The sequence below is a fragment of the Anser cygnoides genome, chromosome 5 (genome assembly GCF_040182565.1).
Source record: "Anser cygnoides isolate HZ-2024a breed goose chromosome 5, Taihu_goose_T2T_genome, whole genome shotgun sequence".
NCBI classification, from domain to species: Eukaryota; Metazoa; Chordata; class Aves; order Anseriformes; family Anatidae; genus Anser; species Anser cygnoides.
Window position 1 is genome coordinate 62,356,847 of NC_089877.1, and position 71,672 is coordinate 62,428,518.

At 48.1% G+C, this 71,672-nt stretch overlaps 1 protein-coding gene across 1 annotated transcript; it reads right to left on the minus strand.

Moving 5' to 3' along the window:
• Positions 1-16,352: 16,352 nt before the first annotated feature.
• TMEM260 (transmembrane protein 260) lies at positions 16,353-50,725 on the minus strand. Its single transcript, XM_066998321.1, has 18 exons — positions 50,600-50,725; positions 50,156-50,261; positions 46,816-47,061; positions 42,461-42,492; positions 41,556-41,707; positions 29,688-29,865; positions 27,668-27,781; positions 25,135-25,314; positions 23,176-23,216; positions 22,731-22,814; positions 22,226-22,343; positions 21,683-21,855; positions 20,524-20,695; positions 20,212-20,360; positions 19,089-19,265; positions 18,472-18,525; positions 17,980-18,070; positions 16,353-16,916 (listed from the first exon to the last, which is right to left on the minus strand). The coding sequence occupies exons 1-18, from the start codon at positions 50,723-50,725 to the stop codon at positions 16,644-16,646; spliced, it is 2,466 nt and encodes an 821-aa protein (XP_066854422.1). The 3' UTR covers positions 16,353-16,643.
• Between the last annotated feature and the right edge of the window lie 20,947 nt (positions 50,726-71,672).

Sequence of the window (71,672 nt, forward strand, 5' to 3'; positions counted from 1 at the left end):
GTGAGGTCTGGCTGCATTCGCCACCACCAACATATGGAAGGTCGGTCCTACGGACACACAGAGCTCCAGGGTGCAAAGGGTCCCCACGCAGAGTGGGGCTGATGCCAGGTGCAAAGCGGGCTGCCTGACCCCACCATGGCTTGCTGTCAATGCAGCCCTGGGCTGAGCTGTAGGCTGGGAGTGTGGAGCATCACTTCTGTTTCTAAGAGCATGCTTATTTGTTAATAAGCAGGAGGAAAAATACCTTTCTACGGGTTCTTGTATAGGGTTTCACCATTTCAGTGATGCATTTGACTTCGAGTTTTCATAGCACAAAGACAGCAGCATCATTGCAAAGGTCTGTTCCACCTTGTTCAAGTTCCTCGGTGTGCTGCAACTGCATCTACCTGAGCATCTGCTGGTTTTACAGGTACGTTGAGATCTGCTCAAACCAAATCCATGTGTACAGAGGAGTTCTCGAGTCCTCATCTTCAACAAGTCTATCAACAACCAAGCAGAATCTGGAAACTGAACGCCTGCAGCTCACTGACTGGTCCAAAAGGTCCACTCAGGTATGAGTAGTATGATGCCTGCGTCGAAGTGCCCAGCATTGATAGATCCATTATTTCTTCTACCGGTGGCTGTGTGTGAAACACACTGATGTTTAGAGACATCTAAAGAACAGGGAACCCAGTTAAGAAAGAAATCCTTCAGGCACAGGGTGTCTGCATATAGCACACTAGCATATAAGGCTCTGTGAAAACCCAGCTTCTTTAGGAAGCAAAAGATCTGCAGGACTCCCACATGTGAGTGGCTTAGGAGGAGCTGAGAAGCTCAAAGGCACAAGAAAAAGGAGAGAACATCTTCCTGTGAGCCTGCAGCAGAAAATAAGCATCAAGTGGGAACCAATCCTTTGGGCTATTAAACACAGACTCCAGTTTGCAGCCACGTTGTGTGCTCCCTTAGTCAAACCAAGTGCCACTTTGTCTTAAAGGAAGTAGAATAGGCAGCTACTGGAACATTCACTTCAAGTACAAAATATAAAATGAAAAAAAAAAAGGTCTTTTGCAACATCTGCAATGTTACATTAGGGATCACTGTTCAAGGAAGGGGATTCAAAGGAATGGTTACTAGAATTGCTTGCAGAAAGGCTGAAAGACAGTGTAAATTGCTGTGATGATCAAAACACGGCAGCATCTCCAGGACTTTCTGGGAAGCACCTCCAGCACCAAAAAGGAAACTAAGACATCCTAAAACCCATCTGAGGACAAGAGCCCCCTTTAATCACCAAGCCCTTCCCGTCACTTTCCCCGGCAACCAAGGCGTACAATCCCATTTCACAGGCTGTACGAGCATCAACTTCAAATGAACTGGAGCATTTGCCCCAAGGCCATTCCCAAATCTCAGTTGTCTGAGAGTCTCAAACTCTCTTCTGATATCCAGCCTGAATATATTCCTCATCAGCTCACGTCTCTCTGTATTTGCAGCAGCGCAGTCTATCAAAGCTAACCAGTCTCGCCCCTCTCACAGCCAGCGTATGCACAGCCAGCAGCCACGTCCCCTTCAGCCCACATCATGCCAGGTTAAATCCTGCTGGCTGTGACCATCTCCACTCTTCATTCCTGCCTCAAGTTCAAAGCCGTCCCCTGCTCCTGGCGTCCCCAGTCTCAAACCCAGCAAGAGCACCAAAGAAACTCATGCAAAGATCCATGTCAAAAAGCAGAGATGCAAAAAGGAGATTGTGTCTTTTTAATGCAGAGATGATGGGGGGCAGAGAGATGCTCATGAACCCTCTGGCTCCCGGTGGTTATACCAGTCAAATACAGCCTCAAAGATGTTCATCGTTTGCAGAATATTTCTGCTTCACACAGCGCAGGTGATTTCAGGAAAATCTCTTAAGCTGGGCCAGGTGATTGCTGCTGTCATTGCAAGTGTTTTAGAAATGACTTTCAAAAGCAGTCTGGGTCTGGGTTGCTTGCAGGGCACGCATTTTTTTTTGTTTGGTACCAAGTCCCAAAGGGAAACTCACCCAGGGGGAGGGAGCTGGTCCTCCAGGCTTCACCTCTGGGACAATTGACTCAGGAGAACAACAGGGCCCCTAGAAATGCAGGGCTTCAAACTAAGAAGGTGACCAAGCATCACTGAATTCCTTTCTAGCCATTGTCTTTAGTTCACTGCTGCTTGAAGTACCTTGTGGAAGGATTTCAAACCCATTTCTGCATTCCTGTCAATTTGATCACACTCACTGCAATCAGTATTTATTCTAATTTGAACGAGTATTCTTATGAACGTTGGTAAGGAAAGATCACATCTGCAGGTCATCGTCTTGCTCACAGAAAAATAAGTTTAAAAAACTCACCATCAGCATCAAGTGGATTGCTTGGAAAATCATTTTTGTTCAAAAATGTAATCATCTATATTGGATGCAACATTTATTTGTTAAAAAGAAAATAAAAATGGAGTTTGGAAGCTCTCATATCTATAAAAAGACTACTTTTCCTGGCATTTATAAATATTAATACGGAATGCTAGTGAAGAACAATACATAACAATAATGAGAATCACCAAATCCCATCATTTTTGACATCGTCATATCAACAGCTTAAGGATTAGCAGGTGAACTTTAAACATATTGCTTCCAAATAATAATAATAACAGTAATGATAATAACATCAGAATGAAAAAAAAAAAAAAACCACCTTCACTGCATTATATATTCTTGATGGCTTTCTTCTTCTAATAGCGTTTACAGGATCATTGCTTTCAACATTTGGATGACATGCTTAAAAAAATCAACCTGAAGAAGGGGGAAGGTCTTCTTATCTCTTTCCATTCTTGCAAAGCTTTGCTTAGCCTCGTCTTTGTTTCCCACTAACCCCTGACATTGACAGAGTCAAAGGCCTATCAACTAATACCCTAATTTCAGCAGGATTTTATATATACATATATCTGTGCGTGTCTGCAAACGCTATGTGTGCGTGCGTACGTATATGCATAAACCGAAACAGTGCTTTAAAAGATAAAGTTGCACCAGGTGTCAGTTTTCACACCTCTTACTAAATACGTATGGTAAAAAACGATGCCACAATTTCATTGAAAATCCAAGCTATTGAGATCTAATCGCTGCTTAAGCTGTGGCTTTATTCAAATCTGGATCACCAATAGGGCTTGGGATGTAAATGAAGTGCAAAGAGAAATAAAGCAAAGGAAAAAAAAAAATCTATGATAGCCCTTTCCTTCAGCCATTTGATTCCCAAGTCCTTATCAGTCAATTAATGCATACTAAAACTTTAGAGGCAGCCTCAGTTTAACAGACCTAATAGCTACAGCAAGTCCCAAGCATTAGCCAAACAAAACACACTTTCAGCAGCCTTAATATGAGACTGAAAAAAGGTCAAAATAGACAGGCTTTACAGAATAAATCCTGACGATCCATTCTAATTTCCACTCAAGGATCTTTTAAGCAGTTCTTGGATGCTCTTTATGGTACTTTGATCCAAGCATAGTTTCATTAAAACTTTGTGGCTTGGTATTTTTAAACCTGATAGCTTCACTAAACTAGTTCTCAAAATGTTAGCTAAGCCGCTATGCATAAAACTACTTTACTGTCATGGTGTCTTCTAATATCACCTAAGTACAGGCTGTTGCAATTTTGAAAATGAACCTTTTCTACATTCACTAGATCTCAGCTTGGGAATTTTTGCTTTCACACTTGAAGGCTGTCTCACGGCATAAAGGGAAGGTGCTGTCTTACCCCCTTCCTCTCCCCCTCCTTGAAACCTAAAACTAAAATTAGCTGCTGTACCTTATTTGTTCTGGAAGCAAGTTACACAGTACTTTTATCCACAGTGGTTTCCAATTGCAGGATTAACACTGGATGCTAAAAAAAATAAAAAACTAGAAAAATAACAAAACATTAAATGGTGGTTTAAAATCCAGTTTAATGACTGCAGGATAAATTCCCTAAAAAATCAGGAAAACAAATGTAACTTCCCACCTTCATAACATGGCATGTTAATAAATCTGATTTAACTGCTGTGGATAAAAAAAAAACCTCTGCGCCTCCAGAGAATGTCCTTTGCTCCCCTGAAAATGAGGATGGCTGAAAGGTTAGGCGACAATTTTCTTCCTTTCGCCTGGCGTTCACAAAAGCCTTGATTTCTTGAGAAGCTTTTGTGGTGAGTTTGCACTACATTAAGTAGTTGAGAGAATTACAAAAAGATGGCTTCAGAAGAGACTGGGCTGAATTTTCAAGAGAAAATATAAACAAAGGATCATTTTTAAAAATAATAATAAAACCAGTAAAACCACCCTGTCCAGCCCTGCTCTGGCCTGAGCCATGAATGAGTCCAGCTCCTGCTGATTGACGTTGGGGAAAAAACAAAAACAAACAAAAACAAACAAAAACAAACAAAAAAAAACAAAAAAAACACAGCAAAACTTGGAAGGTTCCCCTGAAAAACTACCTGGGGCTCTCAGGTGGGAGATTGCTTCCACACATGGTGGCCGTTTAAAGCCAAGCTGGACATTTAAGGCCAGCACAGGAGCTCATCTGTGTAACTACAGATGGATGTGGAGCTTCAGTTATCTGCGTAGTCACTCCATCCTGCACAGGTGCCAAACATCCTCATGGCCAAACGGGTGCCCCATCCAACGGGGATCCCATCCAGGATCCAAGTCCAACCACACCTCTGCACCAAAGGAGGCCAAAGTGAGCATGAAACCCTTTGGCATCCAAAAAGTCATAAGAAATGCATGGTTTGGGAAAAAACCTGTCCCACCGACTACTTCCTTGCTTTTGAATATCTTATGGGAAAGGCCACCAAACCTTCCTTCTATAATTCCCTCAAGATGCTTGCTCAAAAAAACTGCGATTTACCAATCTGGCCATGAGCCACATCCCGGTGGGCTGGGATGAGGCTGTCCCACTCCTGCCGGCACCCGTCCCCATCACCTGGCAGAAGCGCTCCCTTATTCGCACTGCTTCACGCACCTCCGACAGGCCGGCAGAAAATCCTGTCAACCGAACGGCTGACAAAAGCGTCCTGATGTCAGGTATAAAGAACACCACCTACAGCTTAATGTCTGAAAAAAAAAAAAAAAAAAACCAAAAAAAATCCAACTCTGAGTTCGGGCAAACAATGAACGTTTTTGTCTTCTTAATGCCCAGTATGCAATCGAGTGGAAATGCTACTTCCATCCTTAATCTACAAATGAAATTAAAGTTGTTGAAAGACACATGATAAACCGGGATCCTTTGTTTCTTACAGAAGAAGGGGAAAAAATTGAAACCACTAAATATTTTAGCAGATTTACTAAATTTCCAATTAAATCTGGAATTATGGCAGAGCCTGTATCTCCCTCTCACTCCGCCACACGCATTTTCTATTTGAATAAAGTAGGTTAGATGCGGCGCTCCCTCCACCCGCCCGCCCGAGCAGGAATATTAATGAAGCAGATCCGTTGCCGGCACGCTGGGGATGCTCGGGCATCCCTGGGCCCGAGCGGGTGGGAAGGGGCTGGTTTATAGGGGAACAGCCCCGGCTATCCGGAGGGAGCGGGATATGCTAGGCAAGAGCACCCTCTGCCCGCTGGCAGGAGGGTCTGGCTCTATTCGCATGCCCCCATCGCTCCCCCTCCTTCCCTTCGCCGAGGAAAGGTCACGGGAAGCAGCTTACACAAGCCAGATGAGGTGGAGACCAAATCAGGACCAAGATTATACGGCAGGGACTTAAAAGCAGGGGCAGAACGGCAAGCAGCGCTGGTGCACGCTTCCCGCCTGCTTACAGCCCTCCCTCTCATCCCACAGAGTCACGCCAAATTCGGGATAACTGGCAGTCCCTCGCTCCAAGGTTTCCAGCACATGTGGCCAAGTTGGCCCCGGCTTGGCCAAAAAGGTTTGGGAGACCCGGATGGCTCTTCCAACCTGCTCCGGACCCATTTGAAACCAAAGGGAAAGGGGACACGGTGGCTGGCCCCCATGGCAGACAAGGCCTCCCTGTCCCCTCAGGTGGCCAGGGGAAGGTGGGGATTCATCCCCTGCCACAGGACAAATGGCAAGGGACACGTGGATGCCGGGGGAACCACTGAGCCCACAGCCAAGACAGCCCATCCTGCACGTTGTCCCTCCTCCAGCACCCACCATCTTCAGAATCGAGGTGAGGGAAGGAGCACGGAGCGGCCTGCCCCAGCCAGGCCCCTCAGCCCCCAGCAGGCAGTGCTCTAAGCACACCCCAGCCAGGCTTTTGTGTTTAAGCCCATCGCTGAACCATTTAGGTTGGCAAAGACCCCTAAGACCATCAAGTCCAACCATCAACCATCCCCTCTATGCTTTGGCCCTGTGTCCCCTCTGACACCCTTGGGGTGAACTCAGAGACTCTCAGAAATCACCCTCACCTCATCGCGGATGGTGATTATACTTTCCTCACATGTTAGCCGAGACATTTCCTCTTGAGGTCTCAGTGGCACTGAGACGTGGGCAGCCCCACACGTGGCAGAAGCGGCTTCTTGGGGCCACCACGCCTAAACAGCAGAGAGGGGGAGGCTTTTTGTGCCTCACCTAGCTGCTAAGCCCACGCCAAGGTACTACGAGGTTTGTCATGGCACACTGCAGTTGAGAATAAGGCCAAAGAAATCGGTAATTGTGCTTATTTTCTTTGCTTATAGGCAGCCTGATTGGTCCACTGCAACTTACTCCTGCTGCCTCTGTTTGTATCTTTTCTTCTAGGCAGCTGCCAGCTGATGCTGCACGTTGGTTTTGAGTGGAAAATACTAGCAGGCCTGAGCTCTAAAATGCTGTTTCACTCACGTTTCAATATTTAGCTATACAGATGCTGGAGAAGGCCTGCTATTTCACAACCTTGGACGCCAAGGGAGCTAACAGCATTATTTGCTAGTGGTCACAAAATGCAAATCGCAGCTGCAGAAGGGTTGGCCACCTCGTGTGGGATTTCCTACGCTGTAGATGCCCCTCTCCATCACTCCCAGCATGGTGCCCGTGGTCCTGGAGAAGCCCATAAGGCAAATAAACTCCTTTTCTTAATCTTCTTACATTTTTTGTATTTCTCCGCTCTATTAATAAAGGACTGGGAAATACATCTGTCTGCCCCAGCAAGGACCTCAAATCATGTTTGAAGTGGTGGGTAAAAGTACGAGGCATTGTTGAATAGCCACTAGCTGAATCAAAAGTAATCCTAAGGCACCAAAACCACTGCTGTATTCAGGTAGATTTCAGGACATTTCAGCCACAAGAAATGAAGCTGAAATGTCCAAAAAAGAGCAATCCAACAGTTAATTGTTATGAATGCGTATTTTTAGAATTAAGGTCTGATTTTTTTTTTAATTTTTTTTTTTATCTTTATTCTTATGAAAACATATGACTTCTCATTTTGGAAAAGGACAAACATTTTTAAAACAGACCTAGAAAGATGAAGCCTGTGTAACCAAAAGGCTGAAACAATCCTCCAAAGGATGCAAACCGTTCCACTGCTGGCTGAATGGAGCATCACAAGGAAACGTTTCAAGAGCAGAAAAGATGACCAAGTCTAAGTGACCTCAGCTTCCTTCCAAACCCAGCAATTTCCAGAATTCCCCATGGGAATCCCTCTTTGTCATTGCCATGTGAGTGACAGCAGTGCCCACTGCCATCGCCCTGGCCTGGATGCCTGGAGGGAGATGAACACCCCAGGTACTGGGACATTCACCTGGGTTATGGGTGGTGGAAGAAGAGCTGCAGAGAGGGAAGATCCCCCGTGGAGGATGCAGACAGGCTAAGGGTTTTTCTTCCATCAGAAAAGGGAAAAGAGACACCTGCCTGCCAGCTTACAGGGAAGCTTGCATGCTGCAAATTCCCAGTATATCAGTTAAAACTCCACCAAAGGAAAGAGCAAGAGTAGTTTTGCCTCCACCTCGGACCCTGCCCCTCCAATTCTGGGGGTCCCATGTCAGTCACACCAGAACAGCAGCCCCCACTGCTTCCCTGCTTGCCTCCCCTCTGCCTCGTCAGAGCTGTGGCTTTCCAATTCTCACCACTCTCAAGCTCAGCAGAAGGTGTGGGAGGCATTTGTGGGCTGGGGGCAACCTTGCCAACCCAAAGGTTGTTGCATGGTGGCTTGGGGTTGCAAGAGTTCTGCAAGCTTGCTCCTTGCAGACATCTCCAAGTAGATCTCGGAGCTCAGCAGCCCAGGCTGGACAACTCAGGGATCGCCCCCGTTCCTAAAAACTGAGGCAGTGGAGAGCCAGGACAACTTGCTCCTGCAGGTCTTGTAGGCACTACCACGGGTTATTTGATTAAACAGCAGCACTGAGTTTGCAAAGCTGTCAATCCCATACCTTTCATCAGTACTTAATTCACTAAAAAAAAAAAAAAAAAAAAAAGCCACACCAACCCTTAAAAGCTTTGGAGCTGCATTTCTCATGGCTGCGATAATACTTACAATATGGACTCTAGCTGCTTTTTATGTAACTGCTGCTCTTAATCAGCTCGGTTTTAGCAGCTCTAACCTGCTCTTCCTTGATTTATTTTATTTTATTTCTAAAACAAACATAGATTTACAATCTCTCTGATTTCCCAGCTTTTATGCCACTCCACCGAGGCGCTTTAAACATCTCATTTATCTCCCATACATTGGGAAATTACAACCCCCTCCTCTTCAAAACAAACAAGCAAGCAAAAAAACCTCCAGCTAAAATCTACACAGTTGGAAAGTGTTGATTTAAACAATAACCCTGAAAGAAGATAGGGAGAGACTAGAACATGAAAACAGACTTTTTTTTTTTTTTTTCCCCTTGCACAGATTGAGCTGTGAGGTTGTTTGCATCAAATGTTGACTTGTTCCAAGGCAGCATCTATTTATATAGTGTGGAACTGGTAGGAAACAGCGTGAAATGATAATTTCCAGTCGTTGGAGAAAGACTGCACCATTACATTTGTTTTAGCACCCGTTTTCTTCTCTGTCCTGCCCACATCCATATCTGTACTTATATGAAGGGGGCTGGAAATTGTGGTGGTAATTTAAAGTATTGGGCTGTCCAAACGAGGTTTGGATGGGAAGTATGTGCTAACGTTTTTTCTGATCTGTATCATTTATGAAAAAAATCCTTCCCTAATTAGACAGATGATTTAAGCTGTATTTGCTACTGATTGATGTGTTTGCTGAATACAAAGGGCTGTACTTAAGGAGAACAACTGCAAATCTTGCTCTAGTGAAAGCAATGCTGTGCACCAACTTCCTAGTCCGTTATGCTAATTGCAAAATTCACTGAATACAAATAGTGGATTTTTAAATTTTTCTTGTTTTAGACTGCTTTTATGTCTTTTTCGCATTTCTCTCCTGCCTAACGTAATCATAGATTCTTTAGTCTATATTATGTGAAACTAATGGGAAGCTTTCTCTTCCCAATTAACATTTGGCAATATATAAACAATCAACTCGCATATCTCAATGAATAAAAGGGATAACCTTCCCCTTCTTAGCTTTATATTAATTTTTTTTCATTCTGTAATGACCTTTTATGCACCCATGAAAATTACTGCCTGCAGAACACTGCACTGCACGATGCATCGCCTCCCTATTAGTAGTCAAAGCTTGAATTTTTAATTCAAGATAACCTCCAAACACTGAAACAGTTCACAGTACTTCAACCAGCAAACCCAGCAATTTATCACTTTCCCCTCGAAAACAGAATGCGGGCAAAACACGAAAAGTCTCCTATGTATTGATGGGGCATGGGGGGGATGGTTGTAAATCTAAACCCTCCATTCCAGAGCACATCCCCAGATGTAAATAAGCACACAAGCATGTTGCTACATATTTTTACCGAAGCAATTACAAACAGCCTTATCAGCGGCGGGTGAATTCGGCACCGGGCGCATTTCTTATCCGTTGTGCCCTCTGCTGGATACGGCACACAAGGCAAGCAATATTATTTCCAATTAATTTTTGGCATCATCACTTGGCATCTGCTTTAGGAATGCAAAGCGTGAAATTTGTAGTAGCAGGTTTAATATTTGATCCAGCCAAAAATATTTTTGCTACAAGGACTTACCTTTGGTGGTGTTTTCCTCCCCGCCCCCTCCCCTCCGCGCTCTTTCCTTGCCGCCGAGCCTTGTTTACGGTCCAAACTCGAAAATCTGCCACCAAACGCCATACGTGGCAGGAATAATTTCATGCTGTGCAAAATTTGTTTCATTTCACATCCTGTAAGAATAATTACTTAGCATAATGCCACTTAAGCTGCATTTCTAGCTGCAAACATTAAGGAAATGGTAAAAAGCTAGATCCCGGTTGGGAGAAAAAAAGGGTATTTAGGGGTCACTGGGGTTCCTTAAAACTAGACACTTTTAATGCCAGGGACAACAAGAAAAATTAGAATGATATAAATGCTGTTGCTGAATTTAAAAACACAGTAAGATCTAATATTTTCAATTATATTCCAGGTCACCTATACAACTGGGCACCTCAATAGGACACTACCTTCAGAAATACAGGACAAAATGCCTGGCCACATTGCCCATGTTTCTTGTATTTCCTGCATTTTCTGTAATTAAGTTTATTTGCGGGCTACAGTTGTCCAAATGGTCCTAAATTAAGCAAGTGAAGAAGCTGGACCTTTCTCACGTCATGTTATCCACTCTGATTTTTACATGATACAAAACAGGACTAGGTAGGTTTGGAGAAGAGTTGATGTGACGGATAAGTGGGTACATTGAACAAATTCAGCATAAGTTGTGAGAAGAATACCTTAGTACTTCAAGGCAGATACATGGTGCCAAAGGCAACTCTGATCTCCCACCTGGGCTCCCCAAAAGAGGATTCTTGTAGTCAGAATTACTCATGGTTCCCTCTTACCTGTAAAAACAGACTTTTTTTTTTTTTTTTCCTAGCAAAACCAATCTGCAACACTCACTCAAATCCAAGAATAGCATGGCCTAGTTGAATTAACTCAATTAATTTTAAGGACCAAAATTAAGATTTTTTTTTTCTTTAAAAGCAAAAACAAACAACAAAAAAGTTCTTTTTTTTTTCAATTCCAAACCACAGCTTGAAATCAATCTCTTAATTTTTCTTTCCCTAATGTTGGCAAGAGACAATCTCATATGGAGAACCTCTCTTGAGAAGTACGTCATCCCCTCATTTTTTAGCTAGCAATTACAACACTCGTGTGCACCAAGTACCCAGGCTGCCCTTCATCTTCCTTGAGGCCCTTGTGTCTCTTCCTCACCCACCAGCAAAATCCACTTGTGCCATAGTTTGAACAACATGGATTTACATACACAAATTCACCGACAACCAGTAAGTTTGCATCAAGTTGATTCATCCCAAGGGAAGACAAATTCTCAGATTCATTAGGAACAGGATGAGAAGGCTCACTGGATGGAGTGCACTACCTCCAACCAGCCTGCTGCCAGCACAAATTCCCCCAACTCCACTCATCTGAAGCAAGTTATTCCAATTTATCCTCATTCCTTGTTTTCACTCCGTTTCAAACAGGCCATTATTGAAATGTCAGGTCTGAATATAACAGGAGTGCCAAGAGGCAGCAAGGGAGAAACAATAAACTTTAGGAAAGAAATGGAAAAAATTTGGGCACACAAGTCCTTCCTCTGCTCTGAAACAGGCAGCAGATACTCCCTGAGGAGGTTCAGCAGTTCTTCAGATGTGCTTTTTACACTCTACACTATTTAAAAGGCTTTGCTGCTAAATCAAAGGCCAAGACAAAGAAGAGAAATAAACTAAAGGCCGCAAAACCATTCCAAAAGAGGTCGTGCTCCTCTTCCCCTTCTATGCATTTTTTCCACAAAATTCATAAAGTTGCTGCTGTACCTGACCTGCAGCAATGTGTTGAAGTGCTCTTGGAGAAGGGACAACATGTGGAGGACATGGTGTCACCAGAGCTCTCCGTCTTCCCCGCACGGCCTGTGGTGGCCATGAACATGGCTGCTCCATGTGGCAACCTGGCAGGGGCAACGCCACGAGCGCTCGCTCCAGCTTTGCCGGGCAGATCCAAACCAAACAGCCTTTCCCAGGGTGCTGACAATGACATCTTCATTTGGTGCCATGAGCGGAGCAGGAGCTTTAGCCGCTGTTTGCTCACGTAGCGCTGTGCCAGCTCTCGGCCCTGCAGGCCCCTGGGGTGGGATGAGGCTGGGCTGCACTGGGGGCTTCGCCAGGGTGCAGGCATCGGCACCCCCTGGAGATGCCACCTGTAATATTGGTGCCTTGTTTCACGTGTCCCCCCAGTGTGGAGGCTGGGGAACACAGCAACATGGATTTGTGCTCTAAAACCCCGGCCTGATATCCTCCAGGCTGAGGCGGTCACAACACTGAGGTGTCACTGTCAATGGATAAAATGCGTTCATGACCTCGCCAGTTTTACTCTTTAATTTAAATGTGCAATGGAGGAGATGGGGAGAAAGGGCAACATGTTTAAATTAACACATCATTTACCAAAATCAACATTAAAAAAACATGTTATCATACAAGAACCCGCAAGTGCCTCCATGCTGAAGTATTTCCTGGCTATGAATCATTTCTCACCAAACCCAGGCATGAATCAAGGGCAGCCAGCATTGGCCCTGGGCATATAGTAACCCTAACAGCGCTCTGCTTGACACCTGAGTGATTGCAAGACATCACGAATGCCTGTGCCACCTTACAGATCATCTCCAGACTGCTTTTGGGAAGCCTGGACCGCAAGTAGGTTTTGGTAATGCATGCATACACACGTAGGACAGACAGATTTCAGCCACATTTCAGGACAGATCGCCCTGTTCAGCATCTGGTTCCTCAACTCCCTTTTAAACAGCGAATGTAAGTTACCAACATCTTGACGAAGGCCAAGCCCAACAATTTAGCAGTTGCCTCTCTTTATTTCTTTTTAAAGACCGCGCTGAATCCCGATGGGATTTGGGGGTTTTGTTTTAATGGCAAGGCAAGAATTCGCTGATCCTCCCCGTGGCGAAGTTACTTTCAAGTCAGGGAAAGTTCTTGGCCCACGATGAAAAGTCTTTGCCAATTAGCGCTCAACAACCTCAATTCATTCCTCCTGGTTCAAGATGAGTAGGAACCTAATAAGGCTGCGATAAAAGGGCAAAAGGCACCGAGTACCCAAAGGGGATTAATGGGCTCTTCCATTTATTTGTCTTCCCAACAGCTGAACTGTTACAAGTATTGACGGTCTTCAAACGGCCCTGCGCCCAACGCGGCCAATGGCCACCTCCAGCCCCCCAGCCCCACGGGGCGAGGGCTTCCCCCTGGGCGATGCCAAAACCAACAAAGCCCCGGGGATCAGGTAATGAAACTTCAGCTTTTCCCCCTTTGAGATTTATTTACTGGCAGCTGACAAGGGGCAAATTCAGCTCGGATTGTGTAGTCAAGGCCCTGTCAAGCCTTCAGAGGCACCCTTATGTCGAATCACCTTCCTGACTGGCATGTCGCTGAAAAGCCCTCGGCGCTGGTCCTTAACAGCTCCCGACAGCACAAAGGACACTCCAGACAGATGCCTACATGGCATCCTGCAGCATTTTAAAAGAGAATTAGTGGTTTTAATTATGGTCGTCGTATGAAAGGAAACCATGCAAGCTCCGCAGGAGACCTTTGATCAAACCCTTTTGCTAGCACAATGCCGCGGAACTGTGACTATTCCTAGCAAGGGGCCTTTTCTCGCTGAATGACTCACCAGTGATCTTTGAATGCAGACAAGTTCCTCGCCCTCCCTCTTCATTAGCGAGCATTTCTATACAGGCCCTATATAGTGCGCGGAGTCTAGGAGCTATACAATGGGGGGGAAAAAAGAATCCCTACAGATTCTGGCCTCTACTTAGGAAGTGCTGAAGGACTCTGAGTGACTTTATTCATTAAAACAGGTTGCTATTAATTAACTGTCATAATAAAATAAAGAACTATTATTTGCATTTCTTAGTGCACTCCCTTTAGTAATATGTATAAAAGATGCTTGTAACAAAAATGAATTTATAAGGGAGGAAAAAACCTCTGAAGTCTCCCTCCTCCCCCCCCTTTATTTTTTTTTTTTTAAGGTCTAGGCAGCAGGAGTCTGACTAATTATTAGGACCAGTTCTGCGAGAGAACAAATAGAGGTAAAACACAAATATGAAAGTAATTAGGAAAATGCAAAATCCTGTTTACTTGGCAACCAATTCATGCAACTGAGACTAACGAAGAGCAAATCAGCTTTGCTTGTTTGATAAACTTAGGGGTGCCACCTAAGAGGAGCTGATAAAAATTAAACTTCTGCCAGCATCCCTCAGCACTGCCTTGTAGTGAATAGGCTTAAAAACATGCATGCAATTGGTTCATCTAAAAGCACAGGCAAATCTAACCTGAACAGATTCAGAGGAGGGATTTTCTAACTTCTGTCTCTGTTAAACATTTTCACCTTTGCAATCGACCATCGGTGATACCTCTGAGCCGAACATCCAGCACAGACACACGTGCTGCACGTGCACACAACTCATACAGACACAGTGCTTGCGAATGGCACAGTTGCAAGCATTTCTGGTCTCGTTCCCTAAAAAACTATCCCATTCCTACTGCTCTTCATACCTGGGAAGGCGTTTGCCGGTGGGAAAGTTCTGCTTGCAGTTTGCGTCGCTGCTTATTACAATGTGCCGTGATACGTTACTTGAAGCAGACTGCAGGCTTAGATACCTTTGTAGAGCCCCTCTTTTCTCCCAAGCAGATAGTGGAATCCACAAAAGCTTCCAATTATTTCAAGACTATGCAGCTGAGGAGGGGCATCTAATCAAGATAAAGAAAACCCTTGGCTCAATATATTTGCTTGAAAGGATTTTCAATAATGCAGGTAACAAAAGCATTCAAAAATTGGATTCCTAATGCTTTTCTGCTAGACTGAAGGGCTGATTTTGAGAAGTGAGAAGAAAGACAGCCCTGAGAAAGCTGCATGGAGGAATGTATGATATTCTCTCCCTCTGTACAAACACTTCTGCAAGAATTGACAAAAAGGAAGAGATTTAAGTGAGGCACGGTCGACCTGAAATGTAGTCAATTGCAACACAAAGAGTTAAAATGACAGCCCTGCACCTCTCTTCTTCACTCTCCCCTCTGCTTTGTGGCTTTGCAACCCAAAAGCCAGAGTTTTTTGTTTTTTTTTATTGCTCATTTCTAATCCACTGTTTGGTCAGGAATTGTTTATAGGAGAACAGGGGAGAATTGCTATGGAAATCATACTGTGAAAATAAATCAGAATGAAAGGGAGAAAAATGAAGAAAAATACAAGAATCCTAGACAGCGGCTTGTTTTTTATACATACAGCACTCAATGAAAAGTGCTCAAGTTTTCCCACAATGAGGTAGAGGGCCAACAAAAAAAGTCATCTACTCTTAAAGGGATCTATTAGGATTAGCGACCACATGAGCCTAAATCTGCACCTACACGCACGCACAGCAGAGAGCACAAACACAGCGCTCAAAGTACAGACTGAGTCCTGCAACAGAGCATCCCCACGCAGCACCTCTCGCTCCCATGCACATCCCGCTTACTCCTCCACTCAATAACGTGATCCTTATGGAAGTCCTTCATTCTCCGAAAAGTTTCCTAACCCAAATGCAGTCCTGGACTGGCAGTAATTTCCCTCCCATAACACCACTGCGCTGAGATTTCAGAGAATGGCAGAGCAAAGTATGAAAATTTTGACAAACATGCATTTCCACCAGAGCTCGGTGTCTTTTTTAAGCCTTTCAAAAACTCATCTCCATTTTGAAAGACAAGCTATTTTATGTCATTTTTTGGAAAATATGTAGCTGAGCTCTTGGTACCTGAGTTATTTGGCCTTCTAGGTATATTAAAAAGTAGGAGAAATGTCAACACCGAGGTGTCTCTACCCTAGACTGATGGAGCACAAGAGATGCTACGCTGCTGCCTACAGAGTCACAGTGGCCTGCAAAGAAAAACACAGATCGCCTGCTATGGGAAAACCCATGCAATGAAGTCTATCACAGCATAAAACCCCAGTGTAATGAAAATAACCCTCCCTGCAAAGCCAGGCAGGAAGAGCTGGATTTGTTTCACCCACCATCCCATGCCAGCCTCTGCATGTGCCCCCAGTGGGTCACGTCTGCAGCACCCCATGGTAGAGGCACAGCCAGGGCAGGGAACATATCTGAAACAGCACGTGGTCACACCCCCACAGAGGCCACACACTTGTCCTGATGGAAACCTACCTAACTGCACTGCCCCGTGACCATACAAATGCACAGACACAGCACAGCCTACAGAAAAATGTCTGTACAAGCCTCTTTGCTCAACGACCGAAGAAACATTTAAAACCTAAAAACACTTTCTGCATCTATAAAGGATGCCGTATTCATAAACAAAATTAAAAGCTCTCCATAGTACTAGAGATTCATGGGTTTCCTTTAGAAGGAAACTCTCCTTTGAAAGCCAGCATTTTATTTAGTGATGAGCTTTCTTCCCCATAGAAAACAATACAAACTGTTCATTTGGCAACGGCCATCAAAGAACAAATAACAGTACGTTCCTGCGGTGACAAGCCTGCTTGATGTCCTCTTTACTACTCTTTCTGCTGCCTTTTATAAACATTCTCACGTTGTTGATGCCCAACTCAAATGTTAGCTCCTAACTTCAAAAATCTCAGCACTTCAGAAGGCATGGGGGGGACAGGCGCTATCCAGCTCGCCGCTTCAGATTGGCTTTCATTTTCCTCAGCCCCTGCAGCTCCTTCTTCAGGTGTTTCACAGCCTGCAGGATATCCTCCCGCTGGGGATCGTCTTCTGCTTTCTCAGTGTACAGGAGGAAATGTTTAACAGTTTCAGAGAGCAGCACCTCGGGATCCACATCCACCTGATGGAGACGCAACATCCTCTCGCAGGCTATCGCATAGTTTTTGTGCCAGTTCACCGGATGATTTGGATGAGAGTTGACAATTTCTTTGTATGACTGTTACAGGGAGAAAAAAAAAGACAAATTAATCAAACAAAAGGGACCAACAGCTTTTAACAGTGCTTCAAAACTGTCCATAAAGGAACAGATGCTATTTAAATGTCTACGCCCAGAGTCAGAGGATTTCTGAAGCCTCACTCTGTGTTTGCTGTGTGATGTGTGACAGAATGAATCCAAAATCCAACTGGGAGCTGAATCAGTTCCTTTTGTGGAGCAGCTGTATGTTTAGAAACATTACAGACGATCGAAAGAACCCCCGGGCACATCATGCCCTTCCCCAAGAGAAGGGTTACACTGGGCTGGGGAAAAAGATTTCACTGCTGCATCTGGAAAAACATTTACTCAATATTTCAAGAAGTAAGGACAACTCCAACAGGACTTGAGCAGTCTGTTGAGTGGGGATATTCATAAGCTCAACATCAGGCACACGGCTGACAACACTGCAGAACAGAACAGCAAAAATCACAACATAATAGGCAAATATTTAAAGGAAACTATTTGTAGGCTGTTTGCTGGGGTATAAAACACTCCTCCTCTCTGCTGACACACACTGATCGCTTTGTGCATCTGCTGGCATCTCTGGCAGTACAATATTTATAGAGATACCTCCACCAGCTTACGTATGTCATTCTTTGCTGTGAAATGCAGCAGAATTAATTTGCAGTGAGAAGACTGTCGGATTTTACACTTGCTGGCTCAGATGCATGACTGTGTAATGACAGAGAGGACAAGTGCAAAGAGGGGACTTCAGGACAGGCAATCTCTTGGCATGGGTTTGGAGCCCAGCACAGACAACATAATTATAGCAAAAGGAGGGTGTCGACTGGTTAGCTTTTGGCATCTTCCCTGACCGAGAGGGCAAGCAGGAACGGATAATATCCCTGAACAAATCTCTTTGAATCTGCCACGCTCCTGGTTTGGATGGATGAGAGAGAATGCAGATTACAAGACAACCCACCTATATAGATACACTGTGATATTTCAACATAGTCAAGAAATTAAAAACAATAAAAAAGGATGAAGACTGCAGGGAGCATTCGTAGTCAAATACATGACTTACAGTGTATGCCAACGTGTAAAGCTGTGATTTCATTTCTGCAGTCACACTGGCAGTTTCTGCAAGGTCAAATATAAAGAAAGCTGTTTTCATCCTAGGAGAACAAGAAAAACATCCATTATACTAGCTGCTTAACATAACCAGCTCACATCTCATGATTACACACATCTTCAATGTGCCCATAAAGCTCTTTAATTGTACGGGACAGCACACAAGCTTTTTTCAAATCAGTGACACCAATACAATTTCTTTCCACGGCGTGTCCGAACTACCTCTGTTCCTTCAAGATACTTTGAGCAGAGCCTTCAGGTGAACAAAATCATTACTTGCCAGAGGCAATACACCCTTCATCTCATTTGGCCCATCTTCCTGAAGCTTGGCTCGTTTAGATCCAATAAGGCCATGCATCATCAAGCTGCCCACTTTGGTGTGTGTTTCCACGCCAAGGAGCTGGCATTGCCCACCAGCTGTTGGAGGGGAGCAAAGGAGCATCACCTGGCTTGCCACATCTCCTCGTTGGCGACAGCTTCCCAGGAAGAGGGCTTGAAACTAAATGGGAATTAAAATAAAATCCAGCCATCAGATCCATGTCAGTGTTTTGCCAGTCACACAATCGTCCCTTCTAACGCAAGCAGCTACAGACCTCCCAGGCAGAAGAAAACCTCTCATGAAGCCTATGGCTCTGTGACAGCAGGGAACTGAGCTGATCCTCAGTCATTCATAAAACTTTATTCCCCTCTCTGCACAGGGGGAGTCTCTGGTGCGTACATTGGTTGTTTCACAGCATCCCAGCTAGGCACAAAGCGAGAGATGGTTTCTAGCATCCACCACAGCTCAGCCTGTGACATTTAAAGCTTTAGGTGTCCCACATCCTCAATGTTTTTTGGCTCCCAATTAAGTATTAAACAAGAACTGGATCTGAAAACTGTCTAGAAACGTCCTCTCTATTTTAACTTTAGCAAAAATACCACAAGCAGATCTATTTTATGTTTCAAAACTCAAAACATTACGATTATGCTTCATGTTTAGTTTCTCTAACACTGCAGTGGATGCGGTTACACTGCTGGCAGAAGAATAACGAGCAGGAGGGTACAGGGTCCTCTGCCTCTTACCTCCCATAGTCTTCAGTCCAGTTATAGAGATTCCTTGTGAGACGAATCCACTCTCCTGGGTCAAAGACAGCATCAGAAGGAACCAACTTTTCACAAGTACCCCACGGCCAAAGAGAGTAACTCCTTCTCCAGGTTGAGTCCCCTTCATGAAGACCTATGCACACAAACACCTCCTTACTGCCAAAAAAAAAAAAAAAAAAAACCAAACAAGAGAGGAATTGTGAAGCCATGCCACAGACCTTGGGCAGCCCTGCATGCTCAAGCAAGCCACCCACCCCACATCGGTGCAACAGGCAGAACTTAAGCCACACATTTTCTGTGGCACAGACACCCACCCAAACCATCTCACGTCGGAAGGTGCACGTCCCCAGGGCAGGCTGCAAAACAGTTCCTGCGCTGCAAATGAGGACCCATCTGGTATTGGACATCTGTGCAGCCAGCACAGGAGATACCACGAGGGGAGATGTCCTCTCTGCCGGACCTCACACACGTGCCAGAAGCAGGAGGAGAAGCCCATTTCTTCCTGATGGCACTTGCCTGTGCTCTTCTGCCTACCCACACTCACAAGGCTCAACCCAGCTAGTCTAAATGCAGATGCTACTCTTATTCATGTGAGTATCTAATCCTTTCTCCACTCTTACTAAGCTATTTTTATACGATGATTATTCGTGGAATACATTCATTCTATGCTAATCACTTGGCCACAACGCTCACCAAGGAGAAGCTGCAGTCATTTGCTCTCCAACTATCGTCATTTTGAGTACACGGGAACGTTCCTTTTTTGCAATGAATTGTTAGTGAAATCAAAACAAAAATTGTAAATATTCTCTGCCAATCACCTTATTTTTCCTTCCTTTCCATCCAAACCTACCTCAATACAACAAGAATATTTTATCTTACTCAACAAGATATAATATTGTTCAACAATACTGAACGTTTTATCTGGATGGAGTTACTTCTGCAGGGATATTTGCTTTAATTGTAAAAATAATCTCACCACCAGGGAGGAAGTCAGCAGAGAAAATTGGTCTTTAGGATGCAGTACCAGGCTGTTCCATAAACAATTTCAAGAAAAAAAGGTTGAAGATTTTAGGAAAGCTGTTACATACAAAGAAATGCTTACTGTTTATTTACTTTGAGGAAACGATGGAGATTAAAAGTTCGTGTCCCATCGGGTAACACTCCTTCCACAGGATTCCACCGGTTCCCAGGAAAAGAGACACCGGGTAAATGCTTTGCCAGCTTGGGTAAATACCATTCATAAGTCATCATCTATCACCAAAAACATTACCACAATTAGAACAAGAAGCAATTTTCATCCATTTTACACCCAGCAGCTGTAGAAATGGTTTCTGCATGAGCAATGACTCCATTTACACAGCAAGGGTCGCCTCCCATTTCAGCAACGGCTTTCAATATTGGTTTCTGAACGTACCTCCTGGTCCACTAAGGTGACATCTGGCCTCACTCCTTCGCAGTAATGAAGGTACCGAAGGGCGTTCCCGGGTAAATCTCCTCTGAGCAAGACCACTGCACCCATCGGCACAGAGAACAGCAGGTTTCTCGCAAACTTGTCAACAATATAATTGGTGCTCTGATCACAGGTGCTTAAGAGAACAGATGAGAAAGAGCATCTTACAACTAGGCATCTGCATGGCTTTGCCCATCTTCAGAACAATTTTATGCAATAGGCATCCACAGGTGAAGCCCTTCATGTGGTCAGATCCTGCTGAAAATCATCACTTCCATTTACAGAAAAAAAAAAAGATATAAAAATGAAGCATTTAAGACTACAGTGCCTCAGACACCATCACCATAGGCATGCCTTGACATTTTTGACAAAATACACACTCACTGTATGCATTCACCTTCATTTTGACTTTTTCTTGGGCTAAACCTAAAGACTTATTAGTTAGAGCTGGAATTGCCACTACAAGAACGGCTCTCAGGATTTGAAATCCTTTTAATGCTTTTAATTAAGCATTAAGTAGCCACGTTTTTGTAGCATCAGGTAGAAGTAGATTTACATTAGTTGAGATGAGATCCTTTCTGGTACCCGATCACGTGCATGCACACCAGCATGTACACTCAAGAGCAGGACGCTCTCCTGCCCATGTGTTGTACACTTCACCAGCTGGTCAGCCTCTACCTGAGCACCCCTACTACTATTCTGGTTTGTACCCAGACCGCAGTAGAGCCTTCAGCATGGTTATGGAATAAGAAAGCCCTAAAATACAGAAGAGAAAAAAAAAAAAGTAAGAAAAAATCCTGGGCAGAAGGAAACCTGAAGCAAAGCAAGGGAAGGAGAAGGTGACTGCTCAGGACAAATCAATTCTGCAAGCATTAGGCAGTAAGGCACAGATTCATGGGTTTCTTCCATAACAAGCTTAGGTATCTACATCATTTTCTTCCTTCAGCCCTGACTTACAGCCTGAGGTTGGTGCTTGGTGGTTCTGAGAGTGGTCAGACAAAGGAGTGGGGCAGATTTCACACCTCCAGGCCGTGACCACGGCTGCTTCGATGGGCACCTGGACTTGCGCAGGTTCCAGCAGCACCCGACCGCACAGCACCCCACAGCCCTGGGGACTCCTTACCTGTAATTTGCCCAAATTTGAGAAGCAACAAGAGCCACAGCAGAAAACCACTCCAGCCCCGGCAGCACCCAGCCGCCCTCCAGCATGGCACCGGCGAGGGACACGAGGATGGGCAGCCCCAGCCCCGCCAGCACAGCCACGACGGCATTGCTCTGCATCCAGAACCGCTCCACCTAGGGCACAAACGCAGCGCATGTACCATCTGCCACAGCACTGGATGCAGGTGCAGGTTTTTCAGGGCAGGATGGTCTCTGGGCTGAGACGCTCACAGTTTAAGAGCAGACAGAGATACGCAGAGTTTTTTTTGTTTTATTTTTTTCCTTCCTTTTAAATACAAATCATCCCTCTAAATTCCTAGAGAGCACATCTCTGTTTCCCCAGCTATAAGGAAACAGAAAATGTAGCTGCATGTTCGCACCCTGTGCAGCTCCAAGACAACCACCTGTTCCTGATTAGCAGGGGATGCAACAGCAGCCGACAAAGCATGAAGGAGGCTTCTTCCAAAATTTAACACCCCAGAGCAATTTTTGGAGTGAAACTTACCACGCCCAGAAACAAAGGCTTTGTAACATCCAAATTTGCTCTCCAGGCAAAGAAGAGAGAATAAACACAGAGCATTCCAGCGAAGAGCCAAATCACGGATGACTTCTGTTGCCTTCTCCTATAAAAAATAATACAGCGCTCTAGTGGCGTGATCAAAAAGTAGGAAAAAAGTTGTGTGCACTTAAAGGTAACCGTCTCTCTGCTTACCTAAATGAATTTAATTCAAGGAGCTGCTGGGTCTTTACCTTTGCAATTTATGAAACCTTTCCAAAGCACACAACCATCAGGATTGCAAGCTTTTTAAGCCTGCGGTCTACAAAGTCTCAGAGTAACCAGGTACAGGGCTATTTTGCTCTTCATCAATAATTAGAACAGGACAACTGCCGAAATTTCTGCACAGGGAAGCAGAACAGCTCCGCACGGCACATGGCAGAGGAAGCAGCCATAGCTCACACCCAGCCCACAAGGCAAAGTGGCTCAGAGCAGAGAGCCCCCTCCAACTTACGGCAGTGCTGTGCTGAAACAGGCCACAAGCGCCAGGGCGAGGACAGGGAGGGAGAGCTCTGACCTCATCTGCGCCAGCTGGGAGCTGTGGAGAAATCAAGTGCACGTCTGCATCACCCCGAAATCGCTGCCAGCACTCAGAGCCTAGCAAGGAGCAGGGCAGAAGGGCAGCATAACGCATCCCTGTCCTGCTGGGGTCAAGTCTACCAGGAATGGGAACAAGCTGGGTTTATACGCCAGGATTTTGGATGAAAAAATTGCTGGGGAGGGGATCGAGCATTGTTCCCTCGATAGGAAGACAGACAGACGTGCACCATCCTGGTGCTCGACATGCACAGCCCCAGCTTTGGAAGGAGAGGAGGACAGGCAGGAGAGGAGCCACCTGGGCTGAGAGCACAGGTAACAGGTTTGTCCCCACTGCAAGGTGCACTTGGGATTTTACTCACACCAGCATCTCTCTCACACTGGATCCAGTCTCCGACTTGGCCTGGATTAAAAAGAAAGAAAACCCATGAGAAGCCCACACCCTGACTAATGTGTCACTGGGGCAAGGAAAAGTCTTTTTGTTTTCAGTTTGCAGAGCCCCCAGCATACAGGGCTCCTCCAAAACCCCTGTAGGTCGTGCCCCAGAGTGGGCACAGTGAACAGGAATTGCTTAAACAAAGAGAAAAGCACATGGGCCTCAATTCCTGCTTGCTTACCAGCCTTGCTCATGGCCCCTCTGCATTCACAGATCTGTACAGATATATGAGATTTTTTTTTTCTCGATAAAAACAGAATAGTTAATTGATTTTTTTTTTAACTGAAGTGTCAGAAGATGGAGAGCCAGCCCCCAGGCCGTGGTACACCACCAACCACCTCCTGGTTCCCATGTCCTGGCTTTCTGTCTCCTACAAAGCCCCACCTTGCTGGATGCTGATGGCAGCCACAAAGGTTTCCTTGCAAGAGATGACATTTCTGATCCTCAGCTTAGAGGGGGAGGTTTCTATGGTTTGGCCCCAAAAGCCCCAGCAGGGTGCAAGCCCACTACCCCAAGCAATCACATCTGCTACCGTGACCTCTGCAGGGAAATGCTTTCTCCCCAGCACAGCCACCCTGTTTTTTTGACCCTGCTTGCCCCTAAAACAAAGTAAAGCCCTTCCCTAGGATGCAAGGGCTGTCTGTCCATCCAGGCAGGGCTCTGGCATTAGCCCAGCTGGCATCAAGACCAAACGCTTGGATTTTGCTGCATTTACTGCTCCAGCTTCAGACCAGTTCATCGTAAATGTGATTTACGACGCAGGATTACACATGGTCCAGCCCTAAGCCGCCTGAACATCAACTTGAATTCATCACATCTGATGGAGACAGGAGTTAAGGGATTTGCATGCCTTGGTATTGCTCTGCCCAGCAGAACCTAATTCTCGGGAGACAGCTGGGAACAGGACAACAGGGGAAGTCTCCGAAGCCCTTCACAGGGTGGATGTTACCTCTGGAGGAGTTTTGGAAAGATTTAAGTGCCAGCAGCAGGAATAATCAAATCTTTTGCCTCACATGCTACAGCCACACTGTAGGTCTCAGGGGTGTCTGTATGACCGTTCCCTGGAATGGCAATGGGGTGCTCGTGGCGTGTCACCAGCTGGATGCAGCTGCTGAAGGCACAGGACATCATTTCTGAGGATGTTGAGGACCCCAAGGAGTGACAGGATATGTAAACCATACCTCTTTCTCTTCTCCCAGCCCTCTGCACTGAAATCTCTGAAGCAGGATGGAAAGAATGGGTGCTGGGCATTGCTTTCCTTGGGTGGCCGGAGCCAAACATCTAAGTTAGGGCTGGAGGAGACAGATGCAAACCCTACACCCTGCAGAATCACATCACACCTCCCTCCCTTTGCAAAAGCACAAAGCAGGCAGAATAATCCAGAGCAGAGGATTCTGAGATCCCCCAAACCTACCATTCATTTTGATAAAATATTCATTCAATTTCAATATAATATTTCAATAAAATATTACTAGGAAGTAAGTTAGAGGAATCTGTTTTAAAGATAAAGCAATGAAAACTGCTTGCAACCTCTTTAAATAGCTATTTAAAATAAATAATAAAAAAGACAGTTATTTGCCTTAAAACAAGAAAAACACAGAACTGATGTCACCATTTCCCTCTAGCAAGGCTTGCTCTTTGGGCTTTTTAAAATATGAGACATATGTACAGCATCCAGTAAATAATACAGCTCACACCACAAAGACATCAGCCATCTGACCCATACCCAGAAACTCTGACAGATCAAAAGGTCAAAATCAGAAATAAACATTTAAAAAATAAATCATTTTCCATTTCTTAGCCGAACTATTTAACGTCATGAACAGAAAGCTCCTGCTACTGCGTATCTGAAAAGAAAGCCATTTAGAAAATGACCCGTATTTACCAGATTGAATGTCCCATATTCCTCCCTGAGAAAGTGGGTCAAAAATCCTTGAAAAGTCGTCTGGTCTCCCCATGTCCAGCGGGCTCGATTGAGGTAGGACGAAGCCGGCAGATAGAGATAAGGCAGCAAACCAGCCAAGAAGCATAAACCCAACTTCAGCAAATGGCCTAGGGACAATTCCTGCACCAAAATATGTCATATTGCATAACAATGTTTATTTTAGTTTAATCGTGCTGGAACTTCAAGAACAGATAAAGAAAAAACATCAAATATATTTACACAGAGCTGATCTCTCAATTTATAGTAAGTCCCTATAAAATGCTATGTTAAACCTTACGATTTTGTGGATTACTAGGAAACTGCATCAAACTGATCTCCTTTGCATGGCAGGGTGAAATTTAAGTGAAGCAAATAATATTAGCTAGGACTCATGAGTATCATACTCATTGCATCTTTCACATTTAAATCATGGCATGACATGCATAGATGGCTGGAGCACTGCAAGGCTGAGATAACCCACTTTGCAGCGATTAAGAGTTGGCTGGTATTCCATCTGGCAAAAAAAAATGCTGCTCTAGTACAACTACACGCATCACCACCATCATCAGGAGTCGGTTTTGCCATTTACTTTATCACGATCACGCTGGCTAAATTGGATAGGCCAACTTTTGGGGTGGGATTTTCAAGACTGCCTAAGGGGTCAGGAAGACAAGACTTTCAAAGGGACTTCTGTGCCTAACTCCTTTAAGTGCTTTGGAAAATCCCACCCCGGAATATTGCACGCTTGCTTTCTCATCAGGCACCGTCCTGCCAATCAAAGCACTTCCTTCAGAATTTGGGGTGATGCGGAAGAGAGACCATTCAGAGCGACGACCTACAGAGCAGAGAAAGTAGCTCGGTAATGTTGCCGGTCAAAATTCCTTTAGAAGACTGGCTCTTTTTTGTTGGTTTCACTGAAAGCCACCGGTTTTGATCAATTAACCTCTTATTAGGTGGTGTTCTGCAGCAGGGTCTACTGGACCGGTGTCTAAGTAGGGTGTTTCCCAGTGATGCCATATTGGCACAGCATTCCCTGCTGGAAATCACAGATGTCTCTCCAGGCTTCCCTGGTTGTGAAAAAAGCTCTGTTTAAAGAACACAAATACGCTTCACGAGCCATCATTTTGTTAAAGGAAATATGAGGTCGGTAAGGCTTTTTCTGGAGATGCTGACCTCTTGGATCAAGCTTGTCTGAGCTGCCCCTATCTCTTGCAGCTGATGCATTTCACTCTGGGCTCAGCTCTGAGCTGTGCCGCTGCGCAGAATCACACCTGATTTACCAGGCTGAGGGTGGAGAAATTCAGGTGGGATTATCCCAGTAGAAACCTGCCCGATTGTCATCTTCAGGGGGCGAAAGAGAGAGGGTACAGATGGAGGTTCCTCTGGGCCACTTGCAATGTGATCTATGTCTCTGAGATCTGCATCCCTTCTCAGAGCAAAGCAGGGCTTCTGCAATACATCTGCATCCAGCCCGACACAGCCACTGGCAGAAGACCACCTACAGGTGACAAAAGCATTGCAGGGCACCTGGACATCACTGGGGGCCTCATCCAGATGGATGCACATCGCCTTCCTGAGCCAGACGTGCCAAGACATCTTCTCACCTTTTTATACAATTAACAAGTTTAATACGGAGGTGTAAAATGAGGAACATCCTGAGAAGGGATCTCTGCTAGACGAAAGGGATGTATTTCTAGGTGGGGGGTTGGACCAGATGACCTCCAGCGCTCCCTCCCAACCTCAACCATTCTGTGATTCTGTGACAATCAACCAGCTCCGGGGCTTGTCGTTGCACTGAAGGACAGCCTTGCTTTGGTCTTTGTTCCAGCTGGCAGAAGCTAGGTGCTCTCCCCAACAGATGACCTCTTGTAGGACTCACAAGTCCTGGCAGCGTCAGAGCTGGAGGCCACCGAGCCTGGCACGTCCCAGGGAGGTGCTGAATGGGGCTCCTCCTAGAGATCAGCACCTGCAGCACCCTTCCTGCCCTGCTACCTACTCTGGCTACATCTTTGACTGTTGACACCAGTCATGAGATGATGTGCAACAAGCAGATGTGGGTTTTGTGCTGCCACCAGGGAAATCAACACATAAACATCTCCAGCCATGAGAAAGGCACTGCCATCAGCCAGGAGAGGCTGCTCACGCCCATGGCTTCCCACCAACAGGTACGTACCTGCACTGAACACACTTATCTCCTGCACGTTGAGGAGATTTTAGCTCAGAGTATTGGTCTTGTGGCTGTGTGCTGGGCACTTAAAAGCAGCTGCGACACACGGCTCCTGTGCCAGGAGCCACGGGCAGGTCACAGATCGCTGGTGTGAGCAAAGCCCCTACACTGTGATGGGCTGTAATTCAGGTGGTTGACTGATGAGTTTGGACAGGATTCCTACTAACACTGTTAGCACATCAACATATAAACAGATGGTTGGAAAGAAGAATTATTAATGACCTTAAAACAAGCTAAAATAGAGGCATGGGTCAGCAAAATACGTACCGTCTTTCTGACCAGCCGGGAGAGAACCCAGGGCACGATACAAGCAACATAAAGCACTATCGTGTGCTGGTTGCACAGGCTGAGCCCGCAGCAAAAGGCACCGAGTCTAGAGATCTGAAAGGGAGAAAACCAACACCTCACAGTTACTCTTTACCACCTGCAAAAGCATCCAGATGCCAAAGCAGCTTCAGCGCAGCCCGCAGCACGCTTTAGAGAAGGCAAAGCACATCAGTGAGCACTGGTCGATTGTAACACAGACAACATGGGTTACTTCAGATTATTTTTATGCTGTAAAAATAATAATGCCACTTTTATGTACAGAGACATCATTTTACACAACAGGAATGATTTTTTCCTCTTCTGCAGGCACGGAGGGCTAAAGTGAGGGCTACATAAACTTGCTAAGCAAAGGGAATTAAATGCAGCATCACTCAGTGGTCTGAGATCCTTTCTGAGCATCTCTGAAAGTTTTCTGATAAAAGAGGTAACATATCCAGACTCTGCAGCATGGCGCAGGGCATTTCTCATGCTCAATCTTTCTCCTCCTTCTCCATCACTGGCCACTTGGTCCGTGTCACACCCCACGGCCACGCTCTGCCCATGCTCCTCAATGGGCAAAAAGCCACCAGTGTACCACAAACATCGTTGGACAGGAGCTGACAGCCCATCGGTCATCAGAGCATTGCCCCTGCTCATTTCAGTCACTGGTGACAATGATGTGTGTGAGGTGCAAACACTTGCCTTGGCATGGCGATGGGACCACAGGCAGTTTTTAATGTGTTCAACACTGGACGGTGCTTTGTCCCAGGAACACCTACCAGAGCTTCAGAAAAACTTTGTGGGCTTCAGAGCTGCCCTGCACGACTCAGGACCACCTGAATAGTTTTTCAGGTATATTGGTGAACCAAGCACGCTCCTGTAAATGTCTGCAAGAAAGTCAGATTTACAAAAAGTGTCGCCAACTTGCTGTTTGTAGTCTGGCCTCTTTGAGGCGTGTGATGCTGGCCATCCAGAGCATGGAAACAAGCTCACTTACTGCTCCTGAAAACCTCACCTGAAAATCCACATGGAAATTGGGCACAGCAACCACGAGAGCAGGTCGGAAAATGCCCCAACTCCATCTTTGTGGAGCCCAGTGTCTTGGGGCAGAACTGGCCAGAAAATACAAAAGCCCGATGATGAAATAAGGCCTCTATAAGCCAGTGATAAAACATGTTATTTGAGAATTTGCCAAGCTGAGTAAACTACCACTGTGTGCTCCTGAAATTCCAGGCTAGCCTGACAAAAATCCTTTTATTCACACAACTTAGAGGAGTCACAGCAGGCAAGTCTGTAAGAAGAGAGGCGATCAGATGTTCAGGCAAATAAAAGTAGAAAGAACAAGGCCGGTGAGCAAGAACACCTTTTGACTGCCGAGTCTGTTTACAAAGCAGAGAACACGGCATGAAATTCAATGTCTCTGTATTTAATAGTGGCATTATTTTAGGGGCACATTTAATTTCAAGAGAATATACATTGAACTGCACAGAACTGATTGAAAATTTGGTCGTTTCTGTGTTTCATTAGAAACCTGGGTTTCTGAGCTGATGTTCCTGTAAGATGCATCTATTTACCCCCAGGAACATCACAGTTCTGACAACAAAACCTTGAACACCCACTGCCTAGTTTGAGTCTTTGATGCAGAAAATTAAACTTTGCACCAAAACGTTTAGATGAGAATGATTTTGCTTTTTCCTCTTCTATCCCGTGTGTGTACAACAACAAAAAGCCAAAGCAGATCCAGCACATCCCACCTCAACCCTTAAGCAATGTGCACGGATCCTTAAATGTTTGGCACCTCTGAGTCCAGGCAGGTCAGGGATCAACACCATCAAGCAGAGGTCCTGAACCCAGTCCCCAAATCTGGCCTTTCCTACGTAAAGGAAACTAAATCAATACCAAATGAACAGGAAATTAAACAGACATGTGATGACTAATTGAAAAAAAAAAAGAACTATTCACTTTGCTTGAGATGTTTTACCTTTGATCTCTCTTTTGCAGTGGATGCCTCCTCAAAATGCACGGTAAGAGCCATAAGCAGCCCCACAAACAGATTGTTTAAGCTAAAAACCTCCGCCGTGATGGACCACTGCCATGTTAGACGAGAAAATGAAAACACCCCCGCAGCAAGGATTCCTCCAGCATATGAGCCAGAAAGCCTGCAAACACAGATAACATGAAATCTTCTTTTCCAACAAAAAAGCCTACTTTATTGTCCTTTTTTTTTTTTTTAAACATACTGTAGCAGCAGAAATTTTGACTGCTACCCAGCATCCTCCCAAAACATTATATGGTTAATATCTTCCTAATAATTTCTTTGCAGAGAATTGCAATTAGGAAGAGCGCACCTCAAGCCGTCCCGTTTATTCACAAGGCGCTGAACACCAACTGGCTGGCGAGCCAGGCTGCCTTTTTCTCCTGAAACACCACAAAAAAACTTAAAAGAGTATTCAATTCGGTTCAGAAACCTTGATGAGCAATGACACAGCGGGTCACGGTACGCCGAGCCAGAGAGTCATGCCTCTAACGGGATGCTCTCCGCTGGAGGACACGCGAGCAGCGGTGCAGCCTTAAATTCATCGAGTCCCTGCATAAAGAGTGGATTAGAGCTATTCACGACGGACAGCATTAGCAGAGCTTTCCCAGGGGGAACGTTTGAGAGTCTCAGGGGTGGGTGAGGATTGCAGCGCCCCTGGCCCCAGGATGGAAAGATGCCCACCAGAGCCAGGGAGAGGGGAAAACGGGGGCTGTCCCCAGAAGGATGGACTACGGCACCCAACGCAGCCACCTTCCCAAATGGGCAGGGAGCCCAAGAGGTGGGATTTAGCCCAGGAAACCTATTGCACCTGCTCTGCCACAGTGGCTCTGCCCTCCTGGATGTGTTAAGGGCAGCTCCCGCTCTGCTTTTTGGGCTCTTCCGAAGCGTGGCTGTTTGGGAGGTCCCCCCCGTGGGATGTCGCCCTGAAAAACACCACGCTGGGCACCACAACCGGCTCATTCGGAGACTTGAGTGCCCACAAAGGACTTGCTTACAGGGTTCCTCACAGGATATAACTGAGATAAACGGAGACCAAGTAAACAACACCTACAGCCCCTGCAAACAGACGAGGGAGATGCTGGCATGGCACTCTTTAGCAAGGGCTCCTCTCCTTGGTTATACTTTTCTTCCCACTTTCCTGAAACAACCTAAGCTCTCTCGGTACACTGAAAAGCCAGCACGTTTCTGTAGATGTCAGAGGAGGACCCGTCCAGATAGAACTGGAAGTTTTAATCCACTAAAAATGGGAGGCAGAGTTCATGGGAAGGACAGGACAGAAATAATGGTGTGGGGTGACCAGATCTCCATTCCTCCTCCTGACACGGGACACCCCGGGTGGCCTCCGGCAAGCCACCCTGCTGCTCCATTAACTGCAGAATTAATTGCAAATTAAAGTGACTATTGATGAACCCCACGCCCCGCCACCTCTCCCGGGTGCTCCTTAATGCCTCACCACCGTGATGGACTCTTCCAGTGCTTGAGCTTCATCAATACAGGCCTAGGCACTGAGCAAGAAAACCTCCAAGAGAAGACCTGTCGCTCACTACACGAGGCGCTCAGCAAAATAAAACCACGTCACAGCAGTACTGTGATACAGAAATCCCTATATAAGTGTTTTTGGCATTGCTTAAAATCGTCAGCAAACTGAATGCAAACTCGCAAGTAATTAAAGGTGTTAATTATTACAGGTTTTCTACCAGCAATATCTCAAAGTCACACAACCTCATAGAGAAGGTGTTCACAAGCACCGATGCTCCTCCGTTGGCTTTGTTACCGAGCCAGCCCAGCATCCCCGTCACCTCCAGGAGAGGTGGGAAACACAACAGGTTTTCTTTCTGTTCAAACAGCACCGACTTTTAGTCTAAAAGAAACAAGTTTGTAAATCCCTTTGAAATTCTTGCAGTGAAATAAAGCAGAAAAGGTAAAACAACTTCCCCAAACTCTTTGGGATGAAAAGCAGCTTACTAGGCAAAACTCCTGATCGTTTACCAAGTCTTCTTGTCTTTCCCAGAAAAGACTCGAGCGCCTTACCAGAGTTCAAATGAGATTAAGGAGCGCCTGCCCTCTCGATAAAAAGTCTCAAACCTGCGCTTCAAGTTTTATGAAATAAGGATTAAGCAAAAGCTACTCAACCCCAAACTTAAAGACTTATCCTGGCTGTGTGGGCAGGGGGCAGCTCTGCTCCCCATCCGGCCTCCAAGCAGCACCGGGTCGGGATCCAGCACTGGGCACATCCACAGGTCTTTTCTTAAAAAGAGCTGGTATTGCCTGGGAAACTCTCGGGAAAACCAGCCTGATAAGCCTCCTGTGTGAAAGCGTGTTGTGTGCATGGAGCACTGAGCTCCTACAAGTATAGCAGGTGCTTTAAAGAAAAAAAATAAATAGCAACATGCTGAATTCTTTGAGATCATCACAACAGCAGCTGGGAAATGCAGTTTGGGAAACGCAGGCTGGTGACCAAAAGCTTCTTCCAGATTCTGCTACCAGCAATGGCAATGATGTACTTATAACTCTGCTGATTCAGAGAAATGGAATTGGTAAGACCAGGTAACCCCAGACAAGGACGAAGACCCAATCAGCAGAAAATAACACCTCACGCAGGTCTACTCAAAGCAGCAGCTCACAGCACGAAGCAGCACCAGCAGAAATGAATCCCACATGACTCTGACACATGATGCTGGGCCCGAATTAAGTCAGGTCTGCCTTGAGGCTGGGCTAAAGTGACCAAAATTGGACCTCCCCACACCATTACAACCACCTTCTGGTAGCCCCTTGGGCTCCTCCAGCACGGCATGGCACTGCTCTGTCCCTCTCTCGTTGTAGAGCCAAGAGGGCCCTCAAAAAGTTGTCCAAGGAGGTGACAATCAGCTCAGGCAGAAACATCACAGGCCCAGCACATGCAACACTGCAGAGCAAAGAACATTTCCAGGGTAGAGGAGACACCGGTGGGTGCTTAGTCATGTAAGGCAGAAAGACATGGAATGGAATGGAAGAGGCCCAAAGATGGGAATAAAATAAAGGGAAGAACTGAAAGAAAAGGGACAGGGACTGGACTGTAAGTCAAGAAGCATGGAACTGAGAGGATGAAAGCATTTGCAAAGCAGGAGACTTCCCTGCAATCTGCCGTGGAAGAAGCTGTTGGTGACACATTGTGTAAGAATGGATGGATCAAGGAGGACATCAGGGAGCCAGCAGGCAATGACTTCTTTGGAGACAAGAACATTTTAGTGGTTAAGAGAGTAGGTTGTGGAACAAGGTGAACACAAGATAAGGAGATATCCTGTAACTACATCTCAGCAATAACTCGATTACCAGAGTCAAGGCAGGGAGAGGGAGCAAGGCCAAGAAGCCATTTATGTGGAAGAATCACAGACTGGTTGGTCTTGGAAGGGACCTCTGGAGGTCATGTTGTCCAACCCCACTGCTCCAGTAGGGCCACCCAGAGCCAGCTGCCCAGAACCATGTCCAGAAGGTAAGAAGGCATTTGTCTCTTGGTGCACAGACACACCTCTATCCAAATCTCCAACACCAGGTCTGGCACAGACGTTGCACATGATCCCTGCAATGGAGCCTTGCTGGACAAGAAAGAAGACCACAGCCCCTGGTCTCTGCCACCCAGTCTGGAGACCCACACTGCGTCCACATTGCCTGGGCCTTCCAGGTGCGCTGTGGTCAGGGAGAGGAAACGCTTGGTTTTTGGTTTTCTCTGAAAAAAAACTTATAGTTGCACAGCTCCGTCTCTCCTTTTGACAGCATGTCAGGGCTCCGAAGCAGCGAGCAGCAGAGACTCAGCCTTGCTTGACTTCTACTCACGTTCCTGCCTTCAAACACATTTTTCAAACAGAGCTGTTTGAATGAAACAAGAAGGACCACGGGTTTGCTGATAGTTAGCAACATGGTTTAGTGGGAGATGGTGGTGGTTGGGGGATGGTTGGACCAGATGATCTTGGAGGTCTTTTCCAACTTTAGTGATTCTAGGATTACGCCAAGGCAATCATCCAGCGTTCATCTGCCAACACAACGAGTGCAACCTCACTGCGACTGCCCCAAGAAGAGAGGCTTACCAAGAGAAAAATGTGGGCAAAACCCCACTATAAGGCTCTGTCTGGCTGCAGGGAGGCTTTGCTTGGGCTAGACAGGGGAAGGCTGGGTCCCCTAGAGGAAAGCACTGAGGCAATACCACCCTGCCTTCGCAACAGCCTCAGCACATGGAAACTGGCTCATGAAAGAAAAGGTGTGCAGCCAACGCAGCAGGGGGAAAGCCTCCATCATTTCTCCTAAGGACGTTACAGCTAACGTTGTCAGGCCCGCTTTGATAAGAACTGAAGCACAGAGTTTGAATACAACCTGCCTTCTAGCCCTGTTTATCTTTCTTGGAGGAGAAGCCAAGGGACCAGCTTGCATTTCTGGTCTTGCAAAGTAACCAGACTGGAGCAAGGCCTGCACGAAGCACATGGAACACTTCAAAACAAAAACAAAACAAATAAAAAAGAAAAAAACAAGCAGGAGGAAGTTCCCTTCCTATCAGTTGACTTAACTATAACCCTGTGAACATGAGCAGAAACTCCCATCATATAGCACGCTCACAAGAGACAAGAACAGTCAGCCAAGAAGTCACACAGCCCTTTGTGGGAAGTATTTTCCCATGACATCCCTAAACATAAAAGGAAAAGACTAGAAAAATTATTTTGTTTTGCTTTTCAGGCACCAGAGTGAAAGAACATGTGCCCAGGCCTCAACTCCAAGGGCATGGGCAGCACAAACTTGCTTTAGTTGGCAGTATTCAGGCTGCAGCTCATTGTTAAATCAACAAGGAAAAATCAAATAAGGTATTTAAATCTTTTTTTTTTTTTTTTTGCATTTTATAGGTTTTAGCTTCTGATTTGTGGCTAATCACTAAAACGTGTCAATATGCAATTCAAAGTTTAGCCTCTGTACTAATTTTGGTAAAACTTTCTTTTAGCCAAGAGCATAGGTTACATCCATCTGCATTTAACCAACCTGATCGACTTGATCAGCATTTTTATTTTTTAGTTTAGAAAATAAAGGCTGATATTTTGTATTTCATAATTTGCAAGAAGTTATTAAATGATTTGGATAAAGCTACAGAGGGATGAGAACTGAAACCTAACTGAAATGTCTTAGTGAAATGCAATCTTCAGTGTACTGGGTTCATACAAAGAAAAGCCAGCTAACCAAAGCTTGTTGTATCTTTGAAGCCAATGCATTAAACACTGGAAACACCTACCTGTAGCTAGTAAAATAAGCTGATTATTTCTTCCTTCTTTTTCCTCCAAAAGTTTAGAGGTAGCAAAATCTTTTTTTTTTTTTTTTTTTTTTTTTAACATTCTCAGTGATATAAAAAACAACTCTCCTGCTTTTAAACACCTGCTCCATTTCCTCTCCCCCTGTACATGCAGTGGATGACCCTGACTGTTGGTGCTTCCATGGCACTTGCACAGGCTGCAGGTACCTCACCAGCAACTTCTGCCTTTGCACTGCTGTAGCAAAGGTATATCATTTTAATATGTTTATTTTGTGGTATAATAGACCAGAGCATTAAAAGTTTAACATTTCAAATTTAACCTCAGAGGTTTCACTTGTTTATTAAAAAAAAATAAAATACTTTTTTGATGTAGGCTAAAGAAGGACGGGACTTAGAAGACTCAAAAAACAAGCTTTCACCTGACTTATCCTGAGTGCGTCTGTGCGTTGGTGCTGGAATAGAATGACTTTCTAAAAAGCAAACCAAAACCAAACACGAGTTCAGAACCAAAGAGATAGTAATTACCCCCCAAACCCCATTCCCTATGGGTTCACCACCTCTTAACCACAAGCACCCATTGGCCAAAGCCGGTTCCTTCTGCTCCCAGCACGGAAGAGCCAGCGGGGGACCGCAGGGAGCAGCGTCCAAGCTTTCCTCCTGCCTTGGGCACCTCGGGGGGCTCCACTTAAGCCGTGCCCGCAGCCTTCGTCCCCAGCACCGGAGGAGGAGGAGGTTGTGAGGAGCTCGGCATGGCTCGTCCATCCCACTCAAGTCTTTGTGGCCGTCAGAAGATATTAACACCCACACAAACTGGTAAGAAAGCCATGAATTAAAAAGAGGGGATGGTCGGGACTCACTTACAAGCATTGATCCAGCAGGGATTTTGGCTATGGGGAGCCAGTCCCTACCAGCACCCCATTGCATAGGGCCTCCTGGAGGGGGGCTTGCGGCAAGGACACCAGCACCGGGGCTCGGTAGGGTAACGCCGAGATAAATGCATTTAGGAAATGCCCCGCCGAGTGCTCACCACTTCCTAGCAAGCCGAGGTGCAAATAACTGTGCTTCCAGCCACCAAATCCAGGAGGAAACTTCTCTCCCCGCGTCTTTTTTACCAGAAAGGGTACTTGAGTTAGGCTCGATTCACAAACTCAAAAATCCTTAGAAAATAGGTAGGCTTGATCCCGGGCGCTCATAATAAATGGTGTCTGCTTCCAGCAGCCAAAAAGAATAAAAAAAAAGAAAAAAAAAACCCCTCTCAGTAGGAACCAGCTTTAGCAATTTAAATGTTTTATAAGTTTTTTTTGTAATTGCAGAAACTTTTCCTAATCTGACATTTGTTAAAACCCCTTATTAGAAATTATGCAGCCGCGGTAGCTGCGGCAAAAAAAAAAATTAAAAAAAAAAGAAAAAAAAAAAGAAAAAAAACCTGGAGCTGGCTTCACAATTACCAAGTCAGCCCATGCAGCCCTCTGCTATTGTGCGGGGTGGCATAAACCCCCCGGCGGGCTATCAGCTCCCTGGCAGGCAGGGGGCTGCGCTATTCAAAGCGCGAGATACAAGCTGCGGGGCACAAACCTGGCAGCTCCCATCTGACCCCGCAATCCCCGGCTGGTGACAGCTCCAAGCTCCATGGCAAATTAGGCCTTCTCACATTACAATTGCAGGAGACAGATTCCATTAGCGGTATCTGAAATTGAGTGGAGAGCTGCTCTGTTATCAGACTTGACTCATAAGCGCCGCTATTAATCAGAGCTATGATAGCATTTATATATTTCAAGCTATCTGCTGCCGCTGTGATATTCCGCTACAAAGGGTTGATGGGACTTAGGGAAGTGAACAATAGAGCTTTCTGGGAAAAGCAGAGTAAATCAAGAAAGTCTGTGACTTCCGCACATTCTGAAGGGATTGCGGTTTACATAAATTTTCTCCCAATTGGAGATTGAGCTCTTCCTCATCTTACACATGGGATTTAGTTGTCACTCAATGGTAACAGCTGTGAAAAGGTGAAGCGGCCCACCGCTCGGAATATTGCCTCCGCTTTTAAAGCAATTAACCCATGAACAGGAGGATACCTGGTGATATCAAAGGGATTAAGCCAGGCAGTGCATTATTAACATTTCCTTGAACTAATTCTAACTCTGACTAGCTGTCAGAAAAGACTCTTCAGTCTTTAAAAAAAAAAAAAAAAAGAGTTTTTGCCCTGCTTTTTTTCCCCCCCTCTTCAAAACGAAGCGGTTATTTCAGCCTAATGTGCGTACTTTAGAGCAAAATGCAAATGAACACATTCGCTGATGTCTTCAAACAGGCTGAACTCAACGCCGTTTTATTAGGGCTACGAGAGGAGGAAAAAAATATGATCAATTAGCCAGGGGTCACGGTAGATATTCGTCTAAAAGCAAATTAATGCCGCAGTACCTTCCATTCTTCTCTCCCTCCTAAAACTTAGTAACTACTTGTTACGTGGGCAGAGCTCCTTTTGAAACTGCGTTTTGCTACAGTGGCAATAATCTAAAATAATCTGGAATCGGGAAAATCCAAATACACCCCATAAGAAGATTCCTCGCTCCCCAAAGCCCTGAGTTCCCACTTCCCCACGCTTTGCCGACGGTCAAGGTGGCAGCACTGGCACGGAGCGCCCTCGAGGTTTGCCCCCCTCACTCGGTGCCCGCAGCCCTTCTCCGTAATCCCCTTCCCGCGGCGTTTTGAGCTGCCCGGGTCCCCGCAGAGGATGCTCTGGGGTCGTTCTGCCTGAGGAATGGCACCGACACCGCTGCAATCCCCCAAAGCCTGCCCTGAGAGCGAGTCGAGCTGCCGGTGACAACCCGTGCAGCACCCCGGCAGATCCCAAGGATGAAGAGGAGTTCCCCACGCGCAGCAGGCAACTTTTTCCAGCGCCGGTTTTAGGGGAGCAAAACGCTGGCTGCGGGGTGGGTGGCGACTACTACACGGGGTTTTTCCTCCGTTCAGCCATGAGCTCCCTCTGGGAAGAGCCGCGTCCTCCTAAACACCCAGTCCTTCCCATGGGAGCTCCGGGACAGGCAATGCCAGAGCAAGGAGGCTCAGGACGACGAGGTGCTGCTTCCAAAACACCGCCGTCGTTCCACCAAACACATCCCCACCGCTCCTGTGTGTTAGGGGGGGGGAGAAGAGCAGGCTACGGCTCATACACAGCCCCACCTTGTTGCTTACGGACTGGTTTGGGGGGCAGGGAATGTGTTAGATATGTTATATTTTGTATACGTATCAATAAAGGTCCCAAATTTAACACAATAAAGGTCCCAAATTTAACACGATACCCAGAACAGCAAGAGAAGAGAAGCGAGGTGCTCCGTTCAATGCAACATTTTTCTCCTTTTCACATGCCCACATGGAACTCAGAAAAAAACTGGAAAAAAATTACAAGTCCTTTGGAAATGCCACCTTCTACTCTACTACTGCGCCTGCAATAATTTAGCTTTGTATGGTCCCGTACAGCGAAACAGCCAAGCTATGGAAGGTAGAAAAACTGCACGTAAAGCAAGGAAAAGCAAACTATTTCTCCTCGCGACAGAGAATGCAAAGAACGCATCGTCTGTGCAGAAAATTACACTTTGGCAATCATATTATAAGAACATAATTGGTTTACTTTGTAAACTTGCTATGCTTTGCCTCCCACAGTAAAACAAATAAATATTTGTTTAAGGAAACAATCATAGAGTCGCACTCGCTGCGTCCTACAAACATAATGCAGCTCGCCCGTCTTTCAAAGCGGAGACGAATTATTTGCATCAGTTACAAGCAGTCTGAGCAAACTCTTTGTAAATGCCATTTTACGATAATTACAAGCGATTTCTTAAGACTGCGCGGAGGGGAAAACCATATTTGATAACTAATTCAAAGGAGCAACGCACTCGTTCGGGGATAGTCTGGATTACTGACAAAAGGGGCTTTTTTTTTTTTTTTTTTTTGCATCGGCGCGGTCCAACGCAACTTTGCTTTGAGAAGCACGAGCCGTGCTTCAAAACAAATGAAGCAGGAGCCGGGGCTGCTTCCTATCGACCCCGCGGAGCATCCCACCGCCGAGTACCTGGGCGAGGAGAAAGCTGGTTAAGGGATAAACGCGCCGAGCGCCGTTCGGTCCTAATCCCGCACGCGCAGCCTTGCCCTAAATAACGCCCGATTGCAATAACTAATCGGGAAAAGAAACTGTCCTGACCCGCCGGCGACCGGAGTCGGGAAATGGCACTTAAACAAACGCCGGGGAAAAAAAAAAAAAAAGGGCTAAAAGGAAGAGATTTACTGTACGCAGAGGCTGGGAAACGCGGAGAAATCCCCCTCCCCGCCCCGCCGCGCTGGTAAACAGCAACCGTGCCCGGCTGGTGGGTTTGCAGGCAGAAAAGAAAGGTTTTAGAGGTTAAGTTCAGGTCAGACGACAAATGAAATTGTAACAGCCCAAGTGACATTGTATAATGTCTTCTTCCACTCAATCAATAGGGCACTGTGAGCCCCATTACCATAGAGATGGCTTCCTCCCTTCTGAAGGGTGTCTATTGTTTGACGAGAGAGATTTGCCACTTGAACCGTGTTGCTCCCAAAGGATGTGTACTTCATCAATTATTTGTGCTCCTAACATCTACATATTTTCATATTAACGTCCCCAGCGCTCGCGCGGCAGAAGGAGCGGCCGCTCGTTTTTTTTTTTCCTCTGCTACTGAAGGGCTTTCAGGGGTCACCCCGGCAGCTAAATTTTAATTAAAACACCCAAATGCGGCAGGATTTGATAGCCTGGTTTAGAGCCTTTGTGGGTTCGTGCAATCCTGGTTAAAAACAAAACACGCTGCCTTCAGATATTTAAGGCTTCCAAGCAGGCGGTGCCAGCAAACGGCTTTCAGAAAGATTTTTTTTTTAAGTGGCAAGAGAGAAGAAACTTTTTTTGCCAAATGAACGTCTTAAATGAATTAATTTTAAGGTGCTTAACAGGAGAACCATACCGTTGTAATTTGTAGATAAAAGTGACCCGCAACACCTTACAATTTATTTCAAAAATCAATCGGTGCAAGGCTGAATAATTGATTGTCAGTCTCTGACTTACACCTATAAATAATTTTCTGCAAGTCCTAACAGCTTCTATCAGCTCCCAGTCCCAGGACTGCTGGTCTTCCACGCAAGTTTTATATTTGACAGGAGGAACATCTTCCAAATCCAATTAAAAAACAACAAAAATAATAATTAAAACCTCTAGAAGCGTAAAGAAAACCCTCAAACTTGGCTTGCCGTTCCCCCACTGCGTTCCCATTTCTCTAGCGCAAGGATCGCATCCGTGCCTGGCACAAAAGGGGCATGTAAGGAACTGTCGCGTGCGACTTGAAACTAAAAAGCAGAGCACAGTGACCGTAATAATGGGAACAACTTTAATTGAAAATAAATAAATCAGAACCCAGTAACTCAAAATATTTAGCAGCTCTGTGCAGGAAGTCTGGAATATAACCAGAGCGGGCTGTGCTCGGCACCGCACACGGCAGGGCACCACGACGCCCAGCTCGCCAAATACGCTTTGCAATACAGGGTGTTAAATTAAAAGACGCTGCTTTAATTACATGTAAACCCCAACAGTGAAATCGCTCCCTTCCAAGGCAGCAGTCCACGAGACCTGCTGCTGCGTGCGCAACGGGACCCAGACAGCAACTCCTTTTTAGCCAGGGAAGATGCACCCGGACAGACCCCGCAGAGGGTTCCTGCTCCCACCCGACTTTAAGGGGGCTCGAGGCCCTCAGGGTGCACAGGATCTGACCCCCCCATGAGTCCTGATTTTAATTCTAGCTGCACCCACCGCCTGGACAGGCTTCCCCGAGGGGTGACGGGGCTCTGCTGGCTGGGGGGGAAGAAAAGGGCTTTTCCCCAAGCCAGCAGAGCGCGCACCACTTTGTCCTTCAGGACAGCATCCCCAGCCCCCTGACACAATTTCGGATTTCAGTAACAGCCTGGAAAGGCGCCCTATTTCCCCCCCCCCGTCAGAGAACATTAGAAATTGTTTGTGCGGGTTGCAATAATCCTCTCCGATCTGGGTCAGGAGGAGGTTACGAGCGGCGAGGACTCAAGCATCAAAGCAGCCCCCCGGGGGTCACCGAACCCCGGCCGGGACCGCGCGCGCCTCCCAGGGGCAGGGGTGCGGAGGCGGCCGGGTACCGGGTGCTGCGGGTAGGGTCCTGCCTCTGCCGGGAGCTGCAATTAACTGGAGTTCCCGGTTTAGCCGTAGGTGAAGCTCATCTTGTTAATTCAAACGGACCATCTGCATCTTCGGAGAACGACAAACTTCATTAGTTCTGCTTAGTTAGCCCGACGGCCGCCGCGCGATAATGAGCCCGAACAACCTGTCACGTCTTTGTGAGGGGAAGGGCGCACTTTTTATTATCACTATTACTATTAAAAAAAAAAAAAAAAAAAAGAGGAAGCTTTTGTGACGGAAAGAAGGTCAAAGCCAGATTAAACCGCTGCGGAGGAAGCGGCTCCGGCGGGGGCAGCACCCGGACGGAGGGGACCACCCGGGGGCCACCCGGGGACCATACCTGAGCGCCGTGTAAAAGAGCAGGGAGGCGGCCGCCGCTCCCAGCACGCCGCCGAGGAGGTTGACGCGGGATGCAGGGGTCCCACCGGGCAGCAGCCCCAGGGCCAGCCGGGCCAGCAGCGTGAACAGGGGGTAGCCGGGCGGGTGGGCGACCTGCGGGCACAGAGGGACACGGGGCTGAGCGCGGCACGGGCGCGGGGACGGCGGCATCCCGGCACCGGCCGCCCCCAAGCTTGACCGAGCCAGCACCGGTAGCGGGACTCTGGGAGAGGCAGCTTTTTCCCCCCAAACGAAGGGTTTCGTGGCAATTTTCACCCCCGCAAATATTTCCCCCGCCGGATCGGGCGGCGGGCGTCCCACCCCCGCGATAACGAGCGGCCGAGCGAAAAGAGGTGACACGTCGCGTTATCGCGCCACAAGCCGCCTGTTGTTTGGGTTCGCGGTATATTAGGGTCATTCAAAAAGGCTGTTTGGGGAAAAAAAAAAAAAAAAGCAGATTCGGAACTATTTTATTGGTTAGCAAGTTGAAAGACCACACTGCTATCGGATTACCACCACGCTGACAGTCCTAAGGTCTTGCCTAAAGGGATCATGCACCATAATAAAGTTTATTAAATAATAAAACTTATTAAAATTGTTAACCCGATTTATTTTATTCTCCCCAGCTTATACAAAATTTGGGTTGATAATAAGCCAGCTACTGTATATACAGTAAAGCCTTTGCTTTATAATTTAGTTTAATTGGATTTAAAACTTGAAGTAAATTGTCGCGTGCTGTACTTATAAGTTAGTAAAAACTGTGGTTTGAAAATAAATTAATCTACTTTACTCCATGCTTAATTAAACTTCCTTAATTCCTAAAACTGTTAATGAGAGCATTGATTAAACAATAAAACTAATACTTACTCCAAGCTCATATGCGGCTGTGATCAGCTCCCCTGTGAAAAAATAATGTAAAACCAATAATTACTATTAGGAAATGACACTCCTCCAAAGTTTTCAAAATCCAAACGCTTGCATTGGGGTTTTGCATTAATTTGACTGGATAAAACTGTAAATCTGTAGAGATTTAACAGCATGAAATTTTCTAAGAATATTTTCTCCCTCTGATGTCACTGCACAAAATATCTTTTGTGTGTTTTCGCGAGACTTTTACCAACAGATAAGCGGAAGCACAGGTGGGTCTGGCTCAAGAACGGCCCGACATCCTCAAATCGCAGACATCGGGGTGTGCGTGTGAGCTTTTGGTTTAAAACCAATCGATTCAACAACTCCAGCGCTGCAGTTTGCAGCGCTTATACAGCATTGTCCCTTAACAACAGGCTCTTTCTCATTAAAATAAAAATAAAAATGCAGCTTTGTGTTTTTAAAAGGGGCAAAACCGAGCCCTGTGCCTGCAAACGTGTACGCGGGGACGCTGCTGTTCCTCGGCGCTCCGGCAATCCCTGCAGCAGTCGCTCTGCCAGTGGCTCCGTACCTGTCGGGGTCCCCGCGCTCGGCTGCTGCCCCCGTTGCGCAAAACTGCTCCGGTTTTGCATTTCGTTTGTGTTTGACACCGGGACGAGCACAACCGCCACGAAGCGATCCGTGTCAGCGCAGCGGCTGGTAACGCCTGGCGTTCGCAGAGCGCTCCACGCTGAAGCATTTTGCAGCGGTGCCCTATGAAATACGTCCAACGCGTGCAAACGCGTTCGAGGACGGGCACGACAAAAGGGGCAGCGAAATTAAAAATTACGGCTGGCGCACAACAGAAATGGCAGGAGGAAAGGTCCCCCCTTCGTCTGCCGCCCCCCCTTGAATTGCACCATCTATTTCTGCCGTCGCAGAGCCTCGTCTGGCTGCTCCCGTTCATCCTACAAGTGCCCAGGCGCTCGGGGCAGCTCCGTCCCACCGCGGGATGGTAGAGCTGCAAAAAGAAGGGCGTTGGTGGTTTCGATGCTGAACGGACAGCATTTTGGTTTCTGCTTCTCTACCACCCAGCCTAAAGGATGGGGACTGCGCAAACGGCACCGTTAACTTTCAGTCTTGACTGACAAAAAATGACGAGGTTTGAAAGGATGACACCAGTCAAGCCCCAACTGCTGCTCCCGACTGCCATAAAATCGTGGCCATCATCCCAAACGTGCGAGGAGCCCTGGGGCTTCCTGCTTGAACACCTCTCCAGGGTGGATTTTACCCCGCTTGCAAACACCGGCTACTTTTATAGCCCCTCTATTTGAAGGAAAAGTTTCGACCCATTGCAAGAGGCCCCCAAAAAGCGGATGCAATGGGAAAGCCACCCCGAGCTCAGCCGGCTCCGACGTGGCTTGTGGTGGCGGACCCCAATGGGAGACATTCGGAGGTGCCATCCCCGCGAGCAGCTCCAGAACACGCCCTGCCCCATCCCTCTTCTCAATGCATCCTAATTTTTTCCTACCGAAACCCCTCGGGAAGGTGCAGCCACCTGCCAGGCATCAGGCGTGGAGGAGCCGCCAGGGGCCGAGCAGCTCCCGGCCCTGCCCGCACCGAAAGGCTGGGTGCTAAGGAAGAAAACCCCAAATTCGGCTTCCCAGCAGCCGACACGTGCTGACATTTCCGACCGTCCAGCTCCAGCCCCCAGCGCAGGCGTTCTGCAAACAGGCCCCAAACCGCCCAAAAACTGATTTATCCCCGGCGACGTTGGGAGCTGATGTCTGAAACATCAGAGGCTTTTATTTTTTTCCCCCCTTTTTTTTGAACTTGAGTTTATTTGATCCCTTTTTAAGCTGTTTTTAACGTCTGTGGATGTTCCCAAACGAGCTCTAAAACTCACTCTCGTTTCTTTATTGCAGCGCTAAGTAACACGAGGAAGCTGCCAATGGAAACACCTATTGCCTTTCACATTTTAGGATTATCGCAAGCTTCGGGAACAATTAAAAATATACGGATAGCTTAAAAAAAAAAAATATAACGGGCTCCCTGCCTGAAAGCAGATACAGCAGATCCTTAAGCACCTCTTTACTCGCACAAGTAGCTTCGGTGATTTCGGTGGCACCAGCGTGAGAGCAGTGCCCATGGGCTGGGTCCCCCCCGGTGCTGCACGGGGGCTCCTCAGACCATGAGAAACGAGGGGAATAACCCCAAAAGCCACATTGCAAGGCGGCGGCACGGCCGCCGGCTGGGAAAAGCCCAAGAGGGCAGCTGGGATGAGCCCATCTCTGTTCAGCTTCAGCAGACGGACGAAATGCAGGCAGCAGGCTCGGAAAAAAGTGCAAAAAAAATAGGGACCAGGACAGCCTGCGCCCCGCTCCGTTCCATTTGAGGCGTTTTTTGGCATCCCGGAGGCACAACCCGAGCTCAAGCACAATCCAAAACCGGGTTCCTGGCTCAGCACAGAGCCGACAGCTCCAGGCAGAGGCACCACGCGTTTTAACGGGACCGTGCTACCCGTCGGGGAGCGCTTCGACAGACAAAAGGGCAGGAGCTGTAAAGATATTGACCGTCACGTATTAACTGGTGGGACCAGAGGGAGCAAAGACGGCCCTTAAAAAAAAAAAAAAAAAAAACATTTAGGGCCTGCCTATTTATTTATGAGGAATTTTATGCACAGCTTGGATCCGAAATGAGACATGGACAGAGCTGGGATGGGGTTTAAGAGACCTGGGACGGGGTTTAAGGGACCCGGGATGGGGTTTAAGGGACCTGGGACGGGGTTTAAGGGACCCGGGACGGGGTTTAAGGGACCCATTCAACTCCTTACCATATGGAAGAGGGAAAGTAGGTCTGGGTACCTGCCCCATGAGAAAAAAATACATCAAATCATCCGCTAAAACATCCAAAGCACAGCCCCACGCATGCTGCAGCAGCACGGATTTTTTTTTTTTTATACAAGACTAAGGCAGCGAAACTGCAGAAGGACCAAGCTGAGGAGTTTTCTCTTTGGGAAACCCCAAGGGGGTGAGGGACCCCACAGTGGGACACGATGCACTGACCCCAAGGGGTAAGAGCCCCCCCCCCCCCCCGGTGTGGCTGCAGTGCCCCAGCCTCTGTGGGTGGGCACTTCTGGGCTGGGTGACCACAAAGTGCCAACGCCTATGGGGTGAGCAGCCCTACAGGGTGAGCAGCCCTATGGGGTGAGCAGCAGTGCATGAGACCCTATCAGGGCAAGCACCCCTATGGGATGACAGCAACGCACCAGACCCTATAATGAGATGAGCATCCCTATGGGGTGACAGCAATGCACCAAACCCACATGGTGAGCACCCCTACGGGATGGCAGCAGCGCACTAGCGCTTATACGATGAGCACCAGACCCTACAATAGGGTGATCACCCCTGTGGGGTGACAGCAACGCACCAGACCCTGTCTGATGAGCACCCCTATAGGGTGACAGCAATGCACCAGGCCCTATAACAGGTCGAGCATTCCTACGGGTTGACAGCAATGCACCATACCCTGTAACAGGGTGGCGTTCCTATGGGATGACAGCAATGCAGCAGACCCTATATGATGAGCACCCCTATGGAGTGACAGCAATGAACCAGACCCTATAGGGCAACCACCCTTAGGGGGTGACAGCAACGCACCAGACCCTATATGGTGAGCACCCCTATGGGATGACAGCAATGCACCAGACCCCAAAATAGGGAGAGCATCCCTATGGTATGACAGCAAAAAAACAGACCCTATAACAGGGAGAGCATCCCAATGGGGTGACAGCAGAGCACCAGACCCTATCTGATGAGCACCCCTATAGGTCAACTGCAAAGCATCAGACCCTGTAAGAGGGTGACCACCCTTACAGGGCAAAATCAACGCCCCAGACCCCATAATAGGGCAAGCATCCCTATGGGGTGACAGCAATGCACCAGATCCTATACGATGAGCACCCCTTTGGGATGACAGCAATGCACCAGACCCTATAAGAGGGTGACCACCCTTACGGGGTGACAGCAGGGTGACAGCAATGAACCAGACCCTATAATGGGGTGAGCAACCCTATGGGGTTGACAGCAATGCACCAGACCCCACAATAGGGAGCGCACCCCTATGGGATGACAGGAACGAACCAGATCCTATACGATGAGCACCCCTATGGGATGACAGCAAGGCACCAGACCCTAAAATGGGGCGAGCACCCCTACGGGGTGACAGCGGTGCCCTCCCTCCCCTCACGCTGACCGACCCCACACCCCCAGGCCCACCTCCCCGCGGGGCCGCCCCGACCCCAAAACGACCCCAAAACGACCCCAAAACGACCCCCAAACACCCCGCGGGCGGGCAGGCGGCGCTGGGTACGTTACCCGCGTCCCCGCCGGGCAGCCCCGCCGGCAGCGTGGCCCCGTACACGGCCGCCACGGCAGCGCCCAGCGCCCCGGCAGCGGCGGCGGCGGGCCCCGGCCCCGGCCCCGCACCCGGCCCCGGCCCCGCCGCCGCCCGCGCCCATGCGGCGCCCCCGCTCCCGCCGCTTCCGGCTTCGGCCGCGCCGGGCGGGCCGCACCACTCCGCACCCCCCCCCCGGTGGAGGGGGGGATGAGTCGCCCCTCCGCCTTCTCCTTCCCGCTCCCCCCGCCCGCCCCCCCACCAAATGATATCGTTAACGGAGAGTCGGTGGGAAATAAGCGGCGGTTAGAGTCCCGGTGGCCTCCTGCAGGCTTTGCTCTGTTACTCTTTCCCCCCCACACACCCCCCCTCTGAGGAGACTTGGTACGGCCGGGAAGGCGGGGAGCGCCGTGCGGCAGGGCGCGACCACCGCGCGGCTTGGGGGGGGAGAGGGGGGGAGCGGGGCGAAACCACCGCGGAGCGGCGCGGGGGGGGGAGCACCTGTGGGCGGGAAGGGCGGGGCCGCCTCAGGCCCCGTGCGGCCTCGGGCCGCCCCGCGCCGCCATCACCTCAGGCGATGGCAGCCGCCAGCCCTGTGCTCGGGCTTGTTCTGAGGCGGAGCCATCGCTGTCCTGCCCCAACAGCAGCCCCAGCCACCAAATTTTAAATATTAATCCCTCACATACAGCCCAGTGAGGGCTTCCTCTTCCAACTGATGTAAATCCAGAGCGAAGCCAGCTGGGCTCTGAAAAGTGTCACATGCAAAGCCCTACGTCTTCCCACCCCGTGTAGTTCCCAAAGCATCCTTCCACATGTAATGCTCAAAGTACAGATGTGTATTGTATAAATAATAAAGCTTTACGCCCCGGGTGGGGTTATGCGAGGTGCCGGTGACGGAAAGGATTGAAGGTGACTGTAGAATGTTAAAAAGACCGAATTAAAACTACTCTCGCAGTGTGGGAGTAGTTAAAGAAGGTAAATAGCTTCTTGAGACCTATCGATAGAAGGCTAAAACACATCCATAGAAATCATTATGGGATTGTACAAAAGAGCAGCGAGGCCATACCTGGAGAATTGAGACAGATTAAAGAGAGGCTTTTGAATACAAATGAAAAAGGTATAAAAGAGGGTAACGAGGATAATAAACAGCCTTATGGATTAGATCTAAGTGGAGATGTTAGAAAATGAGGTTTGCATTTATAGAAAAAAAAAGAGCAGGATTAAGGGTCGACACGACTGAAAAACAGCACATCAGATTTTGAGGAATGGAAAAGCTGGTGCCGGAGGGCCCTTTTGAAACGTAACGAGCACACACACACACAAAATAAAGGCATGAACTGAAACCAAGAAAGGTATTAGGGGAATTTAGAGAAGGCCTTCTTACACCCTGTTGCTGGCGCGTACAGAGACGGCAAAAGAAACCGCGGCGTGACCCTCTCCGAAGTTAATGGGACTGCCTGGAGGAGCTGGTGGTTCGGGGCATTCAGGGTACAAACGGCGGCTGAGCGAGGCTGGGCCGCATGGCCGCCTTCCACCCAGAGGGAAACTGCTCGGCGCTGCGGTGACCGAGCGAGCTTCAATGTACTCGACTCGTTGGCAGGTTCCTCGCCTTGTTGGCTGAGGTTCATCGGGGAGAAGAAAAAGATACGTTGCGATCCTCAGCCAGCCATTGTCACTATGGTAATGAGAGGGGTCATTGTTCCCGCACCCGTTGGGGCTGCTAAAATGTAATTTTAGCAGCAAAGTGCACAGTCTGTTTGTGAAAGCAGGCTGGTGGCGAGGCTCTTTATCCAAAGCGCGGCTTTTTTCTTTGCGGCATTTTTCTTTCTTTGTACTTGACTTGGAAAAGGCATCCAAAGACAATGTTAGCCATGACTGATTACAATTATATTGAGGGGGGAGGTAGCAATTTAAACGTGAATATGGAAACGTGGAACAATGTCTGGTAATAATATGGTGAGGACAAACTATTCTTTAATTGTCCTACAAGTTGTTTTATATCTTTGTCGTGCAGAAACTGGAACTTTTAGGGTGCCGGTGACAAAGTACTTTGCTCTAATATGGTAGGGCAGGCTCACAACAGCCTTTATCTTATTGAATAACTACCACCGTTTCAAAGGGCAGGATTACAGACACACTTCATGTTGGCACAAACACTTTAAAGAGTGCATTTACATTTTTCTTCTGTAAGCAGAAATCTGTCAGTTCATGAGATTTGACTTCTCCTTCTTCTCCAGGAGTAACCCAGAGGGCTGACCAAGGCAAGAAGGACATGCAAACCTTCTTTTTTTTTTTCTGTTTTTCTTAGGGGTAGTGTGAGCCAGGCAGGTATTTTAAATTGTTTTCATTCATGCTCTAAAAGTTGAGAGTTGCCCAAATCCACCCCACCACAGAGCAATGAACAACAAATCTCTGGGCTTTCTCGAAGCCTTGAGGATGGGCTCAACAGCATTAATAATAATAATAAAAATAAATTAAAAAAAAAAAATAGAAAAGAAAAAAGTATTCCTGAGGGGAAAAGCACTAGGGAAAGTGAAAAGCTTTTGAATTTTTGAAAGCTTTTTGATTTATTGGAAAATAAATAAATAAATAAATAAATAAACCAACCATCACCTGGAACTTGTAGCACGAGAGCATACTCTAGTGGTAAGTAAGCAGAGAAAGTGCTGGTGGTTTGCGCAGTCTGAGAGCTGGGTGTAGATGGTGAGACGCCCGCTGCCTTTCAGGGGGAGGCTTAGTCTCTCCTATCTCCTCCTGGTTTGTGCTCCGCTCAGCCTGACAGGAAATACCCAAGGCAGGCAGAGAAAATAAACAGGAACTTCTAAAGTAATTTAAAAACAGAGCTGGAGAACATATCTCCAAAAATGGCTGTGTGCTTAGAGAGTTGTCTTTGTATTGGGCTCTGTTGCAGATTTACCCCTGAGAGACGCAGTTTAGAGGAAGCAGGAGATAGGAAAAGGGAGAATAATACTTAAAGCAAATTCTCTTCACCCATGGCAGTGTCATTACAAACTTGAATGAGCACAGTTATTGCAAATAAATAAAAACAATAGACCAGAACCAGTTTTACATAAGAAAATACTGAAATACTGTTCAATTAGTCCTAAGCTTTAGTTAAACCTTTTCTTTTGCCCATCAGGTGATAAGGTTAATACAGAAAGCACTCAACTGCTGTACTTGTGTAACAACAGTCAGCATCCATTTAATGAACTTGCGTGTATACACATTTAGCAAAGCCTCAATATTGTCAGCGCTGGACTGGCACAGAATTTTAATGGCAAAGTGGCCAGCCCTTGTCTTAATCGTAAACAGTGTCCTTACGGAAGAAAAGCTCGTCCTCGCGGGGAACATTAGCGATACCAATAAGCACCGCTTCTGTATTTAAACAAGAAGTTTGGCAGTATTTCCACTGCCGATATACGCCTGCCTGCAAAGCACAAAGGGGGAGATTATGATACTTTTATTTGTTCTTAAGTGGCTCGAATAAGCTGCGTTTTATGACTTCTTGCTTTGAGGGGGAATGGGAAGACCAGGCTTGTGCCCGCACTTAACCACAGCAGGGCTGGGATAGCTGGACGTGGTGCAGAGGGCTTCCCGGCGGGACAAGCAGCATGCATGTTCCAGCAAGGATCCCCTGAGCCCCATCGCGGGGCGGTCACCGTGCCTGTCCCACAAGTGCACGCGTTTGGAGTTACTGGGGGGAGCAGCTGCATCTCATCCGGTGGTGGGTTTGGCCCAGGGTTGACCATGAAGACCAAGAGCTACCGAGGAGAAGCTGGGACATCTGCAGTCACCCAAGCACTCGGGGACCTGTGCAATACAGCACACAGGTGGCTCGTTGTAGTCGCCCTGGTGGCACTCTCCAGCGCCTTTTGAATCTTTTGAATCCATGCCCAATTTAGATTAAAGAAGAAAAAAAAAAAAGGTAAAGGTCTCCCAGATGTTATTACATTATTATATTCACAGCCATTTCGTGCAAAGCAGCTGGGTGGAGGTGAGACGCCCGAATCGGAGTCTGCAGCGGGAGGAAGGAGGAACGCAGCTGAAATGCGGTCTGCTTAGCAGTGGCCAGGCTATCCGCGGAGCAGGGTGGTGGCATCATGCTGTCCTCTGGCATGGGGATGGGACCTCGGGGACTGAGGTTGGAGGGCTGGGGGAGCCTGGGGGCTCAGATCCAAGGGAAAATAGGCTTCATTGGCTCCATTGCTCGCAGGACAGCTTGCTCGCTATTTCAAAAATCAGTTTCATTTTCTTCCCCAAATAATAATAAAATTAGACTGAACCAATATCCCCATGCAGATCTTGTTTTTCATGATTTGCAACTTTATAAAACAGGCTTTCTTCTCTCGCAAAAGACCTCCCGTGCCTGCTTGCTGCCGTTCTTAGCGGCCTTCCAGCTGATTTTCTGACACACCGAGCAGTCACAGATCCCATTTGTCTCGGCTGGTTTTCCCAGAACTCTGACAATCAGCTCTGTGTTTTCACACCTGATTTCCTTAAACTTATTTATTTATCCCCGTGCCTTAGTGGTAGGCTCGGGTCTGGTGCCTGGTGTGCACAGTGACTCCGCACTGGAGGCGCAGACCTCACCAGTGCGCCTGGTGCACCACATGAGGGCCCCGTTCCCTTCATCCCCAAACCCCTGGATTACTCTGATTGGGACTTGTAAGAAGGGTAGTATGCTGGGAACACCTTTTACCACCACAAAACACATTTAAATGGTTTTCATCCTTCTTTTTCATTACATGTGCCAGAGGTAAATAGTCATCTTGTGCCTTGGCGGCCAAACTCAGCAGCCTGGCCCGAGGAATACCCAAGCACGGCACGTATCTGAAGACCTGCAATAGCAGATGATGCTTCGGATCTCCAGTGCTTCCAGCTCTCATTTTGTCACCTGTGCTCTCAGTCTGGCAGCATCCCCACAGCTCAGGCAGATCTCTGTGCTCCTTAGGTGGTTTTCCAAGCAGAGCGCCTGGACGTGCTCCGACCACTTGTTCCTGGGTCTGCACGGGTCCCGCGGCTGTTCTCCTTAGAGGTCAGGAAGAACAAAAAAAAAAAGAATCGAGATATTTTGGCTCCGTCTCCATTTCCTGCAGAAGGCCAGGCTAGGAAACAGATTAAATGGATTACCTTAAATCCAGACTAAATCCTGGCATGAACCCAGACCTGATTTGCCCATTCATGGCACCAGTTACTCAATGTCCATGTGGCCAAAGCTTTGCATGAGCAGTCCGTGCTCAAGCTAGCTGCCTTGTGGAAGACACTGTGGAGGGACCCCAAATTCAATTTATCTGCTGAATCGTGGCTGTGGGACGTCACCAGAAGGATCCATGGCCCACACAGCAGAAGAGCAGACGAGGAACACGCTGCCCAAGCTGCCTACATCTGAACTAAGGCCACCACTGAGCGCACGTTAAAGCACAGCCTGAACCCAGGTCTCCTCTCCTTGAAGCCCGAAAGCTTGCTTCAAGCTCACACCTGAGCGTCAGCTCATAACCCTGTAAGGTGGCCATAAGGTGATCTGGGGAACGGGCCTGGGTTTAAATACAACCTAGATCTCCATCAAAGGTGCTGCCAGAGCTTTTGCTGCTGGGGCTGAAAGAGAGGGTTGCGTTTATTTCTGTATGTCAAGCTTTCAGGAATGAGAGAACACCAGCACAAAGCTTAGATATGCTGCTCTGGGGCTTGTTGTTACAACAACCTTTAAGCAAACGTGGTTGGGTTTGTTATTTTTTTTTTTCCCACCAGGTCATGCCTCATGTGATGCCTTAGATGACTGGTAATTTTGGAAATAAACCCAGGAAGGTTTTCATAATCAGAAGGAGCTGATGAACATGCTGGAGGCTCGCAGGTGGCTGAGACGAGAGGCTGCAGACTCTGCAAATGAAAGGGAAACCAAAGGCAGGGCCCCAGTAAGTTCTCACATGGATGTGGCTTTCTAGGAATGGAACTGGGAAATTTGAACTGGTCCCATGGAGACCAAAAACTTCCAGTTTAGCATTGCCTAATCCTGGGTCTCAGGTAGAGTGATCTTACCCTGAGCATCCTTTTAACACCAAGCAGGTGTTGACAATCAGATCAAAACAGCATTTAACATAAAGCAAGAGGCCGAAGCAGAATGTACTGATGTTTCCTAGAACTGTTATTTCAGGGGTGGATAAAAAGAAACGATATCCAGGCAGGGTATTTCCTGAGACCTTCAAACCCCTTGTTACATTAAGTGAGAGGGAACAGCTTCTACAGCCTCCTCCTCCTCCTCCTCCTCTTCTGCATCTAAGAGCCCAGCAGAGGGTGACTGCAGCGTCTCGTGGTCAGCAGCCCCTACAACGTCTGCTTTTACATTAATGCACCCGATGTTGCCACCGTTTATAATTTACGAGCCGCAGACTTCTCTTCCACTTTCTGTGGCCCGGTATTTTCAAGCTCCCCACAAGCCAAAATGAGAAAAATGCATCTCGTTTTTCCAAGGCCAGAACTGCTGGTGCAGAAAATAGCCGAGTGCTCGGGACTGAACTCTGCGTCTGCTTACACTGGGAGAAATCCAGCATCCCTCACTGCCTTCGGCTGATTTACTCCAGATTCGCGCTGACAGAAAGCAGAATTTGGCTCTTGCTGTTTTCTGATGGCATTAAGGCCTTTAAAGAAAATCCTACAAAAGATTTAGCCGCAAACAAAATCTCCTGCCTCCCACAAATCTGCCTGAACCTGCGCTGTGAAAGGAGCTGGAGGATCTTGCAGGGGACAGGGGACTCTCCAACAGGGGCAGCTGTGCAGATATTTGGGCGTGATATTAGCAGGAAGAAGTGCAAAATAGGTGTGTTGTGACCCAAGATGCTCCAACCTGCCTGCGCTGCCATTACTGCTGGGGGCAAAGGCATCACTGCTTGGTGGCTTGATAGTCATTATGAGCTAATGAGCAACAGCTTAATCAGCACAGGTAATTCTTCTGCAATATGTGAGATAATTACACACTTTTCTTCTGATTTTTAGGAACCTTGTGGATTTTTTTTCGCTTGTAATTGTAAGATAATGGCACCACAGGCAGGATGGAGGCATCCTCAGGGTCACATCTTCCATCCTCCAGCTCCGCAGCACTTTTGGGGAAGGCAGCTCCCTGCTAAACACCCTAAGCCTTGCATAACCTGGCAGTTTCTTCCCTTGTCCTGGCCAAAATCCCACCGCTGAGATTCTGCCAGTTAACCCCCCTCCCGAAACATCCGTCCTGCCTGGAGGCTGGGGACAAGGAGACGCCGATCAGACAGCCCCGGCGTGTTTCTAACGCCACGGCAGAGCAGGGGGAAGGCAGGCAGCCTGCAGACAACAGGGTGGCTGCCTCGAGCCGACACATTTCTCCCTGCGCTCCAGACAAGATATGTCACAAGCCCGGCTTGGTGGGGGATATCCTGTCTCCCACCTCCTTTGGCTCGCTTGAGTTTCTCCTGTCACGGGCCGGCTGGAATTAAAACCAAGAGCCAAATTCCCCCTGGTTGCGGTCAAACAGAAGCGGCTGCCCATCTCCGCCCCTCGCTCCCAGGCTGGAGCCTGCGACAAGCAGATTTCCCAGCTGGTTTCCCAGCCCAGGACCTGCATAAGGCCAGCGAGCAAACAGGAGCCGGGGAATTGGGTCCAAGCGGGCAGGTGCAGCAGCTGGTTTAGCTTGTGGATTCCCCTTCTGCCGCGAAACACCGGTTACTGCACATACGTTGCAACGAGAGCATTGTTTGCCGTCGGCAGAGCGAAAGGCAGGGGCTTGCTGCGGTTTGGGAGAATTGCTCTTGGGGATGTTCAGGAGCAGGAGGTGTGTGGGAGCAGAGGATGCTCTGGGGGATGGAAGATGAAGAATTTTGGCCTCGGCTGCCTGCACCCAGTGCGTGCATCTCCCCCGGGATATATCGGGTGCGGAGCCACGTCCCTGTGCCGAGCACTGCTGGAGAACCAGGAGCAGGGCAGGCTCCCCAGAGAGGACTTGTTACAGCACAGGAGAGGTCTAAAAATTGCTGCAAGCAGCAGTAGGGGTGCAAAAAAAAAACAAAAAACAAAAAACACAACGCTTTGCCGTTACATTTAGCAATCTGCGGCTTAGCAGAGAGAAGGGTAGGCGGTGAGTTGACCGTGGTCTGTAAGTACCCCATGAGGAGAAGATTTCTAACGGTGGAGCGGTGATTAATTGAGCAGACAAAGGCAAGGTGAGCCCGAAGTGCTAAAAGCTGCAATTAGATAAACTACACCTGGAAGTAAGGCGAGCGGTCCTGCCGGAAGGTAATGAAACGCTGGAGAAATTCGCCTGGGGTGGCAGCTCCCAGCTCCCAGCTCAGGGCACAGCGATGGCCTCACGCATCGCTTTGTCCTCCTGGCATCCCTTATTTCTCTAGCTCCTTTTTGCCGTTTCCGGGAAATGAGGGGGGCAGTAGGGCTTGAGATGACTTAGAAGTTCCCCCAGCCATGTGTGGACAAACAGAAGGGCCAGGCCAGCGGGGTTCAGCACCAGGATACCTCAATTCCAGGACCACCAGGGGCCACTTGGCTTCCCTAAAAGCATTTGATTTCAGGGTTGGAGACTCCCCATTTATTCTCCTGTCCCATGGCAATGTTTCTGAGGGACTAAGACAGGGAGAGCCGCCCAGCCCCACGTATAACAGATGACCTGGACATATGCCCAGTGCCACCACGCGTTGGCCTTGGCCTTATTCCACCCCTCCTCAAGTCCGTGGAGCTCCGGGACACCGCGGCCGGGAGGAGAGCGAGGCCTCCCGTTCCTAACAGCCCCTAATCCCTGCCCTCCGTAATCAGTTTTAAAACGGCCATCAAATCTTCCCTCCGCCTTTAAATGAAAAAGTGATGTCAGCGGTAATCTGCTGCCCCGATTTATCCCCGCGTGTTTTCGGCAGTTTGGGCTAATGCATTGTTCCACAAACATATGTTTTGACGTACCCGCGCGCGCACCCACACAAAGGGAAAGCTTTGAGCGCGCTGCACTCGTTATGGAGACTAATGCCTTAAATATTACTTTTAATACTAATGTCAGATTATTAAAAACGTAATCCATTCTCCTGATTGGACCTAATGTAAGCAGGAGGATAAGAGGGCTTCTATCCATGCATTAACACATTTCATGGAGCGTAAAGCCACTTTCTTCCTCTTAAAACAGAAGGTCAGGAACTAATAGAATCTGCACTTCGAGTGGTTTTTTAAAACATATTACACAGAAACTTTAGTGAAAGTTAATCTGTTGATAAGTGTCGGCTGGAGCTGTGTGGGTAAACAAGAAATAAATGTAATTCACAGGCAGTTTTTTCCTGCTAAAGACCTATCTGTGCACTTTAAAACATTTATGTTTAAATAGAGCAGAGACCAGCGCTAAGAAGCACTCAGCTGAAAGCAGCTTTATGCAAATGTGTCGTAAGGGACTAAAGTAAAGTAAGCTACCCAAATCTCCCAAAGCTGAAGGGAGAAGGGCTCTGACCCTGGGGGAGCTCTCCCCCGACCCTGACCACAAACCCTTCTTGGCTTTCATTCCCCTCTTCCCTCTTTGGCCCCACTTTTTTTTTTTTTTTTTCTCATTCCCACTGCAGAGGGCTGAGTAATTTCCAAAACCAGCCCCGTTTCCCCATTTCTTTTCCCCAACATCTGCGGAGTGATTTGGAAATCCCAAACCGGATGCTGACACAGCGACGACGTCCATAAAGGGCTGATGTTGCCCAGGACTCACAAATTTGGCAGAAACACCATTTTTAAGCAGCCTCAGCTCCCCGACGGTGGCGGAGGCCAGGCGGTGACCCAACTGCAGCGGGCGAAGCAGGAGGTGGAAGCGTGCGCTGGCAAGCTCCGGGGCTTGGCCCTTGTGCTCCCAGCCACATGCCAGGGATTTAAGCTTCGGAAGCAGGCTACAGCCACCAGAAAGGGATTGATGACATATGGATATCATACATTCAGCAAATGAAGGAAAAGCTCTCTGTGGCTGCATTGGATTAGCACCATTCCCATACAATTCCTTGTAGTCCCCCCTGGAGGAGGGCTGCATTGCTGGACACCGTCACCTTCACACCATTTGGGCCATACTAATCTCAGTGGCAGTGGAAAACGCTAGAGATGTGGGGGGAATTCGGGTCCTATTGGTCCAGACCCTCCCTGTAATAGAGACAAGCAATTTTCCTCCTTGTCTGGCTGCCCGGTGTTTGCTGGTGTGGCTGCAAGCTGTGCTGGGGCTCGGGAGATACACAGATAGATGAGAATCAGAATTTGGGGGGTTATCCAACTCCGGGGAAATGGGGACCAAAGTGAATTTGGCATTTCCCATGCAACAAGCGACACTTGCCAGTATGGGAATAAGTGGCCAGTGCTGCTTGCACCCCAAGGCTGCTACAAGTCCTTTGGCAACCAGTCAGGTTCAGCCAAAATCAAACAGTAGCACCTTTTAGCCCAGGGCAAAGAAGAAATGTTTCCAACAGAACCCAGCTAGTTCCTTTCACCTTGAAATATCCTCAGGCTGCAACTACTTCCCAACGCATTTAACATTGTCAAATACCATGCGCCAAGGAGACCCCTCAGTTCATGAACAAAGTCACTGAAGAAGGAAGAAAAAAGGTAAAATAAAAAGCTGTGGTGCTAGAGAGTGAGCCCCCATAGCCTGGCCATGTTATTTCAGGGATACAATAGGACACCAGTTCGAAATAAGTGAGATCGGATCGTGTGCCTGGTGGTGGTGCAGAGCAGGAGGGAGCTGCTATCTAAACCCCTTCTGTGGCTTCTGTCCTTAGCAGAAGCTGATCGTGCCTCAGGGGACCCAAAATCCCTACAAATGGGAATTCGCTGGCCATCTATAAGGCTATGGTTTTGTCACGGCAGCCACAGGAGCCATGAATTTGAATTAACTCCATGAAATCTTACAAATGGAGGGAGAAATACACCTAATGCGGCAGGTTCTTTCGTTTGTTTCCAAGAGGCCATGTCCTGCCACGAGCTGATGGCAACTCAAATCAGGGGAGGCATCACTCAGCAAGGAATTAGCTCTTGTAGCTGTGCCCATCTCCAAGGCATGCTGCTGAGCGGGGAGGTGGAAGGGTGGGGAATGCAACCAAGGTCCGAACGAGATGGGAAATATCTGAGCAGGAGCAAAATCGGCTTCGGCAGAGACCCTGCAGGCAGCAGACAGGAGCGAAGCCTCCTGGTGGGGAGCACGGCTCTGCCCAGCCGATGAGGATGAGGGGGACAGTTTGTTGAAGGTGACAAACCTGGCCTTGCAACCAAATGGTCAGCAAGTCCGTGACTTCACGACTTCATTGGTCTCACCAAGTGAGAGCAAAACACGAGCCGGAGCTCACGGAGGGACAGTGCCTTGTCTGACATGGCCACCTGGGCACAACACAGTTGGCAAAAAGAAGAGAAAACACAACAGCTCTAAAAGTTTTGAAGAAAAGCAATAGGGATGATGATGATGATGATGATGATAATAATAATAATAATAATAATAATAATAGATAAGCTACGTGGAGGCTGTTGGGTGCTTTTGCCAATGCATTCCCAAGTCTTTCAGCAGTGACAAGTCCTTGATATCGATCAGGACAAGCTGCTTGACCTGACTCTGCTGTGTTCTTTTCCCATATTTGAAATGATGCCATGTTTGGCCAAAACTAAATTCAGGGGCTTCATGAGCACCACTTCCAATTAAGTACTTGAAACCCTCTTGAATTTTCGTGTGACTTAAGGCACGGCATTCCTGCTGGGGCCGTTACCCTCTGCGTGGTCGATCAGTAGCCATCAGATGGGAACGAACTCGCAGATGGAAACCGTGGCTGATAGCTGAACGCCCTCCACAAGAACGTGCTGACAAGGCCAAGGCTGGTTCAGCCTTGCCTTGTGGTCCTTCAGAAGTGTCCCCACCATGTCACTCTCCTTCTGCGACCGTGGCCTCCTCCAGCTCCAGCCTGTCTCACCAGGGAAGAGGCACCCAGATCCTCCTCCAACTTAGCTTCCCGTTGGGAAGGTCTTCTGCATCTGCCCCTGCCATGGTAGAAGAGAAAAGAAGTGAAGCGACCTCGTTATCTGTGAGACAAGGTAATTTTTAAAGCTGTCAGATGGGGCAGAAGGTGGGCATGTCATTAAGGAGCAGCCTGTGCGCTCATCACACAACCAAATGGTTGCAGCTTGCTTGCACGTGGCATAGGGAAGGAGGTGGCCATGGGCTCGTGCACCAAGCACGGGTCCCACCAGGAGCAGCAAGCTGGACCACACGAGGGGAAGAGGCTGAAAATCACCTGAAAACACAGGCAGCCGAAGTTGCAAACATTAACAAATTTGGAAATGTCTCCTCTTTAGCAGATCAGTGAGTATCGAAACAAAATGGGGCCAGAAGCTAATTATATGGAAATATTTCTATTTGCACATTTCACTGGAAGGCAAAGCGGAGAGTGCAACTAATACATCTCTACGACTGACAGGAATATTAAGTTTTCTGTCATTTTGCTACCACGGCTACCTTTCTCAGCATGCATTCTGTCCTAGTTCCCATTAAGGTGAGAGCAGAATCAAACTCATTAATTGTCTGCATTTTAGATATGATAAGAATTTAGTGGCTGGTGTTAATTAAACTACAAAACAACTCCTCTTGCTGCGGTGTGCATTCCAAGTTGGAGCAATTAATTCACTCACTTAAACTGATCAAGATTTAATTACCATCACTCTGTGCAATTACTCCATAATTAAAGTAATTTGGTTCATTCCACTCGCTGACAGTGTCATTGAACAGCCATTCATAGTACCAAAAGAAGTGATAATTAACTTAAAGAACAGCTCAAGGCAGTTTTACACAGACTTAGTTATTCCAAAATGTACCTATACCAGAGAAAGAAACCTATCGTATAATACAGGTACTTCCCCAGTAAAGGGTTTGGGACATTCTGGGTTTGTTTTATAAGTCAGCACGCTGTAGAAAACCCAGTTTGGGGCAAGGCTTTGTGGTTGTCACCGGAGAACGTGCTGGTTCGTACAGATGGGCACAATAAAACTTGGATCCCACCAGCTCTGCAGGCTTCCCCTTCCTGTTCCTGGTGACTCCTCATGAGAAAAGAAGCAAAATCCTCAATGAAAAGTTCCTTCCACTGAGATAACACTGACAGCTCCTAAGATCTTACCAAGTGTCTCGTGGCAGGGAACTACAACAGACACACGTTGCATTCTGTAAGGTGCTGAACTCATACCAAATGCAAGACCATGCAGGAATACTTCTGTATCTACCTATGTCATCTTTAAAATAATGATGGAGACCTGGTGTCTCAGTGCTCATGGCAGGTTTCTTTAGAAAATTCAGTTTAGCCTTTATTTTATTCTAGAAAATTATTTCGCTGGTAGAGTTATTCCCCAAGAATTGGAAGCCTATTTCCAGAAGTAGGGTGCTTGTCATCACAAGGACAAAGTTGGTACCACAAACCTCTGTGCTGAACCTTAGACTCCTTAGATCAGTCTAATCTTTCCCCGATAACCTTGTAAAATGCCAGCCTCTCTACAGGATGGACAGAGAGAGAGGTGGCCATAGCCATCTGTCCTTCTGAAGGATGCTGGGGCTGGAGTGGCAAAGAAGACCTTCAAGATTTTTCTAAGTCAAGTCTTCTCAGCCCATGCACAGAAAGTCAAAACCTAACCCGCCACAACATTTTGGTCACCAAGTCTGCAATATTGGTGTTGAATTTTTATTCCCCACCACGATGATGTTGATCTAGAGAGTCACCTCAAACAAGTGGAAGAAGCACACTGACTATTGTCCATGACTATCAAGTCAGTGGCATGTGTCATCTTCTCCAAGAGCCCACTTGTCCTCAGCAGCATCGTGGGGAAGCCAGGCCAGCTCCAGCTGACCAGATAATCCACCCCACACTTTAACAGGACCGCCTGTCCAGCGCAGCCTCATCCCATAGCATCCCACGACATCCTCAGTTCTCTCCTCATGGCCATGTCTTGGGCGGCCCCCAGCCAGCTACAGAGATCGGTGCTGATGTGTCTTTGATGTGATGGAGAGTATTGACCCCAAATATGCCGGATTCAGCTGATAATGAATACATTCATCCCGGAAAAATGAATATAACTGATTGTTGGAGCTGGGTGATTCTGTTTTCTGTGAAAACACACGTGGCCACCGAGATGTTGCTGCCATTGGCATGGGCAGAGAAGCACCAACAGGCACGGTGCTAATTAGCACGTACTAATTCCTGATGCAGCCCAACTCCTCATTCTTTGGGTTTCCCAGGGTGTCAGCACGCCCGGCAGACCACCACAGCAACCCAAGACATACCCCAAAAGCTGGGAATTATCCCTGCACCTGCACTGCTTCTAAAGCCGAGCGTTTTGGTCGGGCTCCCAGCGCTGGTTAGCCTTCTGTGACTCAGCAGTGGCTAAGTTAATATCAGCTCTGCCCAGGGGAATATATTCAATATTTCTTTTTACTTAAAAAAAGGAATAAAAAATAAAAATCCCAAACGTTATTTTTAAGCTTCTAAAAGAGCATTACAAAAGAATGAAGGGGAAGGAAAAAAGAGACTATGTAAAGATTGCTTACCAGAGCCTTTTTACAATAGGCAGCCACACAACAGAAATAGGTGGACATTAATTCATGCTAGCCTTGCACACCTAAATACCATTAATTCATCAAAACTAATAACATTAATTCCTTCAAAAAATGAGATTAAAGACAGGCACCCCTTGCAGTCATAATCTGTGGCTGATGACACTAAAATGAAACCTCCGGTATACAAAGCTGCCAGCAGAGCCTGTAGAGTCTCATAAATTGCAGCTGCCAATACATAAATCCTCAAGACAATATACGTTATTTTCCAGGGAGCGAGCATTCGCACACCAAACACCAAAGGAAAAGGAATGCAAAAAAAAAATAAATGCTGGTGGGTGTCTGAGGAGCTGGGCTGGCCTGTGGCTGGACCTGCTGGCAGCTGTGGAAGCAATTTTATTCTCAGCAAGAGCAGTCGGGCGTTGGGACGGGTTGCCCAGGGCGGTGGTGGAGTCACTGCCCCTGGGGATGTTCAAGGAGAGGTTGGACGTGGTGCTTAGGGACATGGTTTAGTGGGTGACAGTGGTAATAGGGTGTTGGACCAAATATCTTGGAGGTCTCTTCCAACCTTAATGATTCTATGAATGGCAAAGGGTGCTGAGATTTCAGCGGGTTTGGGTCATCGTCCTGGCAGTCGGTTGTGATGTGGCGCACTCTAAAGGTGGGCTTTGGCAACGATAGGGGAGAAATATGAGATGGGAAAGCACAAACTGCTGCACAGCTCCTTCCTTCCTTTCCCAAGCCCAGGGGAATGTGAGGGTTCAGCTCCCATCCTCAGGGTCAGAGCCCTGTCCCCAGAGGCATGGAGGGAACGGGTGAAAAAGGAGGGGAGCAGGCACAGTGTCAGGGTTTGGAGGGTTTGGATTCTCTCTGCCAAAAGGCTCCTCCTTGGCAGGCCAGGATTTCCCACGCTGCACAAATTTCTATGGATTTGCACTGAGAGGTGTCCGCGCTGAAGCTCGTGGCCAGGCTGAGAGCAAGACCAGCGGGATGCTGCGTGCACCTCCGGCTTGCCCAGCACCACAGTCCGGGGTTGGCGCTGCAGACACACCACCGGCGCCTCTGAAACGCCGGAGGTATTATTTCAGATTAAGCTGAGATTAAGCCCATTTAATTTTAACTCGGATTAAGCCCCTATTTAGAGGCTGGCCCCGTTTCTGACGCAGCCAGGCTCCCCCTGACCAAGAGGGGCTGGGAGTCGCCGCAGCCAGGAGCATCCTCCTTGGAGGAGACGGAGCCTGCATCTCCTCCTGCCCGCCTCGGGCACGCGGTGCTGCGGGGTTTGTGCCTCCTGATTTAGGGGTGCCCAGCGCCTGCTGCAGCCCACGGGGCTTTGGGCAGCCCTGGACACTGGGGAGCTGCACCCCTGTGATCTCCAAGCGGCGATGGAGGCACGTTGCTCCACATGGATGGGCCACCTCCACGTGCTACATTCCTTAATGGCACAGGGCTTTATCCCGCCCTGCTTTTTAAGAAATACTGCACCATCCATCAATGCCTTTCAAAGAATATCTGTTTGCAATGAAATTTAGGGAGAGAACAGTTCGGGACCTGTTCAGGCTGGCTGGAAAACAGCAGTGGGGAGAACACAATCAGTGCCTGCTGGTGTTAGTGGGATCCCAAAGGTCTGGCACAGCTGTGTGAGGGACCATGCAGTCCCCAAAACCAGAGAGATGTCTCCGTGTCTGAGGCATTACGGTGACGTGTGGCACACGAGAGGACACGGGCAGACGAGTGTGCCCGGGGAAAGACCGGGATAATTTTTCTTTGAGAGCTGCAAGTCATCGAGGTTTCTCAAAAGGCAGGCACTGCAGCAGAGGCAGGCTCTGCAGCGCTTGTTTTTCTATTCGGTAGATTTCTGGAGTATGTCGTATTATAATTCGCCCACCCTTTCCTCCTAACCCAGCCCGGGCTGTGCTATTACTCGGCCGTGCAGCCTGTTTTCACTTCCTACTGACTGGCTGTGCACTTCCCTCGCACTAATCCCTCGGTAATGGACACTTTCTTCGAGCCAGCTGAGATCCGAGTTACGTTGTCTTTGCGCTTCTCGCAGATTTGATTACCGGGATAGCTTTGTTTTCATTATTTTGAGATTTGGGGATTTTGCCTGTTTCCCTCGGATTGATTCTCGCCGTTCGAGGTGGGCTGACGTCCCACAGCCCCTGGTTGTGTTTGATGCGGGAGCGGCGGGGGAGCAGCCCCCCGGCTCTCCAGCCGCCAACGCCGAAGCAAGAGCCGCGTTTTGCTTTCACTGGAAAGCACCTTTTGCTTGCAGAACAAAACCAGAGCAATTTCTGGCACTTCTCTCACCATACTGAGGCACGCTGGCTTCATCTGGGCTCCGCTTGCACCCGGGAGGTGGAAACCACCCCCAGCCTGGGCGGGCAGGGGATGGTGGTCAGCCCAGACCACGCAGCCCCTCAAATTTTTTGGCACCAGTCACGGCGTTTGCAGACCAGAAGCTGCTTCCAGCCCAGTTCCAGAGCCCTGAGAAGTCCAGGGATGTTCACCTTCCCCACTTCTTCTTGGCACCCTCTCCTTAAATAAAATCACAAAACTAATCTGATATTTTGATGCTTCCTGATAAAGCTTACGTCTGTCAGAATGACCTTTCGGCTAAATAGCAATAGCTGGCGTTAATCCTATTATTTCATCACGATTATTACTTTTTATCAATGCAACGCAGCTGCCATTTCATCGCGCGCTAAGTGAATTGAAGTTCTCAGCTGGGGCACGCCGCGCTCTCAGACGCGCGAAGCTCTGATAGCCACAGCACAGATCGCCGCTCCTTCTCCCTCCGAGCCCCTGCACCTGATTCTGAGCCTGCGCTGAGACTGTCAGAAAAGTCAGCTCAGCTCCGAGAAAAATAATCCCATTCCAGCCCGTGGAGGCATCAGGTGAAACTCGTGGCTGTCCCTCGTGGGGAAGCAGCCCACAGCTGGGCGGTGCAAAAGGGACGTTTGGTGGCTTCTGCAAAAGAAGCGTGATAAAATTGCTGATTCTGATGACTTGTCTTAAAAGAAGTAGTAAATAAATATCAGACCAATTCCAAGGTTGATTGAAAGGAAGATAAAGGTAAGGGCTGAAGCATTTTGGATACAGTCCATGCAGCATTTCCACCCAATCCCTAAGTGCATGTTCTAGGGAGGCAGAAGAATAATGCCACTGACTTGAGGGCGTTGTTCACCCCGTCACATTGTAGGGATGCTTTAGTGCTTCTCTGGATCCCGGTGTAAGGTGTGAGAGACCAAACCCCTGCTGGCCTGGCCACTCACCATGACTTCAGCAATCCCATAAGCTTCACGGGGCAATGCACCCAGCCCTACAGCCACCTCCGTGGCCACAAAGGCAAGTCCAGCTGGGGCATCAGTCCCAAGGACAGCGAAGGGTCTGTCCCAGGGTCTTGCAGGAGGTCTTTACGAGCCAGTTAGATGAATATCCTTCTCGCTCAGACATCGCCGATTCCAGCTGGAGGCCAGGCATGGGTGAGGTGTCTTTTTGAAGTTCCTGCCAGCCTTAATTTTGGTTTCTGTGCCGGGGAAGGGTTGGATGCGCAGGAGGTGGCCGTGCAGAGCTGGTCCTGCTGAGCCCTGCATCGGTGCTGCACTGGCCATGGGAAGACGTGGGCAAAGGTCTTCAAAAAATGTGGCACTGACGATGTCCTGGGCGTGGATGTGGACACGGGGGTGAGCACGGACGTGGGCATGGACATGAACTTGGGCATGGGTCTGGGCAGTGCAGTTAGGTCTGAACAACCCTAATGGTCCGTCTGGGACCCCGCAGCTGGTGGTTTTCCCAGTGCCGTGGGAGCTCCTGCTAGGACTGGAAATGTCCAGGACAAAGGAGACATCCCCCAAAAGGCCTGGCCTTAGGGGACCCCCCTGGATTTAGGAGACAGCGCCGGACGGTGCCTACTTCTTCTGCAGCTCCTCATTTGTCCTTTACAAGGTTCTGTGATTTAAGAACGTGTGTTAAATCTTCTGCAACAATCAATTCAAATATACAAGTTTGGCTATTCAAATTACTTTTCCAAAAGTACTTTAAAATGCATTAAGTTATTAATTGCCTGCTGGCACTTTAATCAAACGGGAAAATTGACATAGCCAGAGGCATGTATTTTTGTGGAAAGGAAATTTATTTAAGAAGAAACAGCAGCTCTTACTGCTTAATTTAAACTGAGAAAACTGTGGAAAATCAACTGCTATGGAAAATTAATAAAACATTTCCAGCTGCAAACAGTGACTAATTGTACAAGATGAAGACTGCCTGGAATTAATAACTTGCAATCTTCTGTGTGAAGAACCCCCTACCAGTTCAATTTACTGGGAGATTAAATTACTTCTAAGTTTGCCATATTAAAACAGAACATGAATAAAATGTTAGTGAAAGCACATCTATTATTTACTGTCTGTGATATGGATATAATTATTTCCAAACAACCACAATGTGACGTGACTGGCAATACTGAAGTTATTTGCTAGTGAATGGAGTCATACCACCCCGGTTCCCGTAAAAGCAACCCAAATGGGTTTCCTTTAGATGGCACGTTGCTGCCACAGGGAATTATCCCCCCAGCCCCTGCCCCGCGATGCCCAGCACCCCGTTCTTGCTGCTCTTCTAGCACCGGCACCGCTGTGCTTTCCCAACCGCCCCATGCCTCATGAGCCCTGCGCCTCCATCGCTTTGCCCAATTTTTATATTTTTCCCCCCGTTTTAAAGCAGGAGCCAGCTGAGTGCACGGAAAGCCTGGTGCAAGTCGGAGATCCAGCAGCAGCGGAGGAAAACTAGGCGAATGCTGTCCCCCCCGTGCCAAAGCTCACCTGCGGAGCCACCAAACTCAGGCTTTCTTTTCACGCGCGTGCCAAGTTCGCGGGGAGCGTAAGCCCCTTTCAGAGGAGTAGAAAATGGGAAGGTGGAAAAGAAACAAAGCCAGGCGAGAGGGTGTTTGCTAAAACCCAAACAAAACCCAGCGGGGTTTCGGAGCAACCCGAGAGGGAGCAGGAGGTGGGAGAGCTGCGGGGGTGTTGCCAGACCCTAGGATGCAGCGTGGTGGTCCCGGTGTGGTGCTGGGTGCTGAGATAAAGCAAAAAAAAAAAAAAAAAAAAAGAGGTTGGACAAGGCATGGGTTAGGTGGAGGAGGTTTTACAGAAGGTTTTGATGCACCAGGTGGGTTGGGAATGGCAAGGGACCACCTGGGATGCATTTGGGGCTGATAAGGCTGACAACACTCACCTGACACAAGGTGCAAAATGCTTCCAGGGCATTAGTGCAGCATTAAGACACTTTAAAAAATACAATGTGCTACAGAGATGGGACATGGGAACACAGTAAGGGTCTGTGGGGCATCAGTCCTTGCCATTCAGCTCAAAGACAGGGAGGAGAAGGACAGCATGACGCCATCCCCACTTTAGAGAGGGGAAACTGAGGCACAGAGCAGTCTGGGGCACTGTGTTGGGGGTCTCATGGTCACAACACCAGTGGGGACACCCCCTCCATGTCCATCTCTGCCCACCTGGCCAGGGAGGGACGCCCAAGCTGGCACCCACCAAGAGGTATCCCGGCCACATGGGGCTGTCAGCGCGTGTCCGAGTGCCCTCTGGAAGCACTAAAATGGGGTTGGAGGGATGGAGATGGATGCACCGCGGTGGGAACCACCCAACAACTCATTCAAACAGAAATAAGTGGCTTACCATCGCATGGGACTGCCTCTAAGGCTTTGCTTTGACCTGAGGCTGTCCCAGGAAGGTCTCATCAGGAGATGCCAAGCCCCAGCAGAAGGTGCTGCAGAGGCAGCTCCACTCGCTCCCGGCTCCCCAGCATGGCACGTGGTGTTCGGAGCCTCTCACAACGTACCTCCAAGGCCCATGAACGATAATGAGTGTAATTATCAGCGCTGGGCATTGAAAGATAAGAAGTTCTTCTTCTCCATCCACGAGCAAATGAGTTGTCGTGCAGGTCTGTGGGTTAATACACAGAACGTGCATGGACGGAGACGGAGTTTCCAAAATATGTTTTCACATTTCCATAATTGAGTGTGTCACATTTAATTGCAATAGGCTTTGCACTGCGCAAACCTGGGGACCTCTCCTCTTGATAGCAAATTAGACCTGATTGCCTAATTGCAATTACCTGGGTAATTAGATAGAAATAGAGTATAGCCTTGTGCTGCACAACAGTGAGGATCCACTTCCTAACAGAGTTGGCCTGGCTTCAATGTGGAAAACTTGGACAGACAGACAGACAGACAGACAGACAACTTAACCTGCTTGTAATGACACAAGAGTAGCCCCAGGGCTTGCTCCCTCAAGATAATAGTTAAAAATGACACAAGTCTGGCTGCAAAGAGCCTCGTTTGTGCTGCAGTCTGGATATCAGCAACCTGAGGTGTTGGAGAGCAAGGGGGGACACCGTGCCCCAGTGTGCAGCTCCTGTGCAGGATCTCTTGGAAGATCTTCCAGGATCCAGCCGGGATCTTGCTCCAGGCCAGCAGCAGATGCTTCACACCTCGAGACACCAGCCCTGAAGGTGCAGCTTCAGCTCTATGGAAACACGGTGCTGGGAAAGGTTCGGGTGGGATGGGAGGACCTGGGGAAGAAGGATGGGGCCGTATCGCAGGGGTCAGGGCTCGCTGCCACCACGCCTTGATGCTACCATGCCCTGCTGCCACCACGCCTCGGTGCCACTGGGCTTTTCTGGGCCTCGAAGGAGAACTGGTTTTGCTCTGGAGCGGGTTCAAGAAGCAAGAAGAAAGCATTAATAATCCCCCCTCGGCAGGGTGCGGTGCTCATAAATCCTAGTGGCTGTAAGGCTCACCTGGACGCCTGGCAAGACTTGTTTGCGTGAAAGCCCCCTTTCCCCCCCTGCTGGGGACGTGCCAGCCTGGAGCCACATCCCAATGGGATGGAGATGACCTGCGCCGTGCTGCAGCCCCTGGCAAGGAGCGGGAGGAAGAAGGCCTCTCTGCACGGAAGGTGGCTGGTGTTTAAAGCAGGATCAGCCCCCTCCCAGCCCCTACACCATCGTTCACACTTGCCTGGGACAACCTGGCCTTCCTTTGCTCTGAAGGGCCAATTCCAGCCCCGTTCCCCTGTCTCAGCTCTCATCCCTCCATCCAGGCCCATTCCCCCCACCCTCACCCACCACGTTTCCCCCATCGCCGCCCCGACGCTCCCTTTCTCCCCGCTTCGTTGTGCTGTTTTCTTTTCCCTTTCTCTCTTTTTTTTTTTTTTTTTTATTCCCTTTCTTCTTTTACCCTTAAAGAGCGAACAAAACAAAACAGGAGAAAGCGGTGCCAATCTGATCCTCTTAGCCCAACGTGCCTACCCCGGGGAGGGCTCCGGCGGCGCGCAGCGAAACCCCGGCGCATTCGTCCTGCTCCTTCCCAGCAACTCCGGCAAATTGTAAGCCACCGCGGAGGGGTGTGCCCCCAGGCACCCTGCAAATCCACTGCCTTTGTCATAACGAGAACAAATCCCACCTTTGAAGTTTTTCCTCCTTGTTACAAGGGGAATGTCTTTTGTTTAATCCATTTTAGCCTTTAATGCCTGACCTGGATCAATCCTGTTGGGTAGATTACACACTGCTCACGCCGACTTTAAACTACCCTACAGGGATTTTTATTTCTCCCCCCCTACTTTCCCCCCTCCACCTCCCCGCATCGGTGTGAGAATCTCAGCAATAATCAGCATTACACTTCAGGCCGACGCTCACTTTGAAGGGGGAGACTGTCCTTTAACGGAAGGGCGGGGGGGGGACCCTAAATATCAAGCAGATTTAATCAGCTCGGAGGCCTTTCAGTCTCGTATTCATAAGGGATCTTTATTAGTTGTGAAAATCAGCACAGAACTTGGTTGGGCTCTGGGTGTCGCCGTGTCCTCCTCGGCCATTTTGTGCTGTTTGGGACCGCGCAGCCTTCCCGTTGTATATCTGGGGTAAAGCATGGGAAACACCAACCCAGGACTGCTGCAGACAGCTGGCCAGGGTGTGCAGCTCCCACACCGTGTCCGAACCACGCTGGCCTCCTCCATCCCACTGCTCGTGCGTATGCAAGAGGCTGAAAACTGCTCCCAGGAGGACCCAGGTGCCCTCCCTGATGACCGAGACACACACGGAGGACAGATCTGTACATGGCCCCATAACTGGGGCTCACAGCAGATACCCATCTGTAGGTGGCATATCTACAGCATCTCTCCTCTCCTCCAGCATCAAAGCTGTGCTGTAGGTCTCGCTGGCAGTTTAACATGGGCTTTCTTGCTTTTTCGTGCAGTTTGAGGCCAATCTCCAGCCTTGTTCTTGAAGGGGTACAAAGCAACAGGGCCCAGGCTCATGCAGGGCTGCAGGGGCCCTCCAGAGGTGCGGCAGCATTTCCCTGTCCTCCCCAGCCCTGGCACCAGGGTGGAGGGAATATTACTCCCACCAACATTGCTTTGCTCCTGCTGGCCGTGAAGCCAGTGCCGGGGTCTCTGTTACTCCTAGCCAGCCTCTCTCCAAGTTACTCACAATATTTTTAGTCCCCAGACTGGACACGGTGCTTCCCCTTGGGCCTGGCAGGGGCACGCGGGGCAGGACAACTCCTGGCAGGGCTCACATGGGAATAAACCCCCAAATGGAGTGTATCTTTTGTGCCATATCAGCCTCGGGCTGCGATTTGCTCTGCTTTCACCAGGAGGCATCTCCTTCAGGTTAGCACTTTGTGTGTCCCATTTTCCCCCCCTAACCATACCGTTGAGGAGCCCCATCCTGCTCGCTTCCGAGTTCATCGAGGTCATTTGGGATTCCTGTACAAAAGGCTTTCTTTTTTTGCCAGCAGGAGCCACAAAATGCCCACAAGAGCGGGGCCATTTTACAGCCCCCTTGGAAGGGGCCAGCTTTGGGCCATGCCAGCCAGCCCTCAGGACAAGCGCAGGTAAGGGAACATCCTCTTTGGCTATTTATGAGATTGATATGCTTTGAAGTTAGTAACCCTCCATTAGCTCTCCAAATAGCTCTGAATCATTAGGGTCAGTACGTCTGCACTCCTCAAAATGAGCTTTTACCTGAATTAGCATCTCAAAGAGGCAGGGCTCCCTTCCCCTGCACATCGGGATGATTTTCGTGGCCAATCCAGGCCCCGCATCCCAAATACATTCAGGGGAACCTGCTGGCTTGTTTAAAATGTTCTTTTTCCTTCCCATTCTTTACTAAATGCCTATTATATTAATGTTTAAAATCCATTTAAGTTCATCATGGGTGGCTTTGTGAAAGGACACCGGGCTCCATCATCGTAATTAGATGATTTATTGCCCTCTCGTGGTGACACACGCTAACTAGAGACGCTGTGACTTAAATTGGATGAGCCTTCCAAGAGTGCTTGAGTGAGAAATAAAAGGAGAATTATTAATACGATTAGGAAGCAGCGGCGTATCCGTGCTAGGGATACACCGTGCTAGGAGAGGGATTAGCCAAAACTCGCTGCTTTGCAGCTGAGCGCTGCCGTAGCGGGCGCCCGGCCCGACGTGGGGCCAACATCTCCCACCGGCTGTAACAGCGAGCGGGGTGAAGCTGGCACGGGGATGGGAATGCCATAAAAATGGAAATATTGGATGAGAGCACGGGGTTTAGAGTGAGAAACCACCGGGAAAGCTTCGCCCTGGGACCTGCTGCTCCACGTGCCCCCGAGCAGGGCCATCTCTGCCCTCCCTCCTTCTGTGCTGCTGGCCACAGGAGGCAGTGGTTTCATTTCTTTTATTCCAAAAGTTTGTTTCCTCTTTTCTCACTGCTAATAAAAGTACATTACAGGTTTACAAACCTTCTCCCCTCCCAGTGTGCCAGCCTTCCACTTTGTCCCTGCTCTGGGTAAAGCTGCAAACCACCCCAAGTTAACCCACGGTATGATAATTTCCCAGCAGTGTAGGGGAATCCATAGCAGCGTTTTTTGCTGATTTAATTAAAAACAAAACATCAACAACAAAAAACAGGCAGGCCTGGACTGCAGTAATTTGCTGTAAAACCCAAGTATAGACCTAGCTTGGAGCTGTTATTCAAATGCCTGGGTTAATACAGTGTAAAACCATGAGCACATCCTCTTACGGCGGGTCTTAAATCTTTAAGAGTGGCTTATATCAATCTAGTTTAAGTCAATTCCTCACCCAGTTAAGCTAAATTGAAAGAAGCACTCAGACCCTAAATGCCAGCACAGAGCCGCTGCCACCTAATCCCCTTGCACGCAGGAATGGCAAAAGAAATACCAGAGGCAGTGGCTGGATGCCCTGTGACCATCAGAGGTCTGTGTGCAGACAAGGTCTT

What these genes read in the sequence shown, in the direction of transcription:
- TMEM260 (XM_066998321.1), bottom strand. Translation starts at nt 50,725, where the DNA reads ATGGATTCAAAAGATTCAAAAGGCGCTGGAGAGTGCCACCAGGGCGAC. An exon ending in CGAGGACGAGCTTTTCTTCC is followed by an intron (nt 47,062 to 50,155) that starts GTAAGGACACTG and finishes GGGAAGGAGAAG; the next exon opens with GCGGAGGGGCGACTCATCCC. An exon ending in AGCCTTTGTTTCTGGGCGTG is followed by an intron (nt 21,856 to 22,225) that starts GTAAGTTTCACT and finishes TTTGTGCCCTAG; the next exon opens with GTGGAGCGGTTCTGGATGCA.